Raw genomic sequence first — 72089 nt, forward strand, 5'->3', positions numbered from 1 at the left:
AATGTGATTTTATAATTTGTATTTTAAAATTTAATTTTGAACTGCAAAATATTTTGGATATAGTTTTATAGTTGCACTTCCTGTATTTCAATAAATCTAAGACTACACTTACGTACCACAAAGAAAAGCATTACCTTTTCAACACAATTTTTTTTTTTTTTTTTTAAGAGACAGGTCTGGCTATGTTGCTAGCTGGAGGGCAGTGGCTACTTACAGGCACACTCCCACTGCTAATCATTGCTCAGGAGTTCTGACCGCTGTTTCCAGGTTGGATGGGTTCACCCTTCCGTAGGCAACCTCGTGGTCCCTAGCTCCCAGGTCACCGTATTGACGTCGAACTCAGTGTACACACAAGATTAGCACTGCATACTACAGCCCAGAACGCCTGGGCTCCAGCAATCTCCCACCTCAGCCTCCTGAGTAGCCAGGACTACAGGCACATGCATCGTGCCCAGTGACAATGTTTTATCACTGATTGTAAGACTAATGCTCTGCCGGGCGCAGTGGCTCAGGCCTGTAATCCTAGCACTCTGGGAGGCCGAAGTGGGCAGATCACCTGAGGTCAGGAGTTCAAGACCAGCCTGACCAATATTATGAAACTCCATCTCTACTAAAAATACAAAAATAAGTCGGGTGTGGTGGCATGCACCTGTGATCCCAGCTACTTGGGAGGCTGAGACAGAATTGCTTGAACCCGGGAGGCGGAGGTTGCAGCGAGCTGAGATTGCGCCATTGGACTCCAGCTTGGGCAACAAGAGCGAAACTGTCTCAAAAAAATCAAACCAAAACAAAAAAACAAAAACATGAATGCTCAAACTATCAAGTAAATGAGTCAACTGTCTTCTTGGGATTGCTGCCTTGGGCAGCTGGATGGGGGCCTACCCTGTGTGGCATCTCCAAGATTCAGCGCAGGATTTACGCTGCACAGGGGTGCAGGTTTCTCTGCTGTGTTCATGGCACTCAGAACAGTGTCTGGCACATGGCAGGTACTCAGGGCATATCTGAAGGAATGTGTGCACTGCATCACATAAAGAAATGATACTATGCTCCCTCCAATCAGGAGCTCCAGTCCTAGGGGACCACCTCAGGAGAGTTGAGTTGAACTTCAGTTTCTAGTACAATATGCTGTTCTAAGTTCCATTTACATAGACATAACTGGATGGACTAGGTCCCCATTTTCTGTTCAGTGCTCATACATTTTTAGTCCTAAGAATAACCCTGGTAATAAATAACAATACTGTGTTGTCAAAATTTATTTTTATTTAAAAGGTGATTATTTGGCCATGCATAGTGGCTCAGGCCTGTAATCCTAGCTACTCAGGAAGATCACTTGAGCCTGAGCCCACGAATTTGAGGCTGCAGTGAGCTATGATCTGCACTCTAGTCTGGGTGACAGAGCGAGACCCTGTCTTTAAAAATGTATTTGGTGGAGGTCTTCTAAGGCAGAAATTTCATCCTGGAATGACAAATGAGGCAAAAATATTTAAAAGATCCAAATTAATGGCATGTGTTTTAAGAACATAATTTTTCATTAACAATCAACTGCAAAGCAAAACTATACTTTATTAATAAAGTCAATGGTAACATTTGCTTATGTATTAGAAATAGCCCTGTGAAATTTTAGCTGCAAAAGGGAATCATTTAAAAAGCACTGCTCAACTCCAAGTTTGACTTACAGACAAGGTAACAGCCACCAAACAAATGAAATCCCTCTTCTCCTTTACAGCTGCTCCTTGGACAGAGGGAGGCCCGTCGTCTGGGTCTGAAGGAGGCTCCCAAGACCCTGACATAACACTAAACTCCAGGGTGTTCCAGGACAGTGACAGGCAAGGCTGTTTTCTCAATCGTCTCCTGTCTGACACGGACATCAAGCTAAGCTATGAGCAAGGGCGAACAATGCCTCTCAGCAGCTCCTCCTTGACCAGGCTCCCGACCACGGAGCATTTCAGTCAAGGTTTAGGGATTTGAGGGTGGAAGGAGAGAATCTCATCACTGGGGAGGAACTCCCCTCACAGAACCCCCAGGGCCACTCAGCTTCAATCAGCTGTAACCCAGCCCCAACATCTGCAGGCCACTGCGCAGGGGGTCCACGGTCAGCAGCCACCTCAGCACACCTCCTCCTGTGGCCACATCTTCACTGGTTTCTGGAATCCAACCTGGGGCCTTCCTGAAGCCAAGTGAGAAACTCAGGACAAGGCTTCTCTTCTTTGAAAGCCACATCAAGTAGCACAAAGGACTGAGGTTTGCAGCTATTTTATTTACAAGTATACATTTAACACAATGAAATAAACACTGATATATTGAAGCCTAGTTAATAGTAGTGTAACAATATGCATCATTTTGATGATTACATTATTTTAAACAACAAACTACACTGAAAAATTAATGCCGATAAAATTCTTGGTCATAATATTAAGAAATACAATATATAAATTGAAAATATGATTGCTTAAAATTTGAAAATGGAAGTGAACTCATTTGGACAGACTCAGAGTTAACATAATCTGAAGGGAGGGGAGCTCTGACCCAAATGATATCTTTCAGGTTAACAGAAGAAAAAAGAAGCATAGTTTATCTTCAAGGAGAATGGGCAGTTTGCTTCTTCAGGTAGAATATATTCCCAGTGTCCTCGGGCTTTGCAGCAGAATCACATCACCGAGCATGAAGACTTGCCTTGTGAAGCTGCCCCGTCCATTTTTTCTGCCTCCAAAATTATCCTTCGAAAAACATCAACAGCAGTCTGAAAAGAGAAAGAAACCCAATCACAGTGTTAGCGTGAAGCCGAACTCCGAGAGTATTTTACGGACTGAGGAGGGCGTGCCGCCTGCCCTGCCCTCCTACTGGTGGAGGAGGAGGGGTTCTGGTGAGCCCCAGAACTTCAGGGCCCCCCCGACGCCCAGTAAGGCCACTGTCCATCCCTCCTGACCCAGACCATAACCAGCTTCCGATTGTGCTTTTGACCCTGTTTTCTTCAGGCACCAGGAGACGCCCGAAGAGTCCTCACTCCCAGACTCACCACCATCTCCTGTCCCACTCCACCCCACGACCCCCACCCCAGTGTCCTCTGGACCTCAGAGTCCCTCTTCACTTCTGGCACTATCTTTCCTCCTTTCCCACGGGACATACTCTCCCAGCAGCCCTTGCCTCTCACATCCTTGACACCAAGAGGCCTCAAGTGGGGGAGGCACCCTCCGTGCTCCTGAGATGCCACAATGCCAGCCTCCAACACCTCTGCGGTGTAATTCTCGGTCATTTCAATCCACAAACTGCCCTCCCTATCTCCTGGCCTCTCGTCTCCTGCCCTCAACCTCAGCCCCAGCCCAGGGTCAACCCCACCAGTCCTTCACCACAGAGAGGAATCACGGCCACTTGGAGCAGGAACTCTTCCGACACTGAGTGGGGAGGAGAACTGTCAGACCCTGTCCTTTATTTATTTATTTTTGTGTTATACAGATTGGACGTTTCTATGTTGCCCAGGCTGGCCTCGGACGCCTAGCCTCGCCTCCTTATGCACCAGGACAACAGGCCTGAGCCACCGTGACTCCCAGACCCTGTCCTTTAAACGCAGTCCTGTGGTCATGAAAAACTGCCCCTGTTCTCAGAAGCCCCACAGGAAGTGCCCAGTTCTCCTAATCACCAAGAATCCCCCTCCCCCATCACTCCAGTGACTTCCAGTATCCCACGAAACCACAACACACCAACTGCCAGCGTCCCACCACACCATCTTCCCAGCTCTCTTTCTCTAGCTATCCTGAAGCAACAATTCTCAGCCCCACAAGGGGCCTGATTTGCTGACCCTATTATTACATCTCCCCTGTCCCTTAACCACTTCTTGCTGCTCCTTTCCCTCTCAGTCAGCTCAGACTCAGCAGGCCACCATGGCGCCACTGTACTTCAACTCCCTTCCCTACCAAATGTCACTGGCACGGTGCCCGTGGCCACACCGTAAACGCTGCCCAGGGAAAACATACACCGCTCACTGCTGACCTCACACCCATGACCAGGAACCTGGCGCAGATGCTTGGTGCTGCCTAGCCACCCGCCTGCATCCCTGGATCTGGGCCCTCCCCAGAGAAAGGATCCATGCCTTGTCCCTTCTCCTCAAATGTTCCCCATCCTTATGCTCAGCTGAAAGCCTTGTTTTACACACTTCACTGGAAAACAGACGCCACATTCACAAAAGAACTCCACATCCTCCGTCCACCAAGCTGACCCACCCACTTGAATGTGGGCTCCCATCCTCAGCCTTCTGTCCTGTTGGTATGAATGAGGTGTCTGTCCTCCTAGTTAACCGAAGCTAACCCCAGGTCCCACCCCGCTTGTCTAATCTAGGTCACCAGCTGGATCACCTGATTGACAGGAAGCAGTGTGTAGAGAAAAAAGGACTAGATGTGGATGAGATTTACAATTCAGTCCTAGTTCTTATACCATGTAAGGTAGTGGGTGATCTTAGAAAAGTCATTTAACCTCTCTGAATGAAACTTAATTTCCTCACTTCTAAAATGAGGCGGTTTAACTACATGATCTGAAGGATACAGTCCGTAGGCATTCAATGGATTGATTTAATTCAATTTTTAAAATATAGGTATCTCTTAACTATCTCAATTCTTATTTGAATTCTGTGTATACTCAGAAACTGAGCTGACTTTGATAAATCCCTTGCTTTCTGGAACTTGGGAACCAATTGCACGGATCTGTTTATTCAATTTTTTTCATCCGCACATAAGAGGACATAACCACATGGATTCACTATCCCTCCATATCCCAACACAGGACAAAGCCAATTTGACTATCACAGGATACTTGGGCTAACGGATAACCCACTGTGCTGAACATTATGAAGGATATTTATATAAATGATACCGACTCAGATCTCAGAACAAATTAAGAGGGCTAAGAGAAGAAACCACAATTTCTTTCAGCTAGATGGATCCAGAGGGGGTCAACAAGAAGGTGAAATCTAGGTGGGGCCTTGAGGACTACAAACCTCCGTCATGTGGAGAGGGGCGGAGCAGGGAAGGAAGAGTGCTAAAGCTGCTGGCTCCCGGCCCTCCCAGGGAGGAGGCACCACCCTACTACACTAGAGTTTCCTCAGAGAAATGAAAACCAAGTCATCTTACCTGAGGATCAAACACCACCACATGTTGAAAACACATTCAAAATATAAAACCCCACATGAACATAAGTAGATACTTAGAGAAGGGCTATTTTAAACCGGAGGGGAGCATGAGGAAAGGTGAGACATTTTGAAAGTGGGGTGGACAGGAGATGGTGTGTTTAAGGAAGGGAGCAGTTTGATGTGATGGAAAGTACAAGAACGTGGTGAGAGAAGAAACTAGAAAAGAACAAATTACTGACTGCACTCAGGACCAGGCGAAGGGTTCTATACAGAAGGGGCAGTTCACTGACAGTTTCTGAGTAGAGGATGATACCATCAGATGTGTATCTTTAGAAAATTAAGGGCAGCAAAGAAAAATATGTAGGTGAAAAATGCACTGGGGGCGGGAGACAAGCTTGGTGCCGGAGGTCTAAATTAAAGCAATGGAAGAAAAAGGTTCATACATGATTGTGAAGCCTCCGGAAGCAGAATCTCCATCCTTCCCAGAACATGCCTTTAAAGGTACATCTGCAGGGTGAAATTGCTACTAAATGCTTATAAGATGGTTCTTAATCATTTCTATGTTCAAAATTAACATGTACGTCTGACCTGGTTTCATCTAACAGAAAAAAAGCCAGGGGGTGGGTAGTTACAAAATTAGTACTAAAGTGATAGAATTCTTTTTCTTTTTTTTTTTTTTCCCCTGTATGGACTTATTTCTGTACCAGCTATTAATACAAAACAAAAATATATGTTTACAAAAGGTAGTATTTCCTTTACTAATAGTTTCTGTTTATCCTACAAATATCCTAGGTTCCACTGTAAGTAGAATACTGACTGAATTTATAAACACCTAAGTAGTATCTTCCTAAAGCAACACAAAGCTTGGTATTAGAAATAGTGGAAGGTGAAATGTTACACAGGAGTGATCAAGACAGAGGTCAAATGCCAACTGCAAGGAACACATCCCTGTGACTGATGAGAACGCAATGCAAAATGAGGTTTATAGAATCTGTTACCTGATTTTCTTTAGCAGAAGATTCCAAAAAAGCTGCATTCCAAGATTCTGCCAAAGCTTTCCCTTCTTCATAACTGATCACCCTAAAGGAAAAATAAAATTCTAGTTAAAGTACTTTGCTCTTCATTATATAAAACATGTATAATTGATTTATGAAACAGGCTCCATTTTGGTCAATTTCCTTCTCATGAAGCAGAACCATGCCCTGGCCTAACATTAGCATCAAGAATGTAACACAGGAGTGTTTTAATTACGCCTGAGCTGGGGAACAGAATAGACATTGCCTTATGGGATTATCCATGCTCCAGCAAACCTTCCAGCTCAGAGAACATGATCCTATTTTCCAGTACTCCCGTATCTGTAACAATTGACTATTTTACAGCTAGGTTTTAAGCACCCAAGGCCAGGGGAAATTGTGAAAGAGCCTGAAAGCTCAATTCTCTTGCGTGCAGGCTGTAGAGTCTCTTCCTCTGCTCAATTCTCTTGCGTGCAGGCTGTAGAGTCTCTTCCTCTCTGACATGAAGCTGCCTGGGCATTGGACATCTGCCTCCTTTGCTCCCCACTGTAATCCCAAACCCTGGTACTCAAAAACCGCTTGCTGCATAAATGAGCACTATGTCTTTTTAGAATTTGCTTTATGCAAAGTGGTAGATAACCTAAAGGTAGTTTCCTATAAAGTTTGCTCTCTCTTTTCTAGAGGAATGTGAGATTTCTATTCCACTTTTGCTTCTGCTGCACACGACCATAACACCTCTGAACAGATAAAAATGCTACAGCTAAAAATATTCTTGACATCAGAACAATAATTAAAATGATACTTCAGTGACTAAATCATCTTAGATTTGACTTTATAAATCACTAATCATTTAAAAGCTACATACCTTTCCATATGCAGGTCTTTCTTATTCCCAACCAACATAATAGGTATTCTATTTATATGAAAAAAAAAAAAAACACAAACAAAAAAAAACCCAGTCAGTGCCAGATTGTATTGCTCAGAAGATACTATTAAAAGAAGTTTCTCTAACAAACAGATAAAACAGATAAAATGGTACTACTTACTGTACTTTCCCCACCATATCCAACAATTTGCCATGGATAACTTTAATCACTTCAAAACTATAAAACAAAAAGTATAAATTAGACATCCATTTTAATGTTGAAGTTTTTAAATGTATGTTATGTTGCCAGCTGGAAAAATGTAAAATGTCACAGACTCACCATTTTAACATAACATAAACTGAACACAAAGAACTCTTGTTTTTTCCTAGCAATCCGTTCACATGTGCATACATCTGACACTCAGCAACCCTGACTGAGGATATTCAAAGTGAAACAGGTAAGGCATTCAAATGGAAAGCCTACCACTGGGCTGACAAACCACATAAATGCAAATTTTAATCACCCAACTCATTCAGCAAAGAACCAACTGTTTACATTACAACCTGAACAGCTTTTCCTAGAGTGCCCTAGTACACTCAGCCTGCTCCTGTTTTCTTTCCTAGGTACATACATTCTCTGGGTGATGCCATTATCTCTTGGCTTTCAATCAGATCAATGAGCCGATGACTCTAGGTTGGAGGTGGCTCTCACCGGGAAGGGCATCTGAGATGTCACAATGATCACTTGAAATCTGCCACAGCAGGATTATTATTACCACTGACTGCTGGCAAATGGCCACAAATCATTTTCCACCCTCCCCCAAAAAACCCATGCAAACATTTGCCAGCACATCACTGGCTCTGCTTTCAAATCCTACCTAGAATCTGACGGCTTCTCACTCCCCTCCACTGCTGCCGCTGAGGTGTGAATTCCTGGCCCAAGTCTGCCTGCATCAGTGCCATAGCCCCAACCCTTCCCCGCCACCCCCGCTCAGCACAGCAACCAGAGGACTCTGCTGCAGCAGAGGGACGGTGCCTCGTTCAACATCCTCTGATGGGTGGCCATCTTTACTCGGCCCCAGTGACTCTCAAGCCTCAAACTTCTGACCTCGTGATCCGCCTGCCTCGGCCTCCCAAAGTGCTGGGATTACAGGCGTGAGCCACCACGCCCAGCCTCAAATGTCACTTCTTACACCTCTTCTGTTTACCCTAAATTACAAATTCCCTTTCTATTTCTTACCCTTCCGCACTTTACTTTTCTTAGCAGCATGGTCACAGACATCCTGTCTCACATGGTGTCGTTTTACTGTTTGTCTCCCACACCAGAAATAATAAGTCCACAAGGGCAGGGATTTGTCTGCTTTGTTCATGGTTGCATCACAAGCTTCGGAACAAGTTAGCTTGTTGAATGAATTACACACTGTGCTATTTTACACGATGTGTGCTGTCATTTGATAAAAACAAAAATGAAATTTAACCCCCCTACAAGCTCACTGTGGGTCAACAAATGGGATATGGGTGTCCTAAGGACCTGCGGTTGCATTACAGAACCACGGTTTCCTCCGCATGCTGTATTTGCCTACATTTAAAAGTGTCGCCACTTGGGCAAAAATACAGTACCCTGTCACGTGAGAAACAGCTGAAAGAACTAGGACTGTGTGGCAGGCAGCTTGGAGCCGGCTCCCAGATCTCCTGCTCTCCTAGTGGCCACACTGTGTGTCATCCCCCTACATGGACCTAGTGACGTGCGTCTAATGAACAGAATACGGCAAAGGTGCTGGAATGTCCCTTTTGCAGTTAGGTTATAAATGACAGTGGCTTGTCATGCAGGAAATCCTCTGGCTCTCTTGTGCACCTGCTCCAGTGAAGTGAAGCACCTGGCAGGGGACAGAGGGCAGCCTCAGGCCAGCGGCCAGCGAGGAACTAAGAAGCTCAGTCCAACACCTTGCAAGAAACTCAATCCTGTCAAGAGCCACGTGAACACGCTGGGAAACATATCCCCCCAGCCAAGCCTTCAGATGGGACTGCAGCCCCTGCTGATACCCACACTGTGGCTGTGAGAGACTGAAGCAGAGGACACAGCTAGGCCACACCCAGATTCCTGACCCACAAAAACTGTGAGATCATCAATGTGTGCTGTCCTAAGTGGCTAAATTTCTTGAGATCACTGATTTTCTGAATCTAACTGGTTGATTCGGAAAGTTTTATTGACATATTTCTTGGATATTCATAAATATTTGTGTATTCAGCATATAGGTTTCTAAAAAACAAAACACCACTCTTCTCATACTCCCTCATGTCTGAAATTTGAGAATGCTGATTAAACTACGAGCTACTAGGAAAAAAAGGCGTGATTTAAAACAGCCCCATTTGTTCCCAAACCCGCTTATACCAGTTAAATTCATCATAGTCATAATTTATGTTGCAAACTTTTGAAATATGTGTAGACAGAGTTTTTGTTTGTCTGAAAACTAGAAGTTGAATACTGTGGGTTGATCTACTAAAAACGGTGCTCCTTAATAAGGTGTGCCAAACCAACTGAAAAAGATTGGTGGGGAAAATCACAGCAATCTGAATAGTTGAGGTGTAGACTGTTTCCCAAGCACCTCACTGGGAAGAAACCGAACCAGAAGTCATAATGGACAAATGGTGGGTGTGGTCAGTGGGTGAGCTCATATTCAAAGATGACAATTTGAAAATTTCACAAGGTGAGTGACTGAATGTATATTTATGCTTTAAAACAAAACACTGGCGATTGCCATCACCTTTCTGATTTTTTTCCCTTAACCAATGTTGTTTTTTGTTTTTTTGAGACAGAGCCTTGCTTTGTCGCTCAGGCTGAAGTACAATGGCATGATTTCAGCTCATGATACAGCCTCCGCCTCCCAGGTTCAAGAGATTCTCCTGCCTCAGCCTCTCGAGCAGCTGGGATTACAGGCACCCGCCACCACACCCGGGTAATTTTTGTATTTTTAGTAGAGATGAGGTTTCACCATGTTGGCCAGGCTGGTCTCGAACTCCTGACCTCAAATGATCTGCCCACTTCGGCCTCCCAAAGTATTGGGATTACAGGTGTGGGCCACTGCGCCTGGCCCTTAACTAATGTTTTAAAGTAACTAACCTGGCTGCCTCAGATAAGACAGGTCTACTCCTATATCAGTATACCCAATTTACAGGCGACAAAGGTACTGTGAAGTAACTTGTCCAAAGTTGTTAGTGCGGATAAATGAAAACCCAAATCTCACATCTCTCAAATGCAGGTTTCTTTTTTCCATTTCTAGAAATTATGAAATAGGATGTATTTTCGCTTTATTTACTCAGAAAGAGCAATTCTACAGGGGTTTTATGATATAAAGGAATAATGTGAGACTTCTGTTTTATTTCACAAATAATGAAAATGGTTATCATTTAGATAGAGGTTAAATTCAATAAAAAGGATTAGACAATTCTGATCAACAAACTGGTTGATTCAGAAAGTTTTACTGACATATTTCTTGTATATTCATAAATATTTGTGTATTCAGCATATAGGTTTCTAAAAAACAAAACACCACTCTTCTCACACTCATGTTTGGGATTTGAGAATGCTCATTAAACTATGAGCTACTAAGGTAAAAGGCATATAATAAAACAAAACACACCCATTTTAGTAAGGAGAAACTTGGTCAAAACTTGCAACAGTGCCGCTGAGAAGACACAGTACCAAGCTTTTTGTCCTCTGCTTTGCACTAGGCCAATGTTTTCTCAAATACATAAGGTCCTTGGTGAGCACATTTTCATATTTTTAATCCAGCTCAATGTATTTTTCAATTTCCCCAGTGACACATGCTATGTTTTCAACTTGATTCTATAATGTCATCTAATTTGTGCCCACCAAAAAAGAGATTAAAAAAAAATCAGTGGATACACTAAGAAAATTTTCTACCTACTATTTTAATGCCTCAAAGTAACAATTTGTAAAGAAACACCAACATTGTTTTCTAAAAATCAGCTAGGATAAAATTATACTTACCAACAACAAAACAATCTTTGAATCATGTTTTTCAAGTAAATTAGTAAAATAATGGAAATTCATAAACAAACATGAACTTCCAACATTCATTAGATTATTGGTACATTAAATTTGTTCTGGACAAGGCCTTACACGTGGCAATAAATACATTTTAAAAATATACAATTTGAAATTAAGAAAATCTTTGTACAAAAACTGCCAATAGTTTTACTATTTAAAGTGCTCTTATAAGTCAGTAAGAAAATGATCATGTTTCCAAATACTAAGTACACAGTGGTTTTAAGCATAAAATCCAATCCAAGCATTGCTTTTAGTGACAAGAATATAAATACATTAAACAGGAAGAGAGATATCCATCTATCATTGAACATGAAATATTATAAAGCCATTTACTATTTCAAAATACTAGGTAATATGGAAAAATATATCTTACATGGTAAGTAAAAATATAAAAACATGGAAAATATAAACCATAAAACAGCATTCAGAGAGCAAATAAAAGGATGTTAAAACAATCCATGCAGACTAAAACAAAGACCAGAAAAAACATATACCAAGATATTAACAGTATCTATACTTAGGTAATTAGATTAAGAATGATTACCCCCACTTTCTATTTTTCAGTTTCCCAATTTTCCTTAAGGAACACATAATTCTGGTACTTGGTTTTGATTCAGGTGTAAACTTTCTCGGGGATTGACAGTATGGGGTCTGTTTATAAGAATGGCCGAGAATGGTACTCAAACATTTTATAGCTAGAACTCAACGCCCTAAAGTATGTTTCTCTGCCATGGAGAAAAATGGTAAACACTCACAGAGCAGCAGACTGAATTTTCACTGGCAGTGGAGTATGTGGGGGTAAGGAACCCAGACACTGGCCAACATGGCAGCCTCCAGCCACATGTGGCTACTGAGCACCTGAAATGGGGCTACTGTAACCGAGGGAGGCTTAATTTTTCATTTTTCATTTTTAGTTAAACAGCCACCTGCAGCACAGATAGCAAACACTTCCATCACCGCAGTAAGTTCTACTGGACAGTGTCAGCCTTGACTGTGGAACTGGAGAGATGGCTATGAATCCCAGCAATGTCATTATGTAGCCCTGGGCAAGTTGCTTTAGCTCTCTGTCACTCAGTTTCTTTCCACGTAAAGTGGGATATAAAACATCTCTGATGAAGGATTAAGGTAATGATGAAATAAGTAATGTATCATATGTAGGCAAAGAGCATAGCAAACTCCCTAACATGTCGCACACACTCAATAGATGCTAGGTAGCCACCAAATGCCCTCCACTGGCACAGATATTTTCATAAAGTCTTCAAACATAAGCTGTCACCAATGCCCAGAGCTCTGCTGCTGTATACAGCCAGCTGTTCTGTTAACAGACACAGACCACTGCTCCTCCTGATAATACATGCCATCCCCCGATAAGAGATGACATGAAATACGTAGCTAGAGGAACCGATATCCATTCTTATTAATAAAAATAGTGGCTCTGTTTTTATGTAGTAAAGTCAGACTCTATTACCAAAAGGTCTTATTTCATAAATTCAAAGGATAAGACATTGAACAAACCCAAACCCCCACATTTTATTAGAAAGTCTATTTCACCTTAATATGGTAAAAACACACACAAAGTAAAATTAATTTAGGCATTTCCCATTTCAATTAGCAGAAAAGCTTAGATCATGCTGAACCACTATTTTTCTAGGCAGCTTGAGGTAAGAAAGAGCCTTTTATCCTATTGGTGTAACTAACAGAACATCTAGTGGGCCATGTTTCCCAACAACCCAGTTGCTCCACGAGAAAATCACTAAAAAACATGTAGCCTAATAATTCTAATTGTCACTATTAATAATTCCAGCACAGTCCCTTAAAAGGATCAATGCTATCTATGAGTAGCAATCAACTCAAGCAGGCAGCAGGAGTCTTACCTTTTGATTGATGTAACAGAATACACAAGAATATAGCCATTAATATCTATGGAGTATGTCTGAGGAAAGATAGAATATTCATCCTGTGGGGAAAAAAAATTATATTTGAGTAGTCTTCATATAGCATCACAAACAACCTTTACCCAAAGTTTTTCATGTATTACCTGAAGAAATCAAAGTAGACACAGAGTGGATTACAATATTATGCCAGAGACAGCCTACAAACTGAAGCTTTAAGAATGGCTTGGAGGTGATAATGTGGTTCAAGTCAATATTTAAAAATGACTAGCTGTTCTAGAACTTTAGGGGAAAGTCTGATGACCTTCATAATTTCTGGGAGAAGAGGATGGATGAAACACAAAAATCATTGGCTCTGTGATCTCAAAACAAGGGATGAGCATGACTAAGTCCAGAATCTTCTAGACCTCAGGACATTTATAAATCCTGCTGATTTATTCCATAAATCTGTATTTTTATATTTGAAACTGCCATATTATTTGATTTATTCTCTGCATGTCAGTCACAATGACCTGAGCTTCAATCTACAGGTTGCTAGAGGGGTGCCATCAGCATCTGAAGGAGAGAGGGACAGAGGGAGGGAGGGGGGGAGAGAGAGAGAGAGAGAGAAACAGAGAAAGAGAAAAGAGGATCAAAACACCAGGTTCAATTGAGGTATTCAGACTTTTGGGGACCAAGAGAGTTATTTACTGAGCAACTCTAGGAATTAAAGAGAAAGGTACCTATTACGCAACACTATAGTAGTCTTTAGTTTTATAAAGCAGCGTTATGACACTTTGCTTTATACACGTATTAAAGCATACAGAAAGTTCTGATGTCAGTGCAGTTTTCAACAGCACGCACCACTGTCTGGTACAAACATTTCATTCTTAGTTGAAACTAAATTGTCAACATAATACATGTCCTAAGCACTATTACGGAAAAATCACATCATGGTACCAGACGATTAAGCAGCAGTCTATTATTTTTGTAAACTTATAGTATGGTCATAACCACTGTTTATGACAGCCCAGAATTACTGCCCTATGGTAAAGTTCTTTAAAGAAAAAAAAAAAGAAAAGAAAAATTAAGTTTTACTATAAATTCTTTGATATAATAAGTAAGATTAAAAACAAAATCCCAAATGATTTTAATCACTAGATCAGCTAGAGTAGGTTCAAAGTTAAAATTCTGTTTTCCCTAAAGGGAAACTGTGGAAACATAGAAAAAAGAAGTTATGTCTAAGAAGCACTGAGTAAAACACCACCAGTTAGAAGGTATAATGGAGGAAAGAGCCCCCAGCTGATATAATTCTGATTTTCTTTTTTTTGAGACTTAGTTTCACTCTTGTTGCCCAGGCTGGAATGCAATGGCACTATCTCAGCTCACTGCAACCTCCACCTCTCAGGTTCAAGCGATTCTCCTGCCTTAGCCTCCTGAGTAGCTGGGACTACAGGCTAAACCACCACACCTGCTTCATTTCTGCATTTTCAGTAGAGACGGGATTTTACCATGTTGGCCAGGCTGGTCTCGAACCCCTGACCTCAGGTGATCCGCTTGCCTTGGCCTCTGCACCCAGTGTGATTTTTTTTTTTGAGACAGTCTCATTCTGTCACCCAGCCTGGAGTGCAGTGGCAGGAGCCACTGTGCCCGGCCTTTAAAGTCTACTTTCTGGGAAAGAATAATAGCAATATAATAGCAATTGGGAGGGCAGCTGAGTAGAAATCATAAAGCTCTCATAAGTAATACTGTACTGGCTCACAAACAGAACAGACCGAAAAATCTAGAAAGACCTGACAGATACGAGAATGAGGTACATGATAATATTGGCATTTCAATCAGTGAGGACCAAAAGTAACCCTCAACTGAGAGTAGAGGGACAAGCCCAGAGCCACCTGGGGATGAATGGCTAAGCTGGAACTCCAATTCACACTTCGGCAAAAACATATTCCAGAGGAAGCAAAGATTTAAAGATGAAAACGATGTGTACAATAGATGGGAGAGCTTAAAATACATTATCAGTTAAAAAAAGATTAATAAGTCCAGGCAGATCACAAGGTCAGGAGATTCAGACCATCCTGGCTAACACAGTGAAACCCCATCTCTACTCAAAATACAAAAAAACTAGCTGGGCATGGTGGTGGGCGCCTGTAGTCCCAGCTACTCAGGAGGCTGAGGCAGGAGAATGGCGTGAACCAGGGAGGCAGAGCTTGCAGTGAGCTGAGATGGCACCACAGGACTCCAGCCTGGGCAGCAGAATGAGACTCCGTCTCAAAAAAAAAAAAAAAAAAAAAAAAAAGATTAATAAATAAATTCAACTCTGTGAAAAAGTTCTTCATGGCTGCAAACCTCTCAAACAAAAACCATAAATAAAAGACAAACTGAAAACAAAACTGTGCATCTCAGATCATATACAAAATGCTACATTTCTTCACATTATCAAGGGGAATCTCACATCCACACGCAAAGACCAACCACACAATAGAAAAAAAATGGCAGAGTACACACAGACAGGATAATTCATGGGGGAAAAAATACAAACATCTTCTAACATAGGAAAAATCAAAGCCTCCTAAGAAGAAGAGTGCATTATTAAAAGTACACTGCTTTTTTTCACCTATCAGATTGGCAAGTACCAAAACGTTTGGTAACACATAGTGCTGGTGAGGGTGTAGGGAAATAGACACTCTCATTCACTGCTGGCAAGAACATGAACTGTAACCCTATGATAGCCCACATCCAGGAAGTTTTCCTATGTGCATTATTACCCTATGTCTAAAACAACGTCCGGGATGTTCATTAAGGGACTGCTGATGGTAGCAAGACCAGCAACAGTCTAACCGTTGATCAGCAGTTAACTTACGATATATATCCCAACAACTGGATATTATGCAGCCTTGGGGAAAAAGGAGGCCATAGGTATTGATATGGAATAATCTCCAAGATGGAGATGTATTACTTTTTGTGTAAAAAGGAAAAACAAACAAACACACAAAAAACCCAAGCTTAAAACTATATTTGCATATTCATGTATCAAGTATCCTAGAGGCATATACTAGAAACTGGTAAATGTGGTTGCTGGTGCGGGTGGGGGGTTAGATAGCTAGGGTAGGAACGTCTTAAGTTTTACTATTTACACCTTTTTGCACTATTTATTTTTGTACCATGTGCATTACACCTATTTTTAAAAAATTAATTTTCAAAAAAGCAAATTTGGTTACATTATAAGATGGATTGTCATTGAATCAATTTTAATTATTATTAATTTTTTTTTTTTTTGAGACGGAGTTTCGCTCTTGTTGCCCAGGCTACAGTGCAATGGTGCAATCTTGGGTCACTATAACCTCCGCCTCCTGGGTTCAAGCAATTCTCCTGCCTTGGCCTCCCAAGTAGCTGGGATTACAGGCATGAACCACCATGTCTGGCTAATTTTGTAGTTTCAGTAGAGACAGAGTTTCACCATGTTGGTCAGGCTGGTTTCAAAATCCTGACCTAAAGTGATCCACCCGCCTTGGCCTCCCAAAGTGCTGGGATTACAGGCGTGAATCTAACTTATTAACTCACTTATGCTGGAGGCTGCAAAATTTTTTTTTTAATGAAAAATCAGACCTTGGTGACCTTGAGCAGTAGGATATAAATAACTCCCACAAGCTTAACGTTCCAATAATGGAACATTAGGCATAAAAAGGTTAATATAGAAGAGGCTACTTTTTTTTTTCTTGATACTTCACATTCTTACCCCAAAATTCATTTAGGGTATATGTTCTCACCCTAAAATTGGGCAAAACCAAAATATTTCATGCAATCTAAAAATAATCTGTATTTAACCATGTTCATCATCATTCCTAGGTGGGCAATTAAACCACTATTAAACCACAGTGGTATGGATGTACCGACATAAACTACTAAGTAGTAAATAGAACTTGCTAACAAATACCGCTATGCAGCAATTCACTGCGTGCAATTTCACTCCTGAAATGTGGAAGCTAGTGAACAAATTTACTATAGATTACTTTTAAAAGAATTTGCCCCTTAATCATCTTACCCTACTACTACCAGTCTTAATCCCAGAACTAGCTCCAGTGTGCATCCAATTTATAAAGCAGCTCTTGGAGCAGTAAACACCTGAGTTTGTTATCATCCAGTTTTCAATAGAATGAAGGGTGAAACCATGGCAGGACATGCCTGTGTGTCACCATCCTGAGCTGTAAATAAAGAGCACATCTTTAATTTATTGTCTCTCAACTGTAAACATAACCTTCAAGAACTACTAGTTGCAATGACTACAAATAATTTAAAGTAGCTAAATTTGGATATATTTTGTGCAAAAATTCTCCAAATACTCTTACCCAGTTGTAATATAACCCGAAGGGGCAAGACAACAGGGCTGCTAATATGACCACTGCTCCTGTCTTATCTCATATCACACACTCTTCCTAAACACTGCTCTTGTCTTATCTCATCTCACACACTCTTCCTAAACACTGCTCTTGTCTTATCTCATATCACACACTCTTCCTAAACACTGCTCTTGTCTTATCTCATATCATACACTCTTCCTAAACACTGCTCTTGTCTTATCTCATATCATACACTCTTCCTAAACACTGCTCTTGTCTTATCTCATATCATATACTCTTCCTAAACACTGCTCTTGCCTTATCTCATATCATACATTCTTCCTAAACACTGCTCCTGTCTTATCTCATATCATACACTTCCAAAACACTGCTCTTGTCTTATCTCATATCATACACTCTTCCTAAACACTGCTCTTGTCTTATCTCATATCATACACTCTTCCTAAACACTGCTCTTGCCTTATCTCATATCATACACTCTTCCTAAACACTGCTCTTGTCTTATCTCATATCATACACTCTTCCTAAACACTGCTCCTGTCTTATCTCATATCATACACTCTTCCTAAACACTGCCCTTGTCTTATCTCATATCATACACTCTTCCTAAACACTGGTGCTTTTGGTTTCACTATTGGTATTACTACATCACTAAAATATTTTAAATTGTTTGATACCTGAGTGTACATTTATGTTCCAGGGCAAAACAGTACCCCAGAGGAACACATATTCCAACTTGATAAGTAGTCAATATAAAGAAATTTATTCTTTAGAGAAATCTTTTCAAAGACAGCTCTCCAAGTGTTAAGAACATGTGCATTTCCACCATGCAGCCTGTCAACACAGTTAATATGCTGGTGTCACACTTGCCTCAGCAGCATTAAAGGTCTACAAAGAAAGAGCACATCCTCTTTAACCCCAGTGTGACAATCCTGCAACAATGCCAGTTATCACTATTTATAGATAAAGCTCTGAGGCACAGAAAGACTTCTTCACCCTTTTATTTAAAGAGATGAGATCTCGCTGTGTTGCCCAGGCTGGACTGCAGTGGTGCTATCACAGCTCACTGCAACCTCAAACTCCTGGGCTCAAGTGATCCTTCCACCTCCCACAGTGTTGGGATTAAGGGCATGGGCCACCATGCCCAGCCCTCATTCGCTTCCTTAAGGTTACTGGGTTGGCAACAAAAGCCAAGATTCAAATCCAGGCAAGTGTGATTCCAGGGCCTACACTCCAAACAGTTATGAAATACTGGTTCCCTGAATTGCCTGATACAAAACGTGTTTCCACAGTAAAATTACATGAAAGTGATTTATCAATTTACATTCTCATCACCAGTCTTCAGGAGCTTAAAGGAGATTCCAAATAAGGATACAAAAGCAAACTGAAGTCTTGATAGTGTCAGAGTCCCACAATAAACACAACAGCTGTATTTCTTTGCCCGGGACATTCTAAGTTACACTGTTGTCCCAACATAATTATTATTAGCACCCCCAGCCCACAACTCTGAAAGTGTCTTGGTTTAGGCAATAACTTATATAGTCAACTTAACTATAAAAGAAAGATACAAAACCCAACAATCCAACACAATTTCCTACTCAAGCGGCTCTTCCCTTCCCTACTAATTTCTAATGAACCTTGTCATCTGTGCCATGCCCCCGCCCCGCTAACGGAGACTTCTACTGCTCCCCTGGTCCATACAAGCCCCAACTCCTATTCTTCTGTCAAGAGGACAGGTATCAGGGAGTGAAAGCCTAGGATGGCTCTGCTCTAATGAAAGCATCAAGAATCTAACTGCTAAAGCACATTACATTCACCACCAGCAGGGAGTGTGTAGGGTGAGTGAAGAAGGCACATGCTATAGCTCTGTGTACAAGCTCAAAGAGCCAAACACATTTATTTTCTTCCAAGCTTCCAAAATGGAAACCTCAGGGTTCCTCCAATGCTAACATCACTCAATACAGCTATCTTCTTGCTTCACTAAGGCATCACACTTTCCTTCTATGTTTACTTCAAAATGCAAAGCAGAGGGAATTCATTCCAAACCCACGGGACAGGTCATATTATTCTGGGTCTACTCCAATTTCCCCAGATTCCAGAAAAATAGCCCCCATTTAACACAGCAAACCAGATCACACTACACTCACCCTCCTGCTACTCTTATCCTTTGATTATAAGTTGCAAGGGTGGGCCAGGCATGGTGGCTCATGCCTGTCATCCTAGTACTTTCGGAGGCCGAGGCAGGTGAATCACCTGAGGTCAGGAGTTCGAGACCAGCCAGGCCAATATGGCGAAACCCCGCCTCTACTAAAAATAAAAAATTAGCCGGGTGTGGTGGCGTGCCTGTAATCCCAGCTACTTGGGAGGCTGTGCCAGGAGAACTGCTTTAACTCAGGAGGCACAGGTTGTAGTGGGATAGCACCACTGCCTTCCAGCCTGGGTGACAGAGCAAGACTCTGTCTCAAAAAACTGTTGCAAGGGCAGGAGTTAGGAGCTGAAATCCCAGCTTCTTTACATTCCTCACCCTCCAGTGAAGAAGGGTAAATTCAGTCTTACAGAATGGTTTCTAGTAAAAGGAGGCCTGGATGTCATGGTAATGGGGCAGCTAAGCTGTCAAAAGGGCTTTTCTTTCTTCCATGTACTCCTTTCCCCCTTGCTTCCAGTCAATTCCCTGGTGATCCATTCCACACATCCCTGCTACATTAACCGACATGTGAATATCCTTTCTGGGGGGATTATTTGACTTTTGGCCATTATCTACTGTCTATCAAATAAATTGAAACTCCCTAATCTAGTAATCACTCTCAAATCCACCCACCCAGAGACTCTACTATATAAACTAAAGCCAACACTCAAACCAGAGCCTGGACTCCAATCAAACTGGTATTTTATGGCCCAGGTCCTCATAAGATTAAATCAGCTAATTTCTGCCCTATGGCCCTCTTACGCCTTTCCTCTAGAAAAGATGTACTTTTGCCCTAATGTAGGAGAACACATATCACAAAGAGAAAGAAAGCAACTAATATGATTCTCTAATATAGAATTAAAGTTTAGAAAACAGAAAACCACTATCCTGTAATAAGTATTAACCCTTACAATGTTAATATATTTAAAGCAATTCTAAAGCAGAAAAACAAGTTATTAAAAGAAAACTGCCAGAAATGTCTTAGAAAAGACCAAGTAGACAGCATACTAACATTTAGTTGTCTGTGTAAGCTCCTTGACTTACGATGGGGTTACATCGTGATAAACCTACTGTAAACCAAAAATATCATGAGTTGAAAATGTATCAAATACCTCAATGGACCCATTGTAAAGATGAAAAATTGTTAAGTCGAGCCACTGCAAGCCAAACCATTGGGAGTCAGGGACTGTCTGCACACAACATGAGGGGTTTTCTTGGCATAGCTGGTACTTTTAAAAATCAGTGCTAGGACCAAGACTGTCAGATATGCTGTATAAGATTCTGAGATACCAGAGGTCACTTACTTGCCCGGCTGTGTCTACAAGTTGAAGATGATATTCTTGTCCATTTACTGTGATCAACTTTGTAAAAGCTACAGGGAAAAAGGGAATTAAACATTAGTTTAAAAAAATTAACTTGAAACCACTTGAAGTTTGAACAATGACAACCAATCAAGCACAGAGTCCCTAGCAGTCTCAGAGAAAGGCCCCATGAAATAAAAAAGAACAATTCTCTGACTTGTATAGATTCTCCCCTCCTTCCATTATTTAGCTAGGAAATACAGTGACTGGCTAAAATTAAGCTTGGTAAACCTTGATTCTTTTTCAAAGAGACAAAGTAGGCAACAATTCATATCCTATAATAGTAATTTGAATGCTCTGTGGCAAATCCTTCCTCTTGTGAAAAAGTGAAATATACTACGTAAAGTCTGAGGTCTCAAATAAACCAAAACCACAAAAATTTTCCATTAATTTATAGGAAGTCTAGCATCAGAGCACAAAGAGCTAATATTAGTTAAGTGCTAAGAACTTTTAGTACATAAAAGAAGTAACAGTTTTACTGACGGATAAAACAGCAAAGAAACAGATGTTCTGTGTTGAAGCCATCCTTCCCACTTAAGCTTAAGGATCCAAGCAATTTGTCACAACTTCTTTTCCCTGACAAGGAAGGAAAGAAAATCAGACTTGAATAACTTCCGGAAAAGTCAATTCAGAATTCGAGGGAGACAGACTTCAAGCAAATATAGACAAAAGAGGAAAGAACTACTAACAGAAACAATGTAAAAATAACCACCTGGAACCCTGACAAGGAAGTGGAACAGATTTATCTTGCATACCCGCCCAAGCCATCTTGACTCACCATGAGTCCTCCAATCTCCTGACTGGCCGTCCTATACGACTAGAGCCAGGCAGCAGAATCTATCCCTCATACAACTGAGAGAGGTCCCACTCTGCCCACAGCAGAAAGGCAAAGCTGACACAGACAAATGGAAATTATGTGAGAAAACTCTAAGTAATAAGGAGGATTGATCGGAGATCTTATCTGAATTATATGAGTTCCATAGGGAAAGAAAAGATGGCTGAAAGACAAGCAATCATCACGGAGAACCATATTAGCGTCACACTTTTCTAATACAAGCAGGGGTGCCAAAAGTCAGGTGAGTGAAGATTACAGACCACACCATGAAATCAATGGCCACACTATATTATGCTTGTACCTGTTCTGGAAGTTATCACTTTTAGGAAACAGTTAAATCAGATGGAAACTGAATTGGAATATTTCAAGCTAGGGGGATACCCAATATAACCTATTTCATCAATTCTAAGAAAGAATTCAGATTTGTTTTTACACCTTATTCTCTCTGAACTTGGGATGCATCCTGCACTGCTGGAGGTTTCAGTCCTTGTCAGCCAGGGTGCAGTCACTACATAGCTGTGTGAAAACCTTCAGTCAGGTAAGACTGAAGTGTATTTCAGATTTGATGAGAAGTATGTAAGAAACACTGGTGAGCAATAAAACCAGTGACCTTCAATTAGAACTAAGTAACTGCAGTTATCAAGTATAATTATGATGACAAGGTTACTGAAAGGAAAACATCACTCATTCATTCATTCATTCATTCATTCATTCAAGAACAATTTCTTGAGTGCCTATTATCACCAGTAGCACTGTTGTGGGTGCTTGGGATGCTGTAATCTCTGATACTCAGTGAGCTTAGATCCCAGGGAAGGAAAGAAGATATAGACACACACACGTACCCTCCCACCCTGTCGGGTATCTTCTCTGGGAGTAGAACATCCAGGCAGAGGTTAAACAGCAAGTGAAAAAAGCAAAAAAGTCAATGCAGCTAAAGCTCAGAGAGAACGGTAGATAGCTAACTAGGATGGACAGGAGGCAGAAGGTCCTACAGAACTTGGGATTTTTACTCTGAATGTGAGGAGAAACCAAGGAAAGATCACTCTGGCTACGCTGTAAATAACAAAAATGGTCCCAGGGATATCAGGCAGGAGCCCATGATATAGTGACCAGTGTCATGACTGTACAGACTATCACAATCTATAGAAGGTGACACTGGCCTGGATTAGAGGTGGAGATATTCTGGAAGTATTTCAGAGGCAGAACCAAAAGGATTTTCTGATTGACTGGAAGTGGGATGTAAGAAAATGAAGAGTCAGGATGACTCCAAAGCTTCTGTAAGTTGCCACTTACAGGAAAGACTAGGGGAAGAATACTAGGGATGGGAGAGGAAGGGAAATGAGAGTTGGTTTTAGGGATGTTTTGGGATGCCTATTGAATACGAAGGGGAAATGCAGGCAGTTAAATAAAAAAGCCCAGGATGTAGTGGCTTATGCCTGTAATCCCACTTTGGGAGGCCCAGGCAGGACTGCTTGAGGCCTGGAGTTCAAGACCACTCTGGGCAACACAGGGAGACCCAATCTCCACAAAAAAGGAAAAACTTCTCCAGCATGGTGGCTCATGCCTGTAGTCCTAGCTACTTGTGAGGCTGAGGAAAGATCGTTTTAAGCCCAGGAATTCAAGGTTACAGTGAGCTATGATCATGCCACTGCACTCCTGCCTGAAGGACAGAGTGAAAGACCTTGTCATGTAGAATAAAATAAATTATAAAATAAAGCCCAGAGCTGCGGGGAGAGGTTGGGGCTGAGAATACACACTGGTGAGTCAATAGCAAATTGAAGAGAGGGGAAGATTACTTGAGAGCAAGTGCAGAGGAAAGGACTGAACCAGGGCACCCCATGTTGCCAAGTCAAAAAAATGCAGAAGATTTGGCCAAGAAGACCGAGATGTCATTGTACATAGTGTATAAAAGAAAAAAAAACATTAATAAACATTTGCATCTATCTTTGCATGTAAAAAGAATGTAACTTGTCCTACTTGTAGCAGTAACATGAAAAAGATCTTCCATCTTGCTGTCATAGGAAAACTGCCAGTTTTTGTTACTATAGAAAAAAGGGAGGTATAATAAGAGATAGGCTAGACTAGGAAATAATTCTACTGTCTGTCATTTTAACCTCATGTCAAAGTGGAAAGCTGCTTTCTTCTGACATCACTTTCCCTGAGCCCCTCTCTCCCTGCCTCTTTGAATCACCGGAGAATCCATTTCCAACCTAAACCCCTGAAATTCTCCTAAGTAGACTAATAGCTATTTACTAGTAAATGCTACTAACCACGGTCATAGAGTTTTCTAAAATTTGGTGTTCACAAAGCAAGATTTGTGTTACTAAAGTGTGGTGAGGAGTCTTCATTCATACCCTACTGAGAAGTCCACACCCAGGACGCAGTGCCTTGAGAATGCTGCAACAACTAACTGCAATCTCCCAACTTTCTGGAAGGCGCTTTGTCATTCACTAACAGTGCTACCTTGAGATGGCAGAAGTCAGAAATTGCTGCTATGCTTGCTTTTTAGTTATAAACTACCACTAGCTTAATTTCAGCCTATCAATTTAGTTTGTATTGAGTTGTTAGATTAACACTACAGTAGATAATGAAGTACACTTGCATAAGTAGTACTTCTGCTTTAAAATTTCCCCAAACTAGAAAATGTGGTTTTATTGATGTTATTCTCCTACACCCCTACTGTTAAAGATGACACAGTCCCAGAATTTTTGCTCACCATGACACTTCACTGAAATGTGTCACCACTGAGTGTTTGCTATAACAGCTTCTTCTAATATTATAAAGTGTAAAATAACTACTAAATTATTTCCAGATCTACAGAGCAGTTTTTTAAAATCATAAAACCACCCACTTATTTATCTTGCTAGCAACAAGTTCATGATAACCTTTTCTTTTCTTTCTTATTCATTGTTATCACTGAACAATGTTTTTCTACAAAATAGTGGAGGAAAGGGTGGACTAAGGGCTCCTGCCCTGTGTTAGGTTATCAGAAGTGTGGTAAGTAGAATATAATGTCTGAACATGCCTCATGAATTTTTAATGGATAAATATTCATATTTATTTCTGCTCCTACCTACAGACTTTAATAAACAAGTACACTGAATTCATTTTTGAGGTAAAGAAAAGTCTTCATTATTGAACTGTAAGATAAGAAAAAATTTAAAATACGACCAAAGATGATGCTGATAGCCTCAAAAAAGTAGGGTCATATTACTTTGTTTCTGAGATAACATCAGGTTACATAAGTTGGACTTTCTTCTGATCCATTACTTACTAAGAAAATGTATGTATATATAGCTCCATGATACACAACTCCATGACTTTCCTTCCAACTCAATTTTTACTTTTGAGACCACATCTTGCTCTGCTGCCCAGGCTGGAGTGCAGTGACATGATTACAGATCACTGCAGCCTCAAACTCCTGGGTTCAAGTGACCTGCCTGTCTCAGCTGAGACTACAGGCACACACCATCAAGCCCAGCTAATTCCAACTCAGTATGAAATGGCATGAGGATACATCCACAATTATCCACTTTTAGAGGCAAAGCTTACGAAGAAAACAATCTTCTATTGTTCTATTAATACAGTTCCAAAATGAACCTTATTACTTCAAGGATCTAAAATCCTAAATTGCTATGTATAGCAAATATTAAAGTCCAGGATGATGATTTTCTTATGTTCTTATTCCAGTGGACAGAAAACCGAGCTTGTTCATCTAGCACTCACATTAATCTGCTCCTCACACTTGCTTACTATTATATAACGACCAGCTAGACAAATCATAGGATGTAATCAGGACTCCTCCCTGTAGATACCCAGAGGTTACTTTCAAATATAACATCTTGAAAGGTTACTTTCAAAAATATTCTTGGAGTTAGTTTATCAACCAATAGGTTTCCTTCTCTGCTACCAGCACACTAGGACACAAAGCACAGCCAAATATTTTAAGCGAGGGGTCAGCAAACTTTTTCTGTAAAGGGCCAGACAGTACTAGTAAATATTTCAGGCTTCGTAGGCCACCTGGTCTCTGCTGTAACTATTCAACAACTCTGCCACTGTACAGCATGTAAAGGACAACATGTAAAGGAACAAGCATGGCTGTGTATCAATAAAACTTTATAGAGGTTAACATTTGAATTTCATATCATTTTCACATGTCAGACATTATTCTTCTTTGGACTTTTATATATTATGCTTCAATGTAAAAACCTTTCTTAGCTCTTGGTCTGTATGAAGACAGGTAATGGGCCTTTCTGGCCTGCAGGCTGTCGTTTGCCAAGCTCTTTACTGTCAGCCAAAGCATTCACGTGATTCTCTTGCAAGCCTCTGGCAGGTGAAACCTACTTCATGTCTAATATGCCAATCAGGTGTTGATGAATCCCATGTTTAAATCTACGTGTTCCTGGTGACAAATCCTAGATACGTCCCAGTCTCAAGAATCTGAGAAACCTAGTTCCAGGGCCCACTTGGGGTTCTAAGCCTGAAAAGACCAGCTTCCCTGTTTCAGATTCTCCTTAGCGATCCCTAGAATCAAGATCTGTCTCAAAGCTGGGCACAGTGTCGTATGCCTGTAGTTCCAGCCACCTGGGAGGCTGAGGTAAGAGGATCACTTGAGTCCAGGATATTGAGTCCAGCCTGGGTAACACTGTGAGACCCATGTCTCTTTAAAAATAAATAAATAAATAAATAAATAAATAGTCTCATGGTCCTAGAATCCATCAGGAATATTCTGAAACCATGGATTAAAACTGAACAAAGTAAAGGTCATGGCTGGTTCTGTCTTCCCTGCTTTTTTCTGCACATGGCCTAAAATGTCAACAGGCTTTTTGAGCCAGCTTCTTTTTAATGCTGCAACTGCTCTATCCAACCCCAGAATAGTTCATTTCTCTTTCAAATCTTTAGGGCTGGAAAGAAGGGTATAGAGAAATGTGGGTGGGAGTATGGCTTCTGTAAGAATAAGGAACAGGGATCTGGAGTGTTTTTCATTCTTTCAAGCTTGGAATCCCTGGAAACTGCAATGGCTGGGAGAAAGGGGGTGTGGGGGAGAAGACTGTGCGCTCCATTCCTGTTTTGGAGCAGATTCTGGAATATGAAGATTCCAGTAATGGGCCAGATTCCTACTGACTTGAATTAATAATTTCTAGATGGCAGGGGATGCAGACATGGAAGGAAAAATCTTTCAGGGTAAAGTAGGTAAATCTTTTGCAAGTTTGCTTTGACCCCAATTGGGAGACAGACAGAATTTACCTCCCGCACTCAAAGCCTCCATGAATACACAATGGCTATTTTACACAAAAGAAGGCTTCTCAGTTTTTAAGTACTTGAAAACAATACTTACTGTTTTCTATGGTTGGATCGTAGGAGTCCACAAATTGGCCTTCAACAAATTGAATCGTCAATGAGGATTTCCCTATAAAAGAGAACAAGAGCTTAGTGTGTGTTGGCATATGAAGGTAAAAATTTTTAATTTTGCTGTTTTATTAAAAAACTATTAATAGATGAAGAAACTAAAGGTATCAGGGCCAGAAAACATTCCTTTAATTAGCATTTGGGCAATTTCAAAAAATGAAATAAATTTCATTAATTTGCTTTATATGAGGATATTATGCAATTAAGCTATTACACAGTAAACATGTCTGTGACATTAACAAATATTACTGACCAACAAGCACATCAGATATTCTGTTAAACTAAAAGGTTTAAAGTAAGCTAATTTCCTGTAGTATTCTTGGAATCTTGCTATTTAATTTTAATATGAAAATTAAAATGATTAGTTTCATTGTATTCGTTCATATATGACGGTTAGAAGTGTTAGCAAGTACAGCTTTTAAAAAGAGTAATCCGGCCAGGCACCATGGCTCACGCCTGTAATCCCAGCACTTTGGGAGGCTGAGGCGGACGGATCACCTGAGGTCAGGAGCTCGAGACCAGCCTGGCCAACATGGCGAAACCCCGTCTCTACTAAAAATAACAAAAATTAGCTGGGTGTGGTGGCGGGTGCCTGTAATCCCAGCTACTTGGGAGGCTGAGATAAGAGAATCGCTTGCCCCCAGGAGGCAGAGGCTGCAGTGGGCCGAGATCGCACCACTGCACTCCAGCCTAGGCGACAGAGCAAGACCCCGTGTCAAAAAAAAAAAAGGGTAATCTGAAAATATGTGACGTAAATCTTTATCTTAAAAACTCCTTTGAAGCTAGAAATCCTATCTCATTCAGTATGAAAGGCCTAGCAGTATCTAGACAATTAAGAAATGTTATGGATTTCACAAAATAGCCAATAATTGAACTTGTATGTTAATAAATCAACAACTAGAGCCTTAGCTTCTCTTCTACTACCTAAAATGTCTACTGGAGGACTTTAGAACAGGGTACATGCCCTGTGAAGAAATCGCATGAGAGGCATAGTTCAGATGACTTTATCACCAGGAATGAGGACGTGGTCTCTCCCTAATTTCACCTCCAAACCCTTCCTTCTCTCTTGCATCCTTGGAGCACTATTACACACATGCTGTATATGCCTGGCACACTTAACTCCATCACAACAGGACGTGCGGTGAGAGTGAAGGAGAGGCATGGTAACACCCATCTTACACTCCTGGGTTTAATTTACGCTTGTTTCTCCTCCAAACTATGGATAGGTATAGTTGTACAATGTTTTCACATCAAAGGCATTCCTCAAAATTTAAATTATTAAAAAGTTGGCTTAAAAGTAGCGGTTGCGGCCGGGTGCGGTGGCTCATGCTTGTAATTCCAGCACTTTGGGAGGCTGAGGCGGGTGGATCACCTGAGGTCAGGAGTTCGAGACCAGCCTGGCCAACATGGTTGGTCCTGTCTCTACTAAAAATACAAAAAAAGTTACCCAAGCGTGGTGATGGGCACCTGCCATCCCAGCTACTCAGGAGGCTGAGGCAGGAGGATAATTTGAACCCAGGAGGTGGAGGTTGCAGTGAGCCGAGATGGCGCCACTGCACTCCACTCCGGGCAACAGAGTGAGACTCTGTCTTATAGAAAAAAAAAGAAAAAAAGTGGGGGTTGCTGAGAAGGAAAGGCCACAAGTTGGCAGACCTATTTACTCCTTATCAGCAGCCCAATACAGTTCAAAATGTCTCTAGAATTACTAATACCTGAAATTATTCTCTACAAAGCAACCTACATGAGCACTTGAAAATTAAACACTACTTCTCTGCTTCCAATCCTCATTGCAATTAGAATAAATTCTCAACTTTTTTTTTTTTTTTGAGACGGAGTCTTGCTCTGTCACCCAGGCTGGAGTGCAGTGGTGCAATCTTGGCTCACTGCAACCTCTACCTCCCGGGTTGAAGCGATTCTCCTGCCTCAGCCTCCTGAGTAGCTGGGATTACAGGCACGCGCCACCACGCCCGACTAATTTTTTTTGTATTTTTAGTAGAGACACGGTTTCACCACATTGGTCAGGCTGGTCTCGAACTCCTGACCTCATGATCCACCCGCCTTGGCCTCCCAAAGTGCTGGGATTACAGGTGTGAGGCACCGCGCCTGGCCTAAATTCCCAACTTCTAACCATGGCCCACAAATACCAGGCCATCCCTGCTCTGGCTACCACTCTGACCTCATGTGTCAACAGTCCCCGACAACCCGTCCTGAGGCTCCAGTCACATCCCTTCTGCTCCTGGAGTTCCTGCCTGCCTTGGCCCCTTTATTCTAGCAACCCCCACTGCCCCCATCTCTGAATATATGACTCATCTTTGTCATTCTGATCTGAGCTCAAATGTTAGTTCCACAGAGAAACCTTCAAGACCACCCTAAGGTAGTACCCATTCCTTAAAAGTCATTCTCATAGCTACTGTTTTATTAAGTTATTTGAAATGATATTTAGTGAACACTCCACTGAAGCCAGCACAGGGCCAGCCGACACATTGTAAACATTGAGATTTCTGAACAAATGAATGAAATCAAAGCGTAGATCTCCAAAGGTCACTCTTAGCCATTTAGATACTACAAAAGATCTCAATTTTATACAAATGAAATAGAAAACACAGTTCAACAGAAATTAAGAAACAATTCAACTAGTATTTATTGGTACCTAATCACAGGCCTGCCTGTGATATAGGAATACAATAGTTTAAGAATTCCACAAATTTAAAATGAATTGTGTTGAAAAGAAACCATGTTATATATGCTAGCCTGTAAAGGAGAATTTAACTCAAAATACCGCAGAACTACTTCAGGTAATAAAAATAACAAGAAGAAAACTCCTCTCTTATGTTATTGAAACTGAAAAATTAGAAGGAGTAAAAAAAAACTGTTATTTACACTGAATGCCACTGCTTAAAGAAATGAAATTTAATTAGAAAGAAAGAAGGGAACAAACTTCTTAAGGGCTTTTGCAAGGTACTTCTAAGGACTCCGGTGGGCTTTTTATACTCTTATGTGGGTAGGATAAGGGTTTGTGGGGTTTTTGTTTTGCTTACAAATGGAAAGAAAGCAGATCATTTTTTCCCTAAAGATATGGGCAAGAGTTACAAAGAAAAAAGGAAATAATATAATTAAAAAGATTTTTGCAACATTTTGTGTAGTAGAACTGGACTAAAAATAGTGAAAGAGGGGCTAAGTATGATACATGGGATAAGCTCCCTCAGCACTGGGCAACTGGGAACCCCTGGATCAGACAGTCCTCTGAACTGGCACTGGCCAAGTCTCAACAACCTGACTTGCGGGAGTGAAGGGACGGGGAAAAGAGCCTCAGGAGTTTCCCGTGAAATTTAGGAAGCCACATTTGAACAGAAAAGAAAGTTACACACATTAAACAAGACAGCATGAGATCAAGCGCAAAAATGGAGTGAGAGAAGAGCTCCTTATTTGTATTACAATGGGCATATACTATTTGACAGGCTAAATTAACATTTCACTTGAAAACATAAGTAATCATTCTGGTAACAGACAATGTAGTCTAACCAAAATCACATCGCAGGTTGACAGCCAACTGTTGTTTTCATGAATAGTAAACTGCGATACCAGAATTTAAAACTTATTCCTCCAGGGTGGAAACTGGATTTTCAATCAGACTGGCCCTAGGAGAAAGGTATTGTTCATTAGCAGAAGTGGCACTGGAGAAAAACTATGTTTCCCTTGGGTCTCTCCTCCCTGGGGCTCTCCTGCCAAGGTGAGGTCATTAATTATTTAAATAATCCAGAAGGGATAGGAAGGCTATATTTGCTAACATGCTGTTTTCTGCCATTTCCATTAAAAAGTGCTATTATTAACCAGTGTTGAAATCTTGACAAGTCAGTATTAAATGCTAATGAATCTTCATAAATAAACCCCACCGCTCATTTTCAAGTGTTCTCAGTTCTAGTTATAATTTCTGGCTTTAAGGAGTGTCTTCTGGAGACGTAGTTCAGATCTTTTGGTTAGGTTTTTCTAGTTTGTTTGCAGCCACAAAAAGGCATTGGTGATATCTACTGTGATCACCTTTAACCTTTTTCTCTCAATAACTTCATATATTTACTTTGGCTTTTGTCCTTAGCAAATTCAGGTCTGGAAACACTTGCTGAAGATAATCTCACACTCCAGATCAACTCTTTGGAAAAATGTTACATGAAAACCACACAGGAATGATCCCAAATAAATGGAAAAGTAGCCCATACTCAGATGTGTGTTTATCCTCAAACACAAATCACTCTTTTAATGACATAAATTACTATAAATGGTTTAAAAGGCAGTATCTCAATTCCTACAATTAACTGTCAAATACTCTTCTTCCAAACCAAAACCCACCTTAACTTTTAAAAATAAAAATTATTTTAAAAAATTCTTCTGAGCTTTTATCGGGGAATAGCATTGTATTATTTTTTCCAATGATAAAATGGCACTGAGCTTCTCAGCTGGTATTTTCACTACAGAAGGTGTACTTTCAGGGGTGTTGACTCAATCCTACACCTCATGATTATTGCAAAACAGGCACTGTTTACAGAATTATTTTAAGTTTTCAGATTAATATTGACTTTGTTATCATGCTTATTCTCCTAAAAAATAACTTATTAGCCAGGTGTGGTGGCTCATGCCTGTAATCCCAGCACTTTGGGAGGCTGAGGCCAGTGGATTGCTTGACCCCAGGAGTTTGAGACCAGCCTGGACAACATGATAAAACCCTATCTCTACAAAAAAAAAAGAATATATAAAAATTAGCTGAGTGCAGTGATGTGTGCATATAGTCTCAGTTACTCAAGAAGCTGATGTAGGAGGATCGCTTGAGCCGAAGGGTTGAGGCTGCAGTGTGCGTTGAGCGTGCCACTGCACTCCAGCCACGGTCTGTCCCCCCCCACCCCCGACTCCCTACAAGCCCAGCATTTTCCCAAACAGTTTATACACTGCTTGTTCATTGGGATATGATGGGCAAGACCAGATTTTCAATCTATTAACTAGTCTATCAAGGCATTCTGCAGAAGGGGGAGTCCATTAGAACCGATGTAACGTATCTAGGACACAACCCACTCCAAGGCTGCTTTCACCACCTCAAATTCACAACATAACTCTTAAGGGGCTTTGATGACCATGGACACAAGCTAACAGTGGGCCTGAAAGCCCACTGGCCTTTGCACCAGTAATCCTCTCCATGCAACTTCAGCAACCCACCTCCTGAGCACACCAAGAAGTGCCTGGTCACCACCCAGACTGCTGTTCCTCTGGCACCGGCCCTTCTTCCCACCTATCAATCAATACACAGTATTCCCCAGTGGTCTCCCTTTCTGATTCTCATCATCTAATCCAAACCATCTCTACCAGCAATGTTTTCAAATCAGTGGTGTGGCCTAACTATTCATGAAGTCAATATACTGAGCCATGACCCATACTATTTTTATTTTTATTTTTAAGAAATAGGAATGCCAGCATGGACTGCAAACAAGAAAGGTGTTATGAACCTTCTTTCTCAGTTATACATACATTTATTACTGGGCCACAATGTAAAACGTGTTTCTCACTAAGGTGGCTACAGACAAAAAGGTTAGAAATATACTAAACCATGACCTTGAATCTCCAATCTCCACCAGGTTTCTTTCTTCCCTATACAGTATAAGCCCCAAGACAAATCTTCCACTACTCTTTTGTAAGAAGTCTCCAATTTCTCTTCTGTAGGGCCCTTCAACAAACCTCTGTTTTTTTTGTTTTTTTGAGATGGAGTCTTGCTCTGTCACCCAGGGGCTGGAGTGCAGTGATGCAATTTTGGCTCACTGTAAGCTTCGCCTCCCAGGTTCACACCATTCTCCTGCCTCAGCCTCCCAAGTAGCTGGGACTACAGGCGCCCACCACCACGCTTGGCTATTTTTTTTTTTTTTGTATTTTTAGTAGAGATGGGGTTTCACTGTGTTAGCCAGGATGGTCTCGATCCCTGGCCTCGTGATCTGCCCGCCTCAGCCTCCCAAAGTGCAGGGATTACAGGTGTGAGCCACCGCGCCCAGCCACAAACCTCTATGATCTTAATCTAATCAACTGCCTTTGTGAGCCTATTGAGCTCAGCTACAGAAAATTCCACAACCATGTGGGTTGGTGACCCTTAGCAAGCTAAGGTCTATCCATCCATGTCCCATTGCTTTAGAATCCTGAGTGGCTTCTTCCTTGCCTCCAACAGTAGTAATTCTTTCTCAAAGTGTGGGCCCAGCAGCTTAGTAGTACAGGGTAACCTGTAACAAATGCAATTTATTGAGCCCCACTCAAACCTACTGGATGGGCAATTCCAGAATGGAAGTATGAACAAGCCCCCTAGGTGATTCAGCTGTACAGTTCAATGTGTAGGAACCACTGCCCTCAGGCAACAAGTTCAACTATTATCACCTATCACCTCCAGAGTGTTCCCTAATCCTCCAGCTCCTACTAGCAACTCAGTTCATAATCACTTAAAGGACACCTACTATGGGCCAGGCACTGAGGACATGGCCATGATTAAGACATGCTATGACTTCTGAGCTATGAGGAAGGCACTCTCAATGTCCTGATCGCCGCTACCCTCTATTCACCCAGTGTCCCAGCCTTGGTGCATACGCATCAAACACAGTGACTGGAGCTCCTGAGCTGGGCATGTAGCCCTGTCTGCCTTATACGGTCTGATGTTTTCACCGGAGGAAGAGTTAGCCACCCTCCCCTTCCACAAAAGCTGTGCTATCCCCTTGTTCTCTAGATCCCACACTCCCTCCTGGTCTCCTCTGAACCTTCCTCCTCCTGAATTAGTTATAAACACATTTTTAGTTGACTTCACTCCATGTGGCTTGTTATAATGGTATCTCTGAAATATTTAAATATACTTAAAAATCCAATGGGGCATATTGATTAGGCTCCCCTTTGCTCTCAGTGTTACAGGGAACTCTCGCTGGATGCTGCAGTAGTCGGGTGCTACACACTTGACCATGAAGATGAATGCACCATACAGAAACTGATCTCAGCCACTTACAGCTCCATTTTACTCACCTAAATTAAATGTGCCCATGGGGATGCACCTGTGCGCCCTGCAGAACTATAACACCCCTGACAAAAGGTGCGTAGGTCCTGGCTTGAGGAACCTTCAAGGAAAAGGTCAGGTAAATAGAGTTTAAAGTACTGGGGGCAATTAAGGAAGAGGAAGAGAAGCAGCTCTCTAACTTTAGGGGAAACATCAATGAAAGAAATCAAACATCAATGAAACCTGCAGAATAGAACTCAATGAGTACCACTGAACTGAAAGGATACAGTAACTGTAATCCCAGCAATTTTGGAGACTGGGCTGAGGCTGGCAGATTGCTTGGGCCTAGGAATTCAAGACCAGCCCGGGCAACACAGTGAGACCCCCCAGTCTCTATAAAAAAATACAAAAAAAAATTAGCAGGGCGTGGTAGTGCACGGCTATGCGCTCCCAGGTACTTGGGAGGCTGAGATGGGAGGACCACTTGAGCCCGGGAGGTCAAGGCTGCACTCCAGCCTGGGTGACAGAGTGAGACCCTCTCTTAAAAAGATACCATTGAAAAGCTACTGGGCAGAGGCAAGAGGCAAGAGGCAAGCTGTGACTTGTGGATGTCTACCTCCCTACTGACTAAATGATGACATTCCCGCAGAACAGCTATTAGGTTTCTTCCCTCCAGCTCGGTTACACATTTACTTAAACCTCTACCTAGTTTCATCAGTTACAGAGAGAATCCCTTTTGTAGAATAAGAAGATTAACTCTCCAGTCGTCCTTTCTCCCAGCTCTACCTCCTAACAGCTGTATTTTTACAGTTCCAAGCATGGCAACATTCCATTCCATTCTGAATCCCAAGTTTTCAAAGCTTTGACTATGGATTAATTCATTCATTTACTCAAGTATCTATCTGTTAAACGGCTATTAAGTGAGAGGCATAATTCTAAGCATGGGAATACATTGATGAATAGACACAAACCCCTTCCTCAGTACATAAATTCTAATGGGGAGAAACACATTAAAAAAAAACACAATAGGCCAGACACAGTGGCTTACGCCTGTAATCCTAGCACTTTGGGAGGCCGAGGCGGGCGGATTGACTGAGCTCCGGAGCTTGAGACCAGCTGGTGAAACCCCATCTCTACTAAAAATACAAAAAATTAGCTGGGCGTGGTAGCACGAGCCTGTAATCCCAACTACTGGGGAGGCTGAGGCACAAGAATCACTTGAACCTGGGAGGCAGAGGGTGCAGTGAGCCGAGATTGTGCCACTGCACTCCAGCCTGGGAGACGAGAGTGAAACTCTGTAAAAAACGAAAAGAAAGGGCAGGAAAGGAAAGGACAGGACAGGACAGGAAAGGAAAGGAAAGGAAGAAACAGGAGAGTGGTAAAGGTTTAGGATTTAAACTCAAGATTGTGGTGTGAATCCTAGCTGTGTCTTGAAGTTAAGCGCTCTGGGCCTCAAAATCTCTCTGCATCATAATGATTAAATGAAATCACAGACATAAAGCACAGTACCTGGCACCCATCATGTACATATTCAGTAAACAGTTATTCAATTCTGTACCACAATCCCATATTCAATCAAGTCTTTCCCAAATTATGATCAACACCTTGAATCCACAAACACCAACTTAAGTCCTACTCCACGTGTAACTGTGGAAGAGTCAGTATAAAATACCTGATTGAAACCTACAAGGAACCTGTAGTCTCAACAGGGAGAAAGGTACTACTAATCGAGAAAAGTCAAATATCACCCTCCTCCACTTTGGAAGTGTCTTTTTTTCGGAGACAGGGTCTCCCTCGGTTGCCCAGGCTGGAGTGCAGTAGAACAATCAGAACTCACTGCAGCCTCCAACTCCTGGGCTGAAGGGATCCTCTTGTCTCAGCCTCCCAAGTAGCTGGGACTACAGGGTGTCCCCACCACACCCAGTGAGTTTTTTTTGTAGAGACAGGGTCTCACGATGCTGCCCATGCTGGTCTCAAACACCTGGGCTCAAGCGGTCCGCCCATTCTGTCCTCCCAAAGTGCTGAGATTATGGGTGCGAACCCACTGTGCCTGGCCTGAAAAGGGTTTTCCAGTCAGAAGAGTGACATGAGAAGATGAAACATTAGGAAGATGAGAATGCGACTCTGAAAAATGGACTAGAAATAAAAACTGGACTTTTTTTTTAAGTCCACTTCAATATAGGTACTTATTACAAACCAACAAAAAAAGGGAAAAATTAATCTCTAAGAAAAAAATAAGAAAATCTTAAGAAGAAACAAAGTATGTATCTGGTTTCAAGACTTACTAGGAGTCTAAAGTAATTAAGACAGTGTCGTACTGGCATAAGGACAGACACAGACTAATGGAAGAAAATGCACACTCCCAAAATAGATCCAGACATATGTATCATCAACTGATTTTCAACAAAGAACGGTCTTTTTCAACAAATGGTGCTGAAACAACTGGATGTCAATATCAGAAAAAATAAGAGAGAGGCTGCGGCAGTAGCTCATGGCTGTAATCTCCACACTTTGGAGCCGAGGTGCGAAGATCGCTTGAGGTCAGGAGTTTGAGACAAGCCTGAGGAACACAGCAAGTCCAGTTTCTACAAAAAATTTTTAAAATAAAAATAGAGAGAGAAGCTTGGTTTGTATCCTATAAAAATGTATAGGATCCAAAATAGATCATATTGCTTGAGCCCAGGATTCAAGACCTGCCTGGGTCACATAACGAAATCTCATCTCTACAGAAAATCAAAAAATGAGCCAGGTGTGCTGGTGTGCTCCTGTGGTACCAGCTACTGGGGAGGATGAGATGGAAGAATCATTTGAGCCTGGGAGGTTGAGGCTGCAGCAAGCTGTGATTGTGCCACTGCACTCCAGCCTGGGTGACGGAACAAGACGCTGTCTCCAAAATCAAAAAAATCATAGACCTAAATGTAAAAACTATGAAACTTCTAGAAGAAGTATTGGAAAAAAATCTTTGCAACCTTGAGATGGGTGAAGATTCTGAGGTATAAAATCCGAAGTACAATCCATAAAAGAAAAAAATAACATCTTGGACTTCTTCAAAATTAAAAACTGTACTAAGAGCCTTGTTAAGGGAATGAAAAGACAGGCCAGACTGGGAGAAAATATGTGCAAAGGACCCATATCCAGAATATGCTTCACTCTCATAACTCAACAACAAGAAAAAATCCAATTAAGAAAGTGAGCAAAAGATCTGAACACTTTAACAAAATATTCAAATGGCAAAGCACATTAAAGATGCTTTTAACATCATTATCCATTAGGGAAATGTAAATTAAAAATTACAGTGAGATGCTACACACCTAATTAAAATGGCTAAAATAAAAAACACTGGCCATCCCAGTGCTTGCTAGGACATGGAGCAACCTGGACGCTCACCCATTGCCTGTGGGAATGCAAAATGGTGCAGTCAATTTGGCAAGTTCAGCAGCTTCTGAAAAGCTTAACCTACACTTACCATATGACCCAGCAATCTCATTCCTAGGTATTTATGGAAGACAAACGAAAATTTATGGTCAACACAAAAACCTGTATTTGCATGTTTATACTGGTTTTACTCATAATTGCCCCAAAGTGGAAACAAACCAAATGTCCTAAATTATGTGAAACCCACCCCGCAGCCTTGTGCTCCGCCCCTGATGGAGGAAGTGACACCACAGGCCCCATGTGAGCGCACTGCAACACACGCAGCTGCCTGGTGAGAAGGAGCCGGTGTCCTACCAGCCGCTGCTGCCCAGAACTGGGCCCTTAGGGAGGAGGCGGCAAGAAGATGGCGGACGACCCCAGTGCTGTGGACAGGAACATGGAGTTCTGGAAGATCAAGAAGCTCATTAAGAGCTTGGAGGCGGGCTGGGTGCAGTGGCTCACGCCTGTAATCCCAGCACTGTGAGGCTGAGGCGGGCGGATCACCCGAGGCCAGGAGTTCAAGACCCGCCTGGCCAATATGGTGAAACCCCGTCTCTACTAAAAATACAAAAATTAGCTGGGTGTGGTGGCACATGCCTGTAGTCCCAGCTACTTGGGAGGCTGAGGCAGAAGAATCTCATGAATCCGGGAGGCTTATGTGGCAGTGAGGCGAGATCACGCCACTGTACTCCAGCCTGGGCGACAGAGCTGTCTCAAAAAAAAAAAAAAAAAAAAAAAAAAAAAAAAAAAAAAAAAAAAAAAAAAAGAGCTTGGAGGCAGCCTGCAGCAATGGCACCAGCATGATACCATTGATCATTCCTCCCAAAGACCAGATTTCACCAGTGGCAAAAATGTTATCAGATGACTTTGGAACTGCATCTAAGTTTATTAAGGCAGGAGTAAACCGCCATTCAGTCCTGGGAGCCATTACATCTATACAACAAAGGCTCAAACTTTATAAGAAAGTATCTCCAGATGGTCTGGTTGTTTACTGTGGAACAACTGTAACAGAAGAAGGAAAGGAAAAGAAAGTCAACACTGACTTTGAATCTTTCAAACCAATTAATACGTCATTGTATTTGTGTGACAACAAATTCCATAAAGGGGCTCTTACAGCACTACTTTCAGATGATAGCAAGTTTGGATTCATTGTAATAGATGGTAGTGATGCACTTTTTGGCACACTCCAAGGAAACACAAGAGAAGTCCTGCACAAATTCACTGTGGATCTCCCAAAGAAACACGGTAGAGGCGTTCTGCCCATTTAAAAATGGAAAAAGGACATAACTATGTTCAGAAAGTAGCAGAGACTGCTGTGCAGCTATTTCTGGGGACAAAGTGAATGTGGCTGGTCTAGTTTTAGCTGGATCTGCTGACTTTGAACTAAGTCAATCTGATATGTTTGATCAGAGGTTACAATCGCAAGTTTTAAAATTAGTTGATATATCTTATGGTGGTGAAAATGGACTCAATCAAGCTACTGAGTTATCTACTGAAGTCCTCTCCGAAGTGAAATTCATTCAAGAGAAGAAATCAATAGAACGATACTTTGATGAAATCACCCAGGACACGCAAAAGTACTGTTTTGGCGTTGAAGATACACTAAAGACTTTGGAAATGGGAGCTGTAGAAATCTAATGGTCTATGAAAATCTGGATATAATGAGATACGTTCTTTATTGCCAAGGCACAGAAAAGGAGAAAATTCTCTAACTCCAAAGCAAGAAAAGGATAAATCCCATTTCACAGACAAAAAGACCGGACAGGAACACGAGCTTATCGAGAGTATGCCCCTGTTGGAATGGTTTGCTAACAACTATAAAAAACTTGGAGCTACGTTGGAAATGATCACAGATAAAATGCAAGAAGGGTCTCGGTTTGTGAAAGGATTTGGTGGAATTGGAGGTATCCTGCGGTACCGAGTAGATTTCCAGGGAATGGAATACCAAGGAGGAGACAATGAATTTTTTGACCTTGATGACTAGACATGGGTCTGGCAAAACGTGCCTCATCCTCCAGCATCCAACCCAAGAAGCGTACCCATGGTGGAATTCTAACAGATCCCTGCCTTACAACTGAAACACTTCCAGAACTTTATCCATGAGCACTGGTTATTGAAAAGATAACCGAAACAAAACCAGACCCAACCCTACACTTTGTTTTGTCATGGTGTCAACGCAGCAGCCTACAACTAAGTTCCTAAATGCCACTTTGGACTAATTTAAACAAGAATCCCAGTTTTTACTTTACTCAATGGTGAAATTGGTTGCTCTTGTATTTTATGAAAAAAAAATTTTTTTTAAACCTTCATATACAGAAGTAAAAATATTTTCACTGCTGTAACCTTCAAGTTAATAGAAGTGAGATCATACTGGTTTGTTTCTTATTTTGATTGGAGAAAAATTAAATTGCTGCATTTCGCAGTGACCCATTTACATGGCATTCCCAGCTTAGACTGCCTAAGAAATATATGTGGTGAAATGTTGGAACCATTTCTCTCTTGGTCTGTTTAATGTTGAAAGGGTGAGCTAATAGGAGGCAATTTCAACTTCACTCCCTCAAGCTACCCTCCCTCCCTCCAGACTGGCAGTTTCAAGGATGTAAACTGCATTGCAAAATCAAACTGACTCATGAAGCATTTGGGCCAGTGCACTGTTTACTTCCATCTGTTTGCTGACACATTTGTGCCCAGCGTTTGGGAGCCCTTTGTATCAACGTTCTGACAAGCGTCCCTATAACCTTAACCTACTCGAAACCAGTTTGGGTTGGATATGATGGGGCTTCTGTGCTATTGCTGGGATTGGGGGAAATAAAATATGCAATTTAAGTGGGGGGAAAATCCACCCAAAGGGATACAGGCATCCCTTGGTATACAAGGGGGACTGGTTCCAGGATGCTTGAGTATAGCAAAATCCGAATGTGATGAAGCCCTGCTTTTCACCCTGCAGAACCTGCATATATGAAAAGTCGGCCCTCCATACCTGTGGGCTTTGCATCCAAGGAATACTGTATTTTTCATTTGCATTTGGTTGAGGAAAAAAAAATTCCTGCCTGTAAGTGGGCCCACACAGTTCAAACTGTGTTGATTAAGGGTCAACTGTCCTATTAAGCAATACAAAGGAATTAAATACTGGTATATGTACACATGAATAAACCTCAAATGTGTTGTGCTAAGTAGTCAGACGCAAAAAGATGCATAATATATGGTTCCATTTATTGGGCATTCTGATAAAGACAAAACTATAGGACAGAAAACACAAAGGAGTAGGGGGCTAACTAGAAACAGGCACAGGGCGCTTTTTGGGTTGATGGATTGTTCTACAGCCTGATTGTGGATGTAGATGACTGCAGACTTGTCAAAACCTGTTGAATGCTACCTGAAAAAAAAAGAAATTTTCTCAAAGTTTTAAATTTTATTTTTCCTTTCTTTTTACAGGTGTGGGACCTCAAGTTTTTTTTTAAATCTTCACCCTTACCTCATACATAAAAACTAACTAGAAATGGATCAGAGAACTAAACATAAAAGCTAAAACTAGAAAACTTCTAGAACATGAAAAAAAAAAACAAAAAACAAAACTTTCTCAAGTCCAACAGAGCTTTAAAGTGAAAAAAAAAAAAAAAAAAAAACAACTTTATGATCTTCAGGTAGACAGATTCCTGACACGATACAAAATAAACAAAAAAAACAAAACAAAAAAATGAACCGAGTTTCATCAAACTTACAAACTTCTGTTCTCCGAAACACAGGAACAACAAAAAAGTCACACTAGGAGAAAATATTCATTAAATACACATCTGAAAAAGGACTTTTATTCAGAATATATAATTCAGTAAGAAGAATCTGATAATCTAGGCAAAAGACTTGAACAGACACTTCACAAACCAAGATATCCAAATTTCCAGTAGGTATATGAAAAGATGTCCAACATTCTTAGTGGGAAAATTCAAATAAAACTACAACCTACCATCTGAGAATAGCTAGAAAGTTAGAAAGGCTGCCAATACCAAGGATCAGAGAGGATGGGCAGGCAGCAACCAAAGCTCTCATGTGCTGCTAGTGGAAGCATAAAATGGTCAAAATGTTTTGGAAAAACAGTTTGGTAGTTTCTCCTAAAGTATACACTTAACATATATGTGACTCAGCAATCCCACGCCTAGGTATTTACCAAAGAGAAATGACTGTGTGTCCACAAAGACATTTACTCAAAATGCTCATAATAGCTTTATTCTTAATAGTTAAATGCTAGGATAACCCAAATATCCACCAACGGGTGATCGGATAGACAAATTAAGGTATATCCATCCATTCAACAGAATACCACTCTGCAATAAAAATAAATTATACATGCAATACCATGGATGAATCTCAAAAACATTATGCTAACTGACATACAAAAATGAGTATATATTGTATGATTCGATGTATGTGAAATTTTAGGGTAAGAAAAACTAACCCAGAGTGATGGAGAGCAGATCAGTGCTTCCTGGGGAGCCAGGGTAGGGCGTGAGGGACATTGAAAGAACTTGTGGGGATGACGGAATGTTTCGTATTTTGATAAAGGCGGAGGTTACATAGGTGCATAAATCTGTCAAAACTCATCCAACTCTACACTTAAAATGGATACTTTATTATATGTAAATTACACCTCAATAAACTTGATTTAGGAAAAAAAGACTTTTTTTTTTTTGGAGACAGGGTCTCGATCTGTTGCCCAGCCTGGAGTACAGTGGCAGGATCATAGCTCACTGTATTCAAACTGCTGGTCTCAAATGATCCTCCCACCTTGGTCTCTCAAAGCACTGGGATTACAGGTGTGTGTCACCATGCCCAGACCATTTACTACTTTTTACTAAACAGTATGAGATGGTGGTTATTAGCTATGTGACTTTGGGCAGTTTTCCTGAGTCCTTTTCCTTAACTGTAAATGGACATAATAACAGTACCTATCCTGTAACAGGTGCTTTGTGAGGATTAAATGAAAATATATACCAAACATCTGGCATGTAGCAAGTGCTCAGCAAATCTCATTATTATTAATATTAGTAATACTATTAGTAACTGCTCTTAGGCAGAAATAATCCGCTTAGGATAAAAAAAGTATTTTCAGAATTATATCTAACAAATTAACCTGAAAGATGACATACAGTAACTATTTCAACTAAAGCCTCAAAATAACACAAGCAAAATAACAAACACATACATATACCCCTAAAGCAGAAAATTACTGTTTCATTTACCCACAACTGAGTGACTGATACCACCCATCTCATGTGCTCATGGTTCTACAGTCAACGCTGGGCTCACTTTTAGTTTACTCTTTGGGCTGCCTTTATCTGGTGGGCTGGTGGTGCTACACAGCTGGGAAGGCGGGGCATTCTCCCTTTCTCTGTGTCTCCTCCTAACATCTACTGCACATCACTTGAGGCTCCCAAGAACACAAAAGCAGAAGCTGCCAACTTCTTAGGGCTTAAAGCCTGGAGCTGGCACATCACCATCTCTGCTGCATTCTGCAGGCTCAAGACAGTCACAGGGCAAGCACAGGAATACCAGGAGAGTGCCTCATTAGGGACCAACAATACAACAGACACCAGTAAAGCAGACTTGGTTTGTAAACGGCAGAAAAAAGACTGCAGACTCACCTGGGTTATAAATGGAATGAAACCTGAATCACCACTGTTAAAAGGCTGGAATAACAATGAACCGCATAACGGTTTCTATGTGTTCCTTACATGACACACAACGCCAATCATATGCTTAACAATCGTATGCACCCACTCTAGTAAGAAATGTGTAGCTCCCCCTATGGCAGGATTGGTGGTTGTTGCTTTTTCGAGAGGGAGGGGTGATACGTGTTGTGTTGTGTGTGTCTATGTATATTACACACACGTATATATATTAGTGTCACTAAGGAAGTGTTTTGAAAAGATGTTTACGATTCTAATCGGAATACCAATCCCCACATGTCCGTCGTATAGAGTCAGATGAGAGTGTGTGATGCAGAACATACACATCTTTATTATTGTACAGAACCTAAAAAGTGAGACACCGTTAGAGTTTACGGAACATTCTCACATGAATTATCTCGCTTGTTCCTGTGAGCTAAGCAGGGTTGACATCATGTTGTTCTTTCTCACACCCCTTCCCCAATTTTAAAAATAGATGCCAGGAGATTTTAAAAAAAGGAAAAAATTAAACTGCAATTATTATTATTATGACAAAGATAAGGCAGAAAAAGTAAAACTAGTTCATAAAAATACCCTTTCAAATACTTATAGGTAACCCTATTGCCAATTACTATGCTACCAGATATACACCACTGAGGAAAATAAGAAATATGTTTAATTATATAACATCAAGGACTCAGTTTCATAAATGAAGAATTTTATTAACAGGATTATTAAACTAAACAAAAATAAAGTGCTACCCAGAAAGGCCATAAAACTGTTTCCCTGGAGACTTTAAAAATAGGCTATTCATCTCTATAGGATGGTTTAAAGACAAAGCTGAGGTGGAAGGCAACAATAATAGCCCTGATAAACTGCAGGAAATTAAATGTTTAGCAACAATGAAGAATGAGTTTTCCTAGAACTGTGGCCAATCTGGAGAGAAGACCCGGGATACAGGTGACGGTGGGAAAGAGCTAGAGAAAAGCAAAGACAAAAATTCTCTATTTCTTAACATATTAAAGAACATGAAATTTAAGAATGATCAAAACTAGTAATAACACAGTATGAGGAAAATGAGATATGAAATAGAGTATACTCATCCGTCAGCCTGAATGGTTAAAACCATTCATATTTTATAAAGATAATTTCTTCAAAAGTTCTTAAAATCTGCGCTGACCTCATTATCAACACCAATTCACTCCTCACAATATCTGGGCTGTATAATATATATGGCAGCCAGCAGCCATACATCAACAGTAAGTACCTGAAATGTGCTCAGTTCTGACTGAGATGTGTCACAGTGTAAGTATGACAAAATGTACAAATATCAACAATATCCATCACATGTTGAAATAACATTTTGGACATACTGAGCTAAATTAAGTATATTAATTTCACTTATTTCTTTTTACTTAATATGCCTACTGGAAAAATCTAAAATTATATTAGATTATATTTTTAGGTGTTTTTTTTTTTTTTTTTTTTTTTTTTTTGAGACCTCAGCCTCCCACTTTTGTAGAGACAGGGTTTCGCTGTGTTGCCCAGGCTGTTCTGGAGCTCCTGAGCTCAAGTGATCCTCTCACCTTGGGTCCCAAAGTGCTGGGATTCTAGGCGTGAGCCACTGCACCAGGCCAGATTGTTTCCATTGGACAATGCTGCTCTGTACCCTTGTTTAAGGGAATAGGATCATATTATTTGTATAAATTTAGCTCCCTAAATTTGTGCTCCAGAAATACTTCCACAGAAGTCAAAAAAAAATGGAAGGTAGGCTCATTTTGTGTACAGCTCAATTTTTTAGGACACTGCTCATACAGAAACACGGTTAGATTAAGAAAGCAATTTATTATTATAAAACGTATTCACACATTTTTGTAGCACTGTTATGCAGAATGAAAAGATCTAGAGAAAGAGTCCAACTCCCCCTCCCCGCAAGCAGGAATGACAAACATCCTTGTAGTAAGACACTGCCTGCCTGAGTGGGCAGTGTGAGCATGTGGGGCCACCTGGGTCCAGCAACCTCATTTGTCTCTGGGGCAACAATCCTGCGGTGTGAGGGTATGCTTGGTCAAATCCTTGGGTGACACAAGGACCCAGGGCCAGCAAACCCTCAGAACCCTAGTTGTAGGCACAGCCACCTGTCTTCGGGACCATGGGAACTGTGCCCTGTGTGGGTGGTCGCTAGGGCCTCTGTGGCCAGAAAGCAAGGGAAGTGTGTGGATCTGGCAGGTGCGTAAATAAATCTGGTCCCCCCCTTAAACATGCTCCTGTTCCATCATTTCTGATTTTAGCCAATGGCAACATGACCTACTCAGGCACTCATGAGAAATCTGAAGGCTACTTCACAGCTCCCACATTGGTCTTGTCCATTCTCCCTCTAAGGAAATCTCCGATGTGTGTCCTCTTCATCTCATCTACTCTGCGCCTTGGCTGCTCTTCCCATTTCTACTCCCTTACCACCCCTCCCACTTCACAGAACAGCAGGAGGGATGGAAGCCAGGATCAGCACACTACAGACCAGGGGCCAAATTTGGCCTACAGCCTGTTTTGGTTTTGTACAGTCTATGAGCTAAAAATGGTTTTTTCATCTTTAAGTGGCTGGAAAAAGAAACAGTATTTCATGATACTGAAAATCAGATGAAGTTCAAGTGTTATATCCATAAATAAAGTTTTACTGGCACACATCCACACCCACTCATTGATGTATTGTCTGTGGCTGCTTTTGTCCTACAAAGGCAAAGTAGAATAGCTGCAACAGAGGCTACATGGCCTGCCCTGCAAAGCTTGAGATATTTACTATCTGGCCTTTTACAGAACAAGTCTGCCAGCCCCTGGTATAGATCATCATCTTATTTGTTGCTTAAAACCCTTCAGTCACTTCCCACAGTTTCTAGGAAAAAGTCTAAAACTTTTCACAGAGCAGACAAAACTGTTCTTGATGGACAGTTGGCAAACACGAGAGTCCCGACCTCTCTCATTACTCACACCTCACCCTTCTCATTCACTCAGTGAGCCACACTGCCTTTCCTTTAAAGACAATTCTCCCACACCCTCATCCCCACCTGATGGTCAAGTTAGCCCTGCCTTTCATTATTTCTCTCAAACACCTATCCCAACTGTATTTAAATAACAATTGTGTAGTAGCTGGTTAAAGACTGCCTGCTCTGGAGCCACTGCCTGAGTTCAAAATCCTGGCTTTGTCACTTAACGACAGTTTGACATTGGGCAAGTCACATAAACTTTTTGTACTTCAGTTTCCTTATCTGCAAAATAGGTGTAACAACTGTACCTACCCGAGTTTAAAGGCTATTAATACATGTGCATTAAGATTGTACCCCATAACAGTAAATGCTTCAAAAGCACCAACAATTATTATTCTCAGTAGCAGGAACAGGTTCCTGTGGCTCTCAACTAGATTGAAGCTCCTTGAGGGCAAGGATTATAACTGTCCTAGCTTTTGTGACTGGCACAAAGTAGAGCATTTATTCAAATGCTTAATGAACACCTATTTGAATAACACGTAACACTCACAAACTGTCCTCTTCAACCAACAATTGCAGTGATTCAATCTCTGGGGGCCTGGCCCAAATGTTCTCTTTCAAACAAACGCCAAATGTGATTGAGATTTTAAAGCCAGCAAAATACAGGTGCAGTGGCTCAGCCTGTAAACCCAAAACTCTGGGAGGCTGAGGTGGCTGGATTGCTTGAGTCCAGGACTTCGAGACGAGTCGAGGCAACAAGTGAGACCTCATGTCTACAAAAAAATAAAAAAATAAAAAAATAGCCAGGGCATGGTGGCACACACCCGTAGACCCAGCTACTCGGGAGGCTGAGGCGGGAGGATCCTTGAGGCTGGAAGGTTGAAGCTGCAGCGTGCCGAGATCGCACCATTGCACTGCAGCCTGGGTGACAGAGTGAGACTCCGTCTCAAAATAAATAAATAAATAAATAAATAAATAAATAAATAAAGCAAGCTAGCAAAATAGGCAGACACATTTATATCTAAGACACAGAAGTCTTCGAAAGCATTTCATCTCATAAAACTGTATTAACTGTAAAAGCCCATATTTGCATCCCCATTCACAAATTATGTACTATGGCATCAGGTAGTTATTAACATTCAACTCTCAATCCTGCAGAAGGTGGGATTGTGTATCTTGCTAAAACACCAACTTCACTTGCAAATGTCCATGAGGAGTCCTTCTGCAAACATGTAAGCACAACAGAAAGAGAAATGCGGGAGAGAAAGACTCAATTCTACTACAGATAAGACGCAAACCAAGCAAGCAGGACACTTCGGAGTGAATTCTATCAATATCTTTAAACTGCCCTGCTTTCTTAACTTGCCCATAAGAGCACAACGTAAAGGCTTTTCTAGCACTTCCTGTTCTAAACTAATACCAGTTTAGATTTAAAGCTCCAATCCTACAGGAACTCCTTTTTTTTTTAATAACCAGAAGCCCAACATATATTGAAGAAAATTAAAATAGTATTCCAGGACCTTTAAAATGTTAGATTTCTTTTTTTTTTTGAGACGGAGTCTTGCTCTGTCACCCAGTGGCGTGATCTCGACTCACTGCAGCCTCCCGCTTCGGGTTCAAGTGATTCTCCTGCAGGCCTCAGCCTCCCTAGTAGCTGGGATTACAGGCGCCCACCACCACGCCCAGCTAATTTTTGTATTTTTAGTAGAGACAGGGTTTCACCAGGTTGGCCAGGCTGGTCTCGACCTCCTGACCTCAGGTGATCCACTCGCCTCGGCCTCACAAAGTGCTGGGATTATAGGCGAGAGCCACTGCGCACAGCTGATTATATTTAAAAATCAATCCAGCAATTCATGTTAAAAGGACTCAGCAGTTTGCATTCTCACAGTTAGCAAGAATGACGTGACGAAGATAGACTGTGAGTACTCTATCCATGTTAAGATTTCATTTGGTACTTCAGAATAAATTAGAACTAAGAATGAAGGTTCCTTCAAGTATGATCCCTAAAGATTTCATAATGCTCTCACTTGCACAATCATGTGCAAGTTCAGTTCTGATTTATTCCAGTAACTAAGAACAATCCAGCCATGAACACTATCACAGTTGTTATTGCGAACTTGTTATTCTGAATCTTCACCCAAGAAAAGCATTGTGCATCTCTGACCTTCCACAATCACAGGTAGAGGTGGCAGTGTCTCATTCTGTGATAAAGTTGCTATTTTTACTTGTGTACTCCTCCCCACCTTCATCCTGATACTTGTATTTAAAAACTATATTATTAGTATATGGGTCTCTGGTATCCTGCTACTCTTTGCAATTTTCACTACTCTCTGGGAGAGCCTCGCCATCACCAGGTCCAAACACAACTCATCCAAAAATGCACCACAATCAGAGGCCAAACCAATAGGCACACAGATATCATAACTCTCCTGATGTTCTCTGGCCTCCCTCGTGCTTCCTTCCATTCTAACCACGCCAAGTTCTTTCCTGCCTTGCCATCTTTGTCTCTCACAATGCTACAGGGCCTCTCCTAGGAGGCTCTTCTAACACTGTGGGAACCATATCGCTGTGAACAGTATTTAGGATGCAGTCACTGTCAATTCAATTTTGCACAGCAGTGAACAGGATCCTAGCTCACAACAGTTTAATGGTTCTCAAAGGGTGGTCTGTGGACCTCTAAGGGGTTTACCAAAATCTTTTCAGGGGGCTCATGAGGTCAAAACGATTTTCACAGCAATATTAAGTTATCATTTGCCTTTTCCACAAAGTTCCCATTTGTACTAAGGGTGCAAAAGCAATGGTGGGGAAAACTGCTAGCTCGGCACCCCTTGGCATGAATCAAAAACGGTAGTTACAAACTGAGCGGTAAGTCACTGTATTCTTTATTACCACGCATTCACAGTGGGAAAAGAGCTGTTTCTACTTAACAATGTCCTTGAAAAAGCAGTAAAATTATATTAAATCTTGACCCTCTGGTACATGTCTTTTTAATATTCTGTATGACAAAATGAGATGTACACATAAAGCACCTCTGTTACACACTGAAGTATGATGGTTGTTTCCAAAAAAAAGCACTTGGGCAGTCATTTGAGAAGTGATCTGAACTGGCCACTTTTATCATGGAATGCCTTTTTTACTTGCAAGAATGATGACAAACTATCATTATTGCAAATGTGAATAGCTGGCAGACATTTTCTTGGAAATTAAAGAAACAAAACAGTCAATTCAAGTAAAAACTGGTAGCATGTTGCCAAGGAAATTATTGAACTCAAGGAGGAAATTAGAATTTTGGAAAACTTGCACCACTCATAGTGAACAGTGTTCTAAAACTTAAGACTCTGCAGAGATTGGTGGTGATATTAACAAATGTGATTTTTAAAAATGCTTGTATAATAAAATGTGTCAACATGTGGAAGATCTGCGTAACGATGAACAAATATTTTCCAAATGACCAGTAACGCTACAAAACCAGGCATGATAGAAGATCCATTCCAAGTATAAAGCAGACCTGCGGAGTTGGGAAAATTCATCAATATGATTTCAGATTGCATAGTGTAACTATTCTTTCCAAACTATCACTTATGAAGTTTCGGTATCAAAGAATATTCAACTATCTGAAAAAGCTATTCAAGTACTCCATACTTCATTAAAATAACGTTAAGGGAATGAATTCAGGAGCAGATATGAGAATTCAGCTGTTAAGACATTAAAAGATACCTGCAAAACCATGAAACACCCTATCAAAATTGCAGTTGCTTTTTTGGCAGAAACTGGCAATCTAGTCCTAAAATTCAATATGGAAATGCAAGGGACTGAGAATACCCAAAAACATCTTCAGAAATAATAAAGTTACAGGACTCATATGCCCCTATTTAAAAACCAGCTACAAAACTACAGTAATCAAGATCATATGGTACTGGCATAATGACAGACATACAGATCAATGGAATGAGTGAGTCCTTATATTTATAGTCACTTCATCTTGGAGGAGGGAATTCAAGGAAGAAAGAACATTATTTTAACAAAAGAAGCTGGGGCAACTTGATATCCACATGCAAAAGAATAAAGTTCTATCCCTCCCTCACATCATATACAAATATTAACTACAAATAGATCACAGATCTAATGTAAGAGTTAACAGGATAAAATATCTAGAAGAAAATATAGTAGTAAATCTATATGACCTTGGATTAGGCAATGGCTTCTAAGATGCGACACCAAAAGCATAAGTGGCAGGAGAAAAATAGATATATCGGCCTTCAAATTAAAAATTTTTTGCTTTGAAGGACACCATCGAGAAGGTAAAAGGACAACCCACAGACAGGAGAAATTATTTGCAAATCCTATGATACCACTTCACACCCAATAGGATGGCTAAAATGAAAAAGACAGTGTAACAAGTGTTGACGAGAATGTGGAGAAAATTAAACCCTCATACATTGCTGATGGGAATATAAAATTGTGCAGCTGTTCTGGAAAAAATTTGACAGTTCTTCAAAATATTAAGCACACAGTTAACCATAATGACCCAGCAATTCCACTCCTAGGAATGTACCCAAGAGAAATGAAAACATATGTCTACATAAAAGCTTGTACAGGAATGTTCAAAACATTATTATTCATAGTAGCCAGAAAGTAGAGCTCCAAGTGGTGGCTCACACCTGTAATCCCAACAATGGGAGACTGAGGCGAGAGGACTGCTTGAGGTCAAGAGTTCAAGACCAGCTTGGGCAACAGAGCAAGGTTCCCACCTCTACAAAAAAATTAAAAAACTAGCTGGGTGTGATGGCACACACCTGCAGTCCTAGCTACTGGGGAGGCTGAGGCAAGAAGATCACTTGAGTCCAGGAGGTTGATGCTGCAGTGAGCCATGATAGCTCCACTGCACTCCAGCCTGGGCAACAGAGCAAGACCCTGCCTCAGAAAAGTAAATAAATAAAAAATAATAGCAAAAAAAAAAAAAAAAAAAAAAAGAAGAAAAGAAAAGAAACCACCCACATATCCAATTGACAAATGCATAGAAAAAATGTGGTATGCTCACATGACGGAATATTAGTCAGCACTAAACAGGAAGAAGGGACATATGCTACAACATCAACGAAACTTGAAAACAATATACTAAGTATAAGACGCCAGCCCCAGAAGACCACATATGTATGTTCTTATTTATATGAAATGTCCAGAGTAAGTAAATTCATAGAAACAGAAAAGATTAGCGGTTGCCAGGGGCTGACAGGGAAGCAGGATGGAAAGTGAGTGCTAATGAGTACAGAGTTTCTTTTTGGGGTGATGAAGTACAGAGAGATATAACCCATATGGACAGCAAAATAACATTTGGCACTGGAAAGTCATAATCAGAAATCTGAATTCTGATTATGCTCTTGTGCAGAACAATGAATGAGACTGAAAAACAGTAATTTCAAGTTGCAATACAAAGTGGCCACTTCAGGACTACCCCCACCCACAAGTATACAACATCAGAATATTAAGCACCTGAATATACAATTTCACATACTGGTAGATTTCATACATAGCAAATATTGTTTTGCCTTTCAATTTTTCAATAAAAAGTGTCAACAAATGATAGGTTAACTTAAACAGTAAGTCGGAATCTGCTGGGAACAACCAAATATTTAATGACATCTTTCCTCATGAAGACTCTACTACCTAAAACATTTTGACAAAGTAATAATTTGAGTACTTTTGCTGAATTGCCTTCTTCCAAACCACAAAGCTGTTTCATTTTCCCCCTATGATCTTTCACATGCCTGTGATCCCATCCCTCTTATTAACTGTATGTAAGAGGCTTATATATGACAACCAGCTTTTGATTATGGTCTAAAGGTAAACTAGGTTACCAAAGCTCTCTGTACAGGTAAAATCCCAGTGAAAGATGTACCAGGCTGAAGACAGTTTACGTAACACTACCATTTTAACTTGATTAAGTTGAGTTACTTCCTATCGCGGGACTACTCCGTTGTGGTAGAAATAACGGAATGTCAGGGAGCTGGTACTTTTGGCCACCACGGGAACAGTTAATACAAAGCACTCCCTGAAAGCCAGACTCCCAGAGTTATAGGTGACGTGTCCTTAAAAGCTTTAACATTGTAAATAACAGGAGAAGTACAGGGGATTGGGAGGGAGAATTGTATAGACTACCTGAGAATTATATTTTCCCTATTGGTAGTTCTGACAACACTCAAAAAAAAAAAAAAAAAAAAAAAGAGAGAAAACGGAAAGCCAAGTAGTGGGCTGGGTGCAGTGACTCATGCCTGTAATCCCAGCACTTTGGGAGGCCGAGGCAGGTGGATCACGAGGTCAAGAGTTCAAGACCATCCTGGCCAAGATGGTGAAACCCTGTCTCTACTAAAAGTACAAAAATTAGCTGGGCGGGGTGGCAGGCGCCTGTTATCCCAGCTACTTGGGAGGCTGAGGCAGGAGAATCGGTTAAACCTGGGCAGCAGAGGATGCAGTGAGCCCAGATTGCGCCACTGCACTCCAGCCTGGGTGATAGAGTGAGACTCTGTCTTAAAAAAAAAACAAAAAAAACAAAAAAAAACAAAAGAAAGCCAACTAGTAAAACAAACATAACACTTTTTCGTTTTATCTGAAGACAACTTTAAAAATAAAGTTTGTGGCATGACAAAATCACAATGACAAGTATCCTACTAGTCAAACTGGCTTAATGTATTTAATTAAGAGAACATTCTAAGAAAGGTGTGGAGCCTTTTTATGCGGCTCTACCCCCAGAATATAGGACAAAACAGCTCAGCATCACAAAATACCACAATCTAGAAACACATGTACTCAAATTTCTCTGGTATAGCACCATTTGCAAGCAAACATGCCAGTAAGCTCCCAGAAGTGAGCATGCTGAGTAATTCTCAAAAGGGTGGCTTACTAGAAGAAACCTGCTGGCAAAACCTAATCTCCTTCCCCTAAAAAAGACCCCACATACTACAAAATATCCTGGTTCATAATACACTTTAAAATCAAATGCGGCTGTGCGCGGTGGCTCACGCCTATAATCCCAGCACTTTGGGAGGCCAAGGTGGGAGGGCCACCTGAGGTCAGGCGTTTGAGACAAGCCTGACGTTTGGCCACGTGGTGAAACCCGTCTCTACTAAAAATACAAAATTAGCCGGGCGTAGTGGTGCACGCCTGTAGCGCCAGCTACTCTGGAGGCTGAGGCAGGAGAATCGCTTGAGGGCGTGGAGGATGCAGTGAGCCGAGATCGCGCCATTGCACTCCAGCCTGGGTAACCAGAGCGAAACTCCGTCTCGGAAAAAAAAAAAAAATCAAATACAAGATTGGGAGCAACTTAACCTCTCCAAAATCGTTTAATATGACTACGCTTGAAAATAAATATGGAGAAGTGGGGTAGGTTGCAGAAATATGAAATACTGAAGACAGAAAATAGGGACTAAAAGTGACCCTGTATCCCACCGGACACTAAGTTAGCACAGTATTTAACAAGCAGCAGTTTGTGAGGAGAAGGCTAAGGGGTGGCCTGTCACATCTCCGTCCTCAGGAGGACGCTGAATAGAGGGAAGATAAAACAGAATGGATTTCAACTGGACATAAGGAACTTCTGTAGCCAAAAAAAAAAAAAAAAAAAAAAAAAAGTGATAAAACTAGCCCTCCTCACCAAAGACTGGAGCTACCATTTCGACATTTTAAAAGGGTAAATCAGTCAAGATCTTTAGGTCATTCTCTTGGGTTGAAGTCAGGTAGCCGAGGTACTTGTTGCCTATAACGTGATTATTCAGGGGACTACTATTTTCAAATAGCTGCCAATAATTACTTATTTGACTGACTAGGGAGGGCTCACCCAAGAGCCAGAACACCTCGCGGTCCCAACTCCTCAAAATGCAGAGGAGGAAATCAAGAGAACAGAAACAAGAGCATGGATTCAGGCTGCCAATAAAGGCTGGATCCCAGGTTCCATGTTGATATTTGAACAGTTAGTGACTTTGAACCCCTCCATTTGATTCGTGCTTACTTCCTGGCTGCAGCTGTTAAAGCTGCCACCTATTCATCCCCTCGGATTCAGCACTGCATCGCACAAGAGTTCCCCTACGACTCTAGGCACCCTGCATCTCTAGCCAAGCTTCTTTCAGCCCTTAATTTCCCCCTGGCTCTCGACGGAGAGGTGGCAAAAGGATGAGTAAGCATGCAGTGGCTGATCTTGGTCAAAGAGCACAGACCCTGGCACCGGCGGTGGAAAGCGCAGTTGGGGAGTGCATCCAGTGAGCGGCAGGCAGGTACAAGCTTCCCATGACAGATAGTCACCCCGTTCCGCAGTTACCGGAGCCTCTGAACCCTCGCTTTCACTTCCCCATACCCCCAACTGTGGCCCGGTGCACGTCTTCTATAGACAATTACTTCAAAACAGCCCGAAAAGATGAACGTAATTTCTCCAGGCTTCCGGATGTCGGGAGACAATACAGCCTCACCCTGAAGCGTGTCTAAGTTCAATCGCTCTGGTTTCTCACAGGCCAGAAAACCGCTCGTTCTGTGACACCTCGTCCGCCCCCCAACCCGACCGTAAGCCCCCTTATTCAGCAATAAGGCGACTGCTAGGAACTGTTTCAAATGTATGTCAACCTTTTGGGGGAAGAAAAAGAAAACAAAAAGACTTTGGAATTACTTCAACAGCCTGGTTCCAAGTACCTGACCTTATTCCTTCCCGAAGAAAAATAGGGCACCGAGAGATCAGACATTCCTTTTTCTCTGTCTTCCTACCCAGGCCGCCAGCAGCATCTCGAGGGCCTCCAGAGGGGCCTCTTTTGGGGGATCGCCTAGGTTTCCTATGCAGAAAACTTGCGTTCAGTGCCCAAACGTCCTCTAAATCCCTAGTTTTCTTTACAAGGGTAAACTTCACCACAGATGGAACGAAGCCGAGATGCTGCTTCCTTTGTTAAAATCCCACGGACTTTCTTTTCCTTGCATCGGGGGCGGGGTGGGGGAGACCGCCAGCCCCGGTCACGCGCGCCCGCGGCGAAGGCGGGGAGGCAGGTGTGACTCCCTCGCGGCAGCCTCTAGCGCGGCTCCCCGGCGCCGCCTCACTTCCCCAGACGAGACCCGGACTCCTCGGCGGCCGACGGCCCCCGCCCCGCGCCTCCCGCGCCCTCCGCCCGGCCGCCACCTGCCCGCCCGGCCCGCGGAGGGCGCCCAGCTACCGCAGCTCCTCGACCGGCGCGGACGCCGCCCCGACCGCCACCACCTCCGCTCAAAATGGTGGTTACGAAACGCGCGGCCCCCGCCCGCCCCGCCACATGGCCGCCCCGGCTCCAAACTTCGCAGGCCCGGCCGCGACCCGGCTCCCAGGCGAGGCCCCGGCGGCACGAGGAGGCCGCGCGGCCACCGGCCACTCACCCACAGACCGGTAGCCCAGGATCGCGATCTTCCGGGACTTGGACTGCGGCATCTTGGCGGCCTCCTCAGCCCCGGCCCAACCACATCAACCGCGGCGGCGGCAGCTCCTGCTGCTGTGATCGGCGGCCGCGCCGGGAGAGAGCGGCATACAGAGCAGGGGCGGCGGCGGGCGCGGCTGCCTCTCGCTCGCTCGCGCGCTCCCAACCGCCCGGAACCTACCGCGCGGCGGCGCCCCTCCCCCCCACAACACGCCCACGTGACCGGCCGGCGTCAGCACCGCCCCTCTTCGCGCCGTGGCCCACCGCCTCCGCCCCCCGAAATACGCGGGGGGTGCGTCGGGGCGACGTTTTACTTTAAAGGCAAAAAAAGGGGACGCCGCGATAACCCCACAAAAGTCACGACTGAAACTCGCTGCGTCATGACCCTCCCACCTTCTTCCGCCGCTTTTTAATTACGCCATTCTCCCCGAGCGCCGATTGGACAGCTCCTGCACAGCCGCGCGATGACGTGTCGGAAACTCCATCTCCCATTGGGGGAAGCAAGGAGGCGGGGAGGGGGGGGCGGGACTGCCCGCCCGGGAGCTAAAAATACACCGCACTGCTACCGCGCTGTTGGGCGCCGGCTAGGTTTGAAGGCTTCAAACTTCCAACCGGTTAGGGGCGGGCGGGAGAGGCGGAGAGACAAACGGTGGCTCCCTGGTGATTGGCCGGAACGGAGCGCAGGGCGGGGCAATAGGTGGGAGGTGCGGTGATTGGCGAAACGCTGAGCGGCTGGCGGGTTCGCGCCCGCTGAGCCCGTGAAGGGCGCGAGGCGCGTGGCCGGGGCGGTCGGCGGGTGGGCTGGCTCCTCCCTCGGGGGTTTTTTGAAAATTCCCCTTGAGCTGCGTTAGCGTTCATGTCTGGGTTTGAGGATGTAGTGGTGACTAAGCGTCACCCACGGCCGAAGGACTGTGGGAAGCATGGAGTCGGCGTTAATTCAAAGTGTTAGGAATTTCATTAAAAACAGGGCGAGCCTCTTCAGTTCTGGTATCCGCTTCGCTTCGCGCGGAGCTCGGCACACCTCCTGGAACAGCGCCGTGGCGGGAAGCCGGTTGTCCGCCAGCGCCAGGGCGGCTGGTGCGGCGGGCAGGCCCAAGCCGGGTGCCAGGAACGCCTCGGGCCGCGGTGTGGACGGGCGGAGACCGTGGTGTGGGCACAGCCTTCCCAGGGGTGCAGTGCAGAGGGGCGCGGGAAGGGAAGCCGGGCCGGGAACGCAGGTGCCGTTGAGGGACCAGCTTGCAGGCAGGCTCGGCGCGGTGGCTGCTGGAGGGCTTGGCACTTGCCGAGTTAGCAGAGGCTCCGCCGCGCCGGAGAACCCGCCCCTATTCTGCCCAGGCTGTTTGGCAGTGGGGACCTGCAGAGGCCGGGCATGGCCCTTCACCCTTTCCCAGTGATCGGTGGGGAGGAATGAAGCCAGAGGAAGCTGAGTGGCAGGCCTTGTATTCCAGCGTAGGAAGGTTTAGAGGTGACTGGAGTCGAATTGGAACACCCAGCCCAAGAGAGACTCCCTCCAGCTTTCCCACGGAAGCACTCCGGTGAGGGGCTGGGGTGTGCATTCTTGTCCTCGGGGATCTACAGATGGAAGCCCCAGGCAGCCAGCCGGAAGTGATCAGTGTCTGGAAGTTCTGTTTCCATGAAATGTTGAGGTTTACGCTATAGTTATTTTAAGTATTTTAAAATAAAGGTCTTAAAATGCACTCTCCTGTAAAATGTGTCGTTTTTATCTTGTGGATTCGGATACCCTCACCACGGTGTTTTTGAACAGATGCTACTAAATTCCTTGCATTATAAAATCAGTTTAGTTTTACCTTTTTTTTAAAAAAATAGAACAGAATAGAAAACTGCGTTATGCATAGTAAGGGTAAGTATGTGTCCTCATTAGTACTGTGGTGAGTTAAAAAAAAATGAGTAAGGGTAAGTTTGTGTAAGTGCATGTGTAGATATATATGTTTATAGATATGCTATATATGTATTATTGCATGTCGGGATTTACTGTAAAGTTTCTTTTTTTTTTTTTTTTTTTTGAGACGGAGTCTCTCTCTGTCACCCAGGCTGGAGTGCAGTGCCGCAATCTCGGCTCACTGCAAGCTCCGCCTCCCGGGTTCTCGCCATTCTCCTGCCTCAGCCTCCCGAGTAGCTGGGACCACTGGCGCCCGCCACCACGCCCGGCTAATTTTTGTATTTTTAGTAGAGACAGGGTTTCACCATGTTGGCCAGGATGGTCTCGACCTCTTGACCTCATGACCTGCCCGCCTCGGCCTCCCAAAGTGATGGGATTACAGGCGTGAGCCACCGTGCCCGGCCTCATTGTAAAGTTTCTTACAGTGGGTTGCTTCAAAAAGTTTGAAAGCACTGCCTTAGCCTGAGAATATTGGTAATCCAGATGTGAAGCACAGTTGTAAAGAACAAACTCATTCAAGAAGTTTTCCAGGCTGAGCGCGGTGGCTCACACCTGTAATCCCAGCACTTTGGGAGGCTGAGGCAGGCGGATCACGAGGTCAGAAGTTCCAGACCAGCCTGGCCAACATGGTGAAACCCCGTCTCTACTAAAAATACAAAAATTAGCCGGGAGTGGTGGTGGGTGCCTGTAATCCCAGCTACTCGGGAGGCTGAGGCAGGAGAATTGCTTGAAACTGGAAGGCGAGGTTGCAGTGAACCGAGATAGCGCCACTGCACTGCAGCCTGGGCAAAACAGTGAGACTCCGTCTCAAAAAAAACAAAAAAATTTTCCAGTTGCTGTCTTCAAGCCCTTTAATGTAGGATCCAAAGGTTTAGAAGATTCCTTTATCCAGAGTGGGGAGAATTTGTTTGGTTTGAAAAATGACTTAGCCAGCCTGGGGAACATGGAGAAAAGCTGTTTCTACAAAAAAATACAAAAAAAATAGCCGGGCGTTGTGGAACGTGCCTGTAGTCCCAGCTACTTGGAGGGCTGAGGTGGGAGGATCGCTTGAGCCCAGGAGGTCGAGGCTGCAGTGAGCTGAGATGGTGCCACTGCACTTCAGCCTGGGTGACAAAGTCAGACCTTGTGTTAAAAAAAAAAAAAAAAGAAATGGCTCAGATTAGCTAAAATAGTAGAGGGACTCGTTGTCTGAATTCACATGGAAATACCTGACTGTAACCAGACAGCAAGTGTTGGAAGAAATGGACTTGCTTTTGTATTCAAAGTAGCTCCCTTATTGGTGGCTAACTCGGTCACCTTTGACTTTGCAGCAGCTGGAAGGTCTGCTGCCACCAGTCAGCTTCTCCTCAGCACGTCCTGCTTGCTCGGGACTGCTCGAGTCCTCAGCCTGCTGCCTTCTCTCTGTGTGTACTTCCACTTCTGTTCCCTTTCCCTGCGAACTAAGAACTACGTGTCTTCTGTTAAGTTCCCAGAGAGAGAACATCATCGGTTCTGTTAATTCCCACTGTCCCTTGAGTGAGGAGCTCATGCTAAGCATGTAGATTGTCCAGAGGGGTCTCTGCTGACCTACACCTCTGACGGCTGGTGGTTATGGAAGTTCTTTGAAATTTGGACATCTGATATTATGGGGTTTGTATTAACTTTCCATGAGCATTTCCAAGCCCAGTATCTGATTTCTAGTTCCAACATATTTGTTTTAAGTACCAGAGATAACGTACAAAACTTTTTTCCCCCTACCATTGGGTTACACCAAGGTCAGAGTAAAAAACCACTGCTGTGATTGTTTTTACCAAAAGGACATTCTTTTACGTGGAAAAGGGCGACCCCAATGAAAGTAGACATTAAGGAGTTTTGTGGTTTGGTGTTTTTTGTTTTTTGTTTTTTTTTGTATTTTTATTTTTATTTATTTATTTATTTTTATATGAAGTATTTATTGATCATTCTTGGGTGTTTCTCGGAGAGGGGGATATGGCAGGGTCATAGGATAATAGTGGAGAGAAGGTCAGCAGATAAACACATGAACAAAGGTCTCTGGTTTTCCTAGGCAGAGGTCCCTGCGGCCTTCTGCAGTGTTTGTGCCCCTGGGTACTTGAGATTAGGGAGTGGTGATGACTCTTAAAGAGCATGCTGCCTTCAAGCATCTGTTTAACAAAGCACATCTTGCACCACCCTTAATCCATTTAACCCTGAATTGACACAGCACATGTTTCAGAGAGCACGGGGCTGGGGGAAAGGCCCTAGATCAACAGCATCCCAAGGCAGAAGAATTTCTCCTAGTCAGAACAAAATGGAGTCTCCTATGCCCACCTCTTTCTACACAGACACAGCAACAATCTGATCTCTCCTTCCTTTCCCCACACTTCCCCCCCTTCTCTTCAACAAAACCGCCATCGTCCTCATGGCCCGCTCCCGATGGTCGCTGTCTCTTTGGAGCTGTTGGGTACACCTCCCAGACAGGGCGTCCGGGCAGAGGCGCTCCTCACCTCCCAGACGGGGCGGCCGGGCAGAGGCGCTCCTCACCTCCCAGACGGGGTGGCCAGGCAGAGGCGCTCCTCACTTCCCATACGGGGTGGCGGCCGGGCAGAGGCGCTCCTCACTTCCCAGATGGGGCAGCCGGGCAGAGGCGCCCCTCACTTCCTCCCAGACGGGGTGGCGGCCAGGCAGAGGCGCTCCTCACCTCCCAGACGGGGCGGCCGGGCAGAGGTGCTCCTCATCTCCCAGACGGGGCAGCCGGGCAGAGGTGCTCCTCACTTCCTCCCAGATGGGGTGGCAGCCGGGCAGAGGCACTCCTCACCTCCCAGACGGGGCGGCCGGGCAGAGGCGCTCCTCACTTCCCAGATGGGGCAGCCGGGCAGAGGCGCTCCTCACTTCCTCCCAGACGGGGTGGTGGCCAGGCAGAGGCGCTCCTCACCTCCCAGACGGGGCGGCCGGGCAGAGGTGCTCCTCATCTCCCAGACGGGGCAGCCGGGCAGAGGTGCTCCTCACTTCCTCCCAGATGGGGTGGCGGCCGGGCAGAGGTACTCCTCACCTCCCAGACGGGGCGGCCGGGCAGAGGCGCTCCTCACCTCCCAGATGGGGTGGCCAGGCAGAGGCGCTCCTCACTGCCCATACGGGGTGGCGGCCGGGCAGAGGCGCTCCTCACTTCCCAGATAGGGCAGCCGGGCAGAGGCGCTCCTCACTTCCTCCCAGACGGGGTGGCGGCCAGGCAGAGGCGCTCCTCACCTCCCAGACAGGGTGGCCAGACAGAGGCCCTCCTCACTTCCCATATGGGGTGGCGGCCGGGCAGAGGCACTCCTCACCTCCCAGACGGGGCGGCTGGGCAGAGACGCTCCTCACTTCCCAGACGGGGCAGCCGGGCAGAGGCGCTCCTCACATCCCAGACGATGGGCGGCCGGGCAGAGACGTTCCTCACTTCCTATACGGGATGGCGGCCGGGCAGAGGGGCTCCTCACTTCCCAGATGGGGCGGCCGGGCAGAGGGGCTCCTCACATCCCAGACGATGGGCGGCCAGGCAGAGACGCTCCTCACTTCCTAGACGGGGTGGCGGCGGGGCAGAGGCTGTAATCTTAGCACTTTAAGAGGCCAAGGCAGGAGGCTGGTAGATGGAGGTTGTAGCGAGCCGAGATCACGCCACTGCACTCCAGCCTGAGCACCATTGAGCATTAAGTGAGTGAGACTCCGTCTGCAATCCCAGCACCTCGGGAGGCCGAGGCAGGCAGATCACTCGAGGCCAGGAGCTGGAGACCAGCCCGGTCAACACGGCGAAACCCCGTCTCCACCAAAAACACAAAAACCATTCAGGCGTGGCGGCGCGCGCCTGCAATCCCAGGCACTCGGCAGGCCGAGGCAGGAGAGTCACAGGAGCCCGAGGCAGGGAGGTTGCAGCGAGCCGAGATCACGGCAGTACAGTCCAGCTTGGGCAACAGAGGGAGACCGAAAAAAGAAGGAGAGGGAGACCGAAGAAAGGGGAGAGGGGAGAGGGAGAGGGGAGAGGGAGAGGGGAGAGGGGAGAGGGGAGAGGGAGAGGGAGAGGGAGAGGGAGAGCTGGTTTGGTTTTTAAAAATATTTGATGAGGGAAGAATGAAGAACCAGAGTCCTCTTGATCTTGGCATAAGCCAAATCAGACTGAACTGTTATGTCTCACATTGGTGTCATTCAAAATAAAACAATGCATGCAAAGGTTATTCTATTATGTGGTCATCTTATTGGAGTCAAAGGAGCAGGTCCCTTGTGGATGGAAGAGGGGTTTCCTCGATGGGGAGTTGACTGTCCTGTCCGCAGCATTGTAGGTTGAAAGCCATCCTGGGAAAGGTGAATCCCCTGAATTTCACTGGGAGGAAGGAAAATCCTGCCCTCTCTGACATTCGGGATCAGTTTGGTCTGAACTCTGAGGTATGGAGTTGCATGGAGTTCTCCCAGAAGAGGGAATGTGGAGTAAGCCAGCCCTAAGGCCACGCAGATAGGCCATGTTTGAGAGAGGGTCGGCTCAGCAAAGAACTCTGAGGACAGGTCTGGGGTTATACAGTAGTTGTAAATTGTTCTCAACTGTTCTCAATTGTTACAGGTTGAATTTGTCCCCCGCCAAAAGAGATGTTGAAGTCCTACCCTTTCAGAATGTGACCTTATTTGGAAATAGGCCATTGCAGATGTAATTAGTTGCGATGAGATCATATTGGAGTAGGGTAGGCCAATCCAGTATGACTAGTATCTTCACAAGAACAGACACAGACATGCAACAGACGGTCAGCATGAAGACAAAGGCGGAGACTGGAGTGATGTCTTAAGCTAAGGAACTCCTAGGGCTACCTGAGCCTGGAAGAGGCAAGGAAGTGTCCATTCCTAGTGCCTTCAGAGGGAACACGGCCCTTCTGACACTGATTTCAGGCTTCTGGCTTCCAGAGCTGTGAACAAATTTATCTTGTTTGAAGCCACCCAGTTTGCGGCACTTTGTTATGGCAGCTATAGGAAACTAACATATTAACTGTCCTCAGATTTTCAAGAAAGTTTCATTAAAAGTTCAGATCTGGTTTCTGCTGGACTGTGAATGAAGTTGGCTTCTCCCATCCCCAAGACCAGGATGTTCCTAGTAGGAGCCTTCACCAGCAGCGGGCTGCCAAGCCCAGCAATCTCCTGAGGTTGCTGGTAGCAGTGGCCAGGCTTAAAATGGTTGGAGCAGAACACACACGTAGGACCTGTTCCTAAGAACCCGTGCAAAGGCACCTGGGAGACATGCAGGAAGAGCCAGGAGCCCCTTTCTTGCAATAAAACAGGTGATGGCTCGTGCCTGCACAGCTTGGATTACATGTGATCCTCAGATGCATCTTAGATGTGGATTTAGTCACAGCGTTAGTAAGCCACTGAGAGATATGCTAATAATTAACATTTGAGGGATGTATTCACTATTGGTTCTTCCTCCTATGTGAAGAGTTGTCTTATTCAGCATATTGGGCTCCAGAGAGTTTCTTCTATTGTGGTGCAGGAAAAAAAATAGAACTTCTATCTTAAACATTTTTCTTTAAAAACAAAAAAAAATTGAGCTTTGCTAATATGTAATATATAGACTGACCACAGCACTCTCACTCCGTCTGTATGGTGGATGGTGGCATGTGATGACTGGTACATGTATCACAACAGAGAGGCATTAGCACCATTGCCTTGAGTGTTTAGTGTTGAGAATTTTATCATATATTGCTTGTCACATGCTTGGTTATGAGGAACTACAGAATACATTACTTAATTTCTGCTAAATTAAACCAAACCTCACAAAACAGCCATTGGCCTAAAATATTACCTTCAAAGAAACCATGAATTAACGATGACAATAAATATGCAATATAAGCATATACTAAGAAAAATGGCAGAGCTGCCATCTCTTCCTGTATGAGCTCTTTGCAGCTACATTAAAGGTAAACATGATGGTCTAATCATATCTGACAAGAAAATCACCAAAAAAGTGAAATATGACAAGAGCATTTAAAATATGAATTCACATCTACTATTTCTGATAACTAAGTGTAGCTACACTTTGAGATACTTGCTAATGATATAGTGTCTCTTACAAATAGCAAGATGTTTACAAACTAAGCCTCCAAAACATGAAGACAGACATGATATACACATTTTACTACACCTTTTTTAAAAAAAAATGCATATCAGGCTGGGCGTGGTGGCTCACATCTGTGATCCCAGCACTTTGGGAGGCCAAGGTGGGCAGATCACGAGGTAAGGAGATCCAGACCATCCTGGCTAACACGGTGAAACCCCGTCTCTACTAAAAATATAAAAAATTAGCCGGGCGTGGTGGTGGGCACCTGTAGTCCCAGCTACTCGGGAGGCTGAGGCAGGAGAATGGAGGGAACCTGGGAGGCAGAGCTTGCAGTGAGCCGAGATCGCGTCACTGCACTCCAGCCTGGGCAACAGAGCGAGACTCCATCTCAAAAAAAAAAATGCATATCAAAACTATATCAGTGCAATAAGCTGCTGCGCCCATCACTTGCTTCAAAATTTACTGAATCACAGACAACCCTGTTTTTTTGTTTGTTTGGTTGGTTGGTTGGTTTTTTTTTTTTTTTTTTGAGATGGAGTCTCGCTCTGTCACCCAGGCTGGAGTACAGTGGTGCGATCTTGGCTCACTGCAGCCTCCGCCTCCCAGGTTCAAGCGATTCTCCTGCCTCAGCCTCTCGGGTAGCTGGAATTACAGGCATGTGCCACTGCACCTAGCTAATTTTTTGTGTTTTTAGTAGAGACAGGGTTTCACTATGTTAGCCAGGCTGGTCTTGAACTCCTGACCTTAAGTGATCCACCCGCCTCGGCCTCCCAAAGTGCTGGGATTACAGGCATGAGGCACTGCAGCTGGCCGACAATCTTGTTTCTTCTTCATCTGTACCCTACCGACTTCCCTCATCCACACATGGATTTTTTTTTTATTTATTTTGGAGACAGAGTCTTGCTCTGTTGCCTAGGCTAGAGGGCAGCAGTGTGATCTTGGCTCACTGCAACCTCTGCTTTTCAGGTTCAAGTGATTCTCGTGCCTCAGCCTCCCAAGTAGCTGGGATTACAGGCGCATGCCACCATGCCCAGCTAATTTTTGTATTTTTAGTAGAGATGGGGTTTCACCATGTTGGCCAGGCTGGTCTCGAACTCCTGGCCTCAAGTGATCCACCCACCTCAACCTCCCAAAGTGCTGGGATTACAGGTGTGAGCCACCATACCCATGCCATAGATTGTTTTGAAGCAAATCCTAAATATTATACATTTCATTCATAAATATTTCAGTATTTTCTTAAAGATGACTTTAAAACTATAATATCCATGTTTACATGGAAAACAAAACCAGGTAAGGAACGCTTTTTTTTTTCTTTTTCACCATGGATGGCACACTGGACTTTTTTTTCTTGTTTTAGAAAAATTTATTTTATTTTTAGTAGAGACAAGGTCTCACTATGTTGCCCAGGCTGGTCTCAAATTCCTGACCTCAAGCAATCCTCCCTGCTCAGCCTCTAAAGTTCGGGGATTACAGGCATGGGCAACCAAGACCAGCTAAGGAATCCTTAAATACCATCAAATATCCAAACTATTCACATTTCTCCTAACGTGTTTTTTTTTTTTAATATTATCATTTTATTTATTATTTATTTTTTGACATGGAGTCTCGCTCTGTCGCCCAGGCTGGAGTGCAGTGGTGCCATCTCAGCTCACTGCAACCTCCGCCTCCCGGGTTCAAGCGATTCTCCTGCCTTAGCCTCCTGAGTAGCTGGGACTACAAGTGCATGCTGCCACGCCTGGCTAATTTTTTGTATTTTTAGTAGAGACGGGGTTTCACCAATATTAGCCAGCATGGTTTCAATCTCCTGACCTCATGATCTGCCCTCCTCGGCCTTCCAAAGTGCTGGGATTACAGACGTGAGCCACCGCTCCCGGTCTTTTAATAGTATTTTTAATATAAATAGAGATGGGGGTCTCATTATGTTGCCCAGGCTGGTCTTGAACTCCTGGACACAAGTCATCCTCCCACCTCAGCCTCCCAGAGTGCTGAGATTACAGGCGTGAGCTGCCACGCCAAATTTCTCCTAACATTTCATAGTTCTATTTTTCTTTCTTTCTTTCTTTTTTTTTATTGAGACGGAGTCTCGCTCTGTCACCCAGACTGGAGTGCAGTGGCACCATCTGGGCTCACTGCAACCTCCGCTGCCTGGTTCAAGTGATTCTCGTGCCTCAGCCTCCCAAGTAGCTGGGACTACAGGCTTCTGCCACCATGCCCAGCTAATTTTTGTATTTTTAGTAGAGATGAGGTTTTGCCATGTTTGCCAGCCTGGTCTCAAAACTCCTGACCTCAGGTGATCCGCCCACCTTGGCCTCCCAAAGTGCTGGGATTACAGGTGCGAGCCAGCACGCCTGGCCAGGTTTCATAGTTTTCTTTACAATTTGTTCAATTCAGGATCCAAGTAAGATCCATATATTGCAACTGTTTGCTATGTCATTTAAGTTTCTTTGTTATTTTTAATAAATTTTATTTTTTGGAACACTTTTAGATATACAGAAAAATTGCAAAGCTACTACACAGAGTTCTTATATATCCTGCATCCAGTTTCACCCATTATTAACACCTTACATTAGTGTGGTACATTCGTTATAATTAACTAACCAATACTGATGTTATTTTTTGCTAAAGTTCATACATTATTCAGATCTTCTCCATCTTCCCCGATATCCTTTATCTGCCCAGGATCCCACCCAGAACACCCCTTTACATTTAATGGTCCTGCCTCAGGCTCCTCTTGACTGATAGTTTCTCAGACTTTTCTTTTTCTTTTTTTGAGAGGTAGTCTCGCTCTATCACCCAGGCTGGAGTGCGGTGGTGAGATCTTGGCTCACTGCAAGCTCTGCCTCCCGAGTTCACACCATTCTCCTGCCTCAGCCTCCCAAGTAGCTGGCACAGGCGCCCACCACCATGCCCGGCTAATTTTTTTGTATTGTTAGTAGAGACGGGGTTTCACCATGTTAGCCAGGATGGTCTCGATCTCCTGACCTCGTGATCTGCCCGCCTCGGCCTCCCAAAGTGCTGGGATTACAGGTGTGAGCCACCGCGCTCAGCCAATTTCTCAGACTTTTCTTGTTTGTGACGACCTTGGCAGTTTTGAGGAGTACTCGTCAGGTGTTTTGTAGAATGTTCCTCAAGTGAGATTTGTTTGTTGTTTTTTTTTAGGTCTAGACCAGGATGGGAATATTTTTTCGGAGGTGGAAGATCACAGAGGTGAAGTTCCATTTTCATCACACCGTCGCAAGGGTACGCTGTCAACACACGGTATTACTGTTGATAGTAACCTTGATCATCTGGCTGAGGTAGTGTTTGTCAGACTTCTCCACTGTAAACATACTCTTTTCTTCTCTTTTTCCATACTGTCCTCTTGGGCAGGAAGTCTTACACAGCCCTTACATAAAAAAAGGGAGTTATGCTTTCTTTACCCCTTTTACCTTCTACCTGAAGTTTCCCTTAGTCTTGTAGTCTCCTGGAAACAAGTTCAGCATTTATTTATCTGCAGGTGTCTTTATTTCATTTCTTTAACTTTTTGTTTTAAAGATTATAGATTAATAGGTAGTTTCAAAAATATTATAGAAAGGTCCTATGAACCACTCCCAATGGTAACATCTTACATACATATAGTACAATTTCAAAACTGAGATTGAAATTGATCTTACTCAGACTTCACCAGCTTTACACATACTCATTTGTGTGCCTATGTATATGTAGTTCTGTTCAATTTTATTACATGTGTAGATTTGTGTAACCAAAACCACAACCAAGATACAGAGCTGTTCTAGCTGGGAACAGTGGCTCATGCCTGTAATCCCAGCACTTGGGAGGCCGAGGCAGGCAGATTGCTTGAGTCCAGAAGTTCAAGACCAGCCTGGGCAATGTGGTGAAACCCCACTGTACAAAAGATATGAAAATTTTGCTGGAGATAGTGGTGCATGCCTGTAGTCCCAGCTACTGTGGAGGCTAAGGTAGGAGGATTGCTTGAGTCTGAGAGGCAGAGATTGCAGAGCCTGTCTCAAAAAAAAAAAAAAGGAAATAAAGAAAAGACACAGAACTGCTCCATCACCACAAAATCTTCCTCATGCTACCCTTTTATTCCTCTTCACTTTTAAACTTTTTAAAATTTTTTAAATTTTAATTATTATGGATATATAATAGTTGTATATATTTATGGGGTACATGTGATGTTTTAGTGCAGGCATACAATGTGTAATGATCAAATCAGGGCAGTTGGGGTATCCATAACCTTATGCATTTATCATTTCTTTATGTTACGGTTTTTGCTGGATATAGAATTGTAGGTAGACAGTATTTGTGTGTGTCTGTGTGTGTTTACTTTTTTTTTTTAGATGGGGTCTTGCTGTGTTGCCCAGGCTGAAGTGCAGTGGTGCAATCATGGCTGACTGCAGCCTTGACATCTCTGGCTCAAGCAACCCTCCTACCTCAGCTTCCAGAATAGCTGGGATTACAGGTGCATGCCACCATGCCTGGCTAATTTTTACTTTAAAGATGTTCCATTTTCTTCTGGCCTCCGTTTTTCCTAGTGAGAAATCAGCTATCATCTTATTGTTGTTCCCTTAATGTGTTTCTCCCCACTCTGACTGGTTTTAAGATTTTCTCCTTATCTTCAGTATTCAGCAGTCTGATCATAATGTGACTGTGTGTCGTTTTCTTTGCTTTTTTGCTGTTTGAGGTTTCCCGGCCTTCTAAGTTTGTAAGTTACTGGCGTTTTTTATACAATTTAGAAAACTTTCCAGTCAGTATTTCAAGTGTTTTTTTTCTGCTTATATTCTCTCTTCTCATCTGGGGACTCCAATGTCATGTATGTTAGACAGTTTGATAGCATTCCACCAGCCATTGAGGCTCTGTTCATTTATTTCCTCAATACTTTTTCTCAATGTTTAAAAGTTCAGTAACATTTAACAAAATTAGGATTCAATTCTGGGATTTCCATTTGGTTTTCTTTTATAGTAGTAGTTTTCATATCTCTCCTGAAATTCTCCCATCTACACCCAATATACCCATATTTTCTATAGATTTTATAACATAGTTAAAGCCCTTATCTACTCATTGTAATGTCTGAATCATCATAGGTCTGCTTTTATTGAATGGCTTTTCCCTTGACTATACATATCTAGTAATTTTTATTGCATAATGGACATTATGAATGATATGTTGTGGAAATTCTGAATTCTGTATTTTCTGACAATTGTTGAGGTTTCTTCTGAGTTAATATTTGTATGTGGTGAAAGTATGGATCAAAGTCCTTTTTTTTTTGTATGTGAATATCTGATTGTTCCAGCACCATTTGTTGAAAAGACTCTGATTTCTCCACTGAATTGCCTTAGCACCTTTGTCAAAATTCAGTTGCCCATGTATGTGTGGGTCTGTTTCTGGGCTCTCTTGTGTCTCATTGATTTATTTGTCTGTCTTTATATCAACACTACACTTTCTTGATTACTGTAGTTTTATAATAAATCTTGAAATTAGACCAGGTGTATTAGTCCATTCTCATGCTGCTATGAAGAAATAGCTGAGACTGGGTAATTTATAAAGAAAAGAAGTTTAGTTGACTCTCAGTTCTGCATGGCTAGGGAGGCCTCAGGAAACTCACAATCATGGCAGAAGGCATCTCTTCACAGGGTGGCAGGAGAGAGAATAAGTGCAAGCAGGGGAAATGCCAGACCCTTACATTAACAAAATCATCACATCTCATGAGACTCACTCATTATCATGAGAACAGCATGGGGGAAACTGCCCCCATGATTCAGTTACCTACACCTGGTCGGTCCTACCCTTGACACATGGGGGATTATGGACATTACAGTTCAAGGTGAGATTTGGGTGGAGACACAGAGCTGAACCATATCATTCAGACCCTGGCCCCTCCCAAATTTCATGTCCTCACATTTCAAAACAATCATACTCTTCCAGCAGTTCCCCACAATCTTAACCATTCCAGTATTAACCCAAAAGTCCAAGTCCAAAGTGTCATCTGAGACAAGGCAAGTCCCTTCTGCCTAGGAGCCTGTAAAATCAAAATCAAGTTAGTTACTTCCTAGATACTATAGGGTTACAGGTATTGGGTAAATACACCCATTCCAAATGGGAGAAATTGGCCAAAACAAAGGGGCTGCAGGCCCCATGCAAATCCAAAATACAAGAGAGCAGTCATTAAACGTTAAAGTTCTAAAGTGATCTTCTTTGACTCCATGTCTCACATCCAGGTCACGCTGATGCAAGAGATGGACCCCCACGGCCTTGGGCAGCTCTGCCCCTGTGGCTTTGCAGGGTACAGGCTCCTCCTGGCTGCTTTCATGGGCTGGTGTTGAGTGTCTGTGGCTTTTCCAGGTGCATGGTGCAAGCTGTTGGTGGATCTACCATTCTGAGGTCTGGAGGATGGTGGCCCTCTTCCCACAGCTCCACGAGGCAGTGCCCCAGTGGAGACTCTGTGTGGGGGCTCTGACCTCACATTTCCCTTCTGCATTGACTTAGCAGGGGTTCTCCATGAGGGCCCTGCCCCTGCAGCAAACTTCTGCCAGAACATCCAGGCATTTCTATACATCCTCTGAAATCTAGGCAGGGGTTCCCAAACCTTAATTCTTGACTCCTGTGCACCCACAGGCTCAATACCATGTGGAAGCCAAGAGGGATTGGGGCTTGTACCCTCTGAAGCAATGGTCTGAGCTATACCTTTGCCCCTTTTAGCCTTGGCTGGAGCTGAACCAGCAGGGATGCAGGGCACCATGTCTTGAGGCTGCACAGAGCAGGGTGCTCTGGGCCCAGCCCACATTAACTATTTTTCCCTCCTAGACCACTGGACCTGTGATGAGAGGGACTGCCTTGAAGGTCTCTGATATGCCCTGGAGACATCTTCCCCATTATCCTGGTGATTAACATTCGGCTCCTCATTATGCAAATTTCTGCAGTAGGCCTGAATTTCTCCCCAGAAAATTGGTTTTTCTTTTTCTATCACATCGTCAGGCTGCAACTTTTCCAAACTTTTATGCTCTGCTTCTTCTTGAATGCTTTGCCACTTAGAAATTTCTTCTTGGCTGGGTGTGGTGGCTCACACCTGTAATCCCAACACTTTGGGAAGCTGAAGTGGGTGGTTCTTGAGGTTAGGAGTTTGAGACCAGCCTGACCAACATTAGTGAAACTCTGTATGTACTAAAAATACAAAAACTAGCTGGGCATGGTGGCGAGAGCCTGTAGTCCCAGCTACTTGGGAGGCTGAGGCAGGAAAATTGCTTGAACCCAGGTGGAGGTTGCAGTGAGCCAAGATTGTGCCACTGCACTCCAGCCTGGGTGACAGAGAAAAAAAAGAAATTTCTTCTGCCAGATACCCTAAATCAACTCTCTCAAGTTTAAAGTTCCACAGATCTCTAGGAGCACAGGCACAAAGCTGCCAGTCTCTTTGCTAAACATAGCAAGAGTGACCTTTGCTCCAGTTCCCAAGAAGTTCCTCATCTCTATCTGAGACCACCTTAGCCTGGACTTCATTGCCCATATTATTATCAGCATTTTGGTCAAAACCATTCAACAAGTCTCTAGGAAGTTCCAAAGGTTCCCACATCTTTCTGTCTTCTCAGCCCTCCAAACTATTCCAACCTCTGCCTGTTACCCAGTTCCAAAGTTGTTTCTACATTTTCGAGTATCCTTATAGCAGCTCCCAACTCGTGGTAGCAATTTACTGTATTAGTCTATTCTCACACTGCTATGAAGAAATACCCGAGACTGGGTTTTTGTTTTATTTATTTATTTATTTTTTTTGAGACGGAGTTTCACTCTTGTTGCCCAGGCTAGAGGGCAATGGTGCGATCTCGGCTCACCACAACCTCTGCCTCCCGGGTTCAAGTAATTCTCCTGCCTCAGCCTCCCGAGTAGCTGGGATTACAGGTATGTGCCACCATGCCCGGCTAATTTTGTATTTTTAGTAGAGATGGGGTTTATCCATGTTGGTGAGGCTGGTCTTGAACTCTCGACCACAAGTGATCCACCCGCCTCAGCCTCCCAAAGTGCTGGGATTACAGGCATGATCCACTGTGCCAGGCTGAGACAGGGTAATTTAAAAAGAAAAGAGTTCTAATTGACTTACAGTTCCTCATGGCTGGGGAAGCATCAAGAAACTTACAATCACGGTGGAAGGCACCTCTTCACAGGGCAGCAGGAGAGAGAACGAGTGCAAGCAGAGGAAATGCCAGACACTTATAAAACCATCAGATCTCATGAGACTCCCTCATTATCACGAGAGCATGGGGGAAACTGCCCTCATGATTCAATTATCTCCACTTGGTCCTGCCCTTGATACATAAGGATTATGGGGATTAAAATTCAAGGTGAGATTTGGGTGTAGACACAGAGCTAAACCACATCACCAGGTGTGATGGGTCATACATATAATCCTAGCACTTTGGGAGGCTGAGGCAGGAGGAGAGAGCTTGAGGCCAAAAGTTTGAGACCACAACATAATGAGACCTTGTCTCTACAAAAAAAAAAAAAAAAAAAGAAAAGAAAATAGCTGGGTATGGTGGCATGCACCTGTAGTCCCAGCTATTCTGGAGGCTGAGGCAGGAGGGAGGAGCAT

At 43.1% G+C, this 72089-nt stretch overlaps 1 protein-coding gene and 1 pseudogene across 1 annotated transcript; one reads left to right on the forward strand and one right to left on the reverse strand.

The window, feature by feature from the left end:
- Window positions 1–2237: 2237 nt before the first annotated feature.
- RHEB (Ras homolog, mTORC1 binding) lies at window positions 2238–55988 on the reverse strand. Its single transcript, XM_054493708.2, has 8 exons — window positions 55528–55988; window positions 27021–27092; window positions 20791–20858; window positions 12944–13026; window positions 7179–7235; window positions 6998–7045; window positions 6118–6199; window positions 2238–2740 (listed from the first exon to the last, which is right to left on the reverse strand). The coding sequence occupies exons 1-8, from the start codon at window positions 55577–55579 to the stop codon at window positions 2648–2650; spliced, it is 555 nt and encodes a 184-aa protein (XP_054349683.1). The 5' UTR covers window positions 55580–55988; the 3' UTR covers window positions 2238–2647.
- On the forward strand, window positions 38191–39565 carry LOC129039989 (eukaryotic peptide chain release factor subunit 1-like; annotated as a pseudogene).
- Window positions 55989–72089: the final 16101 nt, after the last annotated feature.

The sequence above is a fragment of the Pongo pygmaeus genome, chromosome 6, assembly GCF_028885625.2.
Source record: "Pongo pygmaeus isolate AG05252 chromosome 6, NHGRI_mPonPyg2-v2.0_pri, whole genome shotgun sequence".
Taxonomy (NCBI): Eukaryota; Metazoa; Chordata; class Mammalia; order Primates; family Hominidae; genus Pongo; species Pongo pygmaeus.

Excerpts from the sequence above, each read along its gene's own strand:
- RHEB (XM_054493708.2), bottom strand. The coding sequence starts at position 55,579 with ATGCCGCAGTCCAAGTCCCGGAAGATCGCGATCCTGGGCTACCGGTCT. Across the intron at positions 13,027-20,790 it reads TTGTAGACACAGCCGGGCAA|GATGAATATTCTATCTTTCC; the intron begins GTAAGTGACCTC and ends TTTTCCCCACAG. Across the intron at positions 6,200-6,997 it reads AAAGACCTGCATATGGAAAG|GGTGATCAGTTATGAAGAAG; the intron begins GTATGTAGCTTT and ends TTTTTCCTTTAG.